The 71031-nt window shown below is 42.2% G+C and overlaps 3 protein-coding genes and 1 long non-coding RNA gene across 8 annotated transcripts in view; 2 read left to right on the plus strand and 2 right to left on the minus strand.

The window, feature by feature from the left end:
* Nucleotides 1-740: 740 nt before the first annotated feature.
* Nucleotides 741-43527, plus strand: Btbd1 (BTB domain containing 1). 2 transcript variants are annotated; one of them, XM_052760734.1, is made up of 8 exons: nt 749-1214; nt 8856-9012; nt 13583-13688; nt 23883-24080; nt 30372-30564; nt 36102-36189; nt 41194-41340; nt 41792-43527. In XM_052760734.1, exons 1-8 carry the CDS (start codon nt 793-795, stop codon nt 41948-41950), a joined length of 1470 nt encoding a protein of 489 aa, XP_052616694.1. In that variant the 5' UTR covers nt 749-792; the 3' UTR covers nt 41951-43527. The 2 variants fall into 2 exon arrangements, with proteins under 2 accessions (XP_052616695.1, XP_052616694.1); XM_052760735.1 differs by lacking the exon at nt 23883-24080 and having other exon boundaries at nt 741-1214.
* On the minus strand, nt 25548-30365 carry LOC128124452 (uncharacterized). Its single transcript, XR_008222861.1, has 2 exons — nt 27170-30365; nt 25548-26415 (listed from the first exon to the last, which is right to left on the minus strand). It is a non-coding gene; the product is annotated as an uncharacterized LOC128124452 (long non-coding RNA).
* Nucleotides 43528-47372: 3845 nt separating the features above from the next.
* CUNH15orf40 (chromosome unknown C15orf40 homolog) lies at nt 47373-54360 on the plus strand. 3 transcript variants are annotated; one of them, XM_052760736.1, is made up of 5 exons: nt 47373-47771; nt 48863-48989; nt 50773-50900; nt 52872-52983; nt 53920-54360. In XM_052760736.1, exons 1-4 carry the CDS (start codon nt 47487-47489, stop codon nt 52965-52967), a joined length of 636 nt encoding a protein of 211 aa, XP_052616696.1. In that variant the 5' UTR covers nt 47373-47486; the 3' UTR covers nt 52968-52983; nt 53920-54360. The 3 variants fall into 3 exon arrangements, with proteins under 3 accessions (XP_052616696.1, XP_052616697.1, XP_052616698.1); XM_052760737.1 differs by having other exon boundaries at nt 47628-47764; XM_052760738.1 differs by lacking the exon at nt 47373-47771 and adding an exon at nt 47779-48420.
* A 12886-nt stretch (nt 54361-67246) lies between these two features.
* Ramac (RNA guanine-7 methyltransferase activating subunit) overlaps nt 67247-71031 on the minus strand; it is a 7486-nt gene continuing 3701 nt past the window's right edge. For both annotated transcript variants that reach the window (XM_052713060.1, XM_052713062.1), the window contains exons 2-3: nt 68322-68517; nt 67247-67627 (exon numbers count right to left, since the gene is read on the minus strand). In XM_052713060.1, coding sequence (XP_052569020.1) covers nt 67441-67627; nt 68322-68491 — 357 coding nt within the window. In that variant the 5' untranslated portion in view covers nt 68492-68517 and the 3' untranslated portion in view covers nt 67247-67440. The remainder of the gene's footprint in view (nt 67628-68321; nt 68518-71031) is intronic.

Genomic DNA, 71031 nt, shown 5'->3' on the forward strand with positions numbered 1-71031 from the left:
AGGAGATTCACACCCATCAGCGCCTTTCCCATTCGTTTTTTGAGAGGAGTTAAGACAGGGTCTCCGTTTGCAACCCAGCTTGGGCTCCCTCTTGCAGCCAACTTCCTGCCTAGGCCTCCCAAACTGCTGGGATAGGCAAGAGCAGTTCTGGCTTACAGGGTGGTTTGTTCTGCATAGGAACTGGAAACAAGGCCTAGGAGAGGGCTGGGCAGGAGCCTCCACCACAGACATGGAAATGGAGGAGGAACTCGCTCTGCTCTCGGGGCGCGTAGTGGAGCCTGGACAGACCGGAGGGGTAAGGAACCTGCAGATCCGGGGAGAGATCAGTGGGGTTCCTAGCCTCTCAGCTCTGCTAGTGGGGTGTCCAAGGGTGGTGCAGCCATCGGGGAGGCTGGACGACATCAGGGCGTCTCCCCTCCACAAACTCCAGTGCCATGCCCTCGAGGTCCCTCCACTTCCAGCTCCTCCACCAAGGGAGGAGCGCGTCCTCGAATGGCAGCAAAGAGGAAGAGGCCGGTTGAACCCCGCTGAGACGACGGGCGCCGGCGGGGAGGCGCGGTGGGCGGCGGCCGGCGAGCACTCCGGCGGCCGCGCGGCTCCTCCTCCTCCCCCTCCCCCTCCGCCCCCCCCCCCCCCGCCCCAGCAACGCCGCCCTGCCGGTGGGCGGGGACGCGCGGCCGGAAGCGCCTTTCCCGGAAGGCAGGGAGGGGGCGGCGCCGGCCTCGGGGCGGCTCGACGATGGCGGCGGCGCGTCGGCCGCTCGCTCAGTGAGCGGAGCCGCGCAGCGGGAGGATGGCCTCGCTCGGGTCGGCCGCGGCCGGGGAGCCGGCGGCCGGGGCTGAGGCGGAGCTAGGTCCTCCGGCCCCTCCGCCGCCGCCGCCCGCGCCCGCGCCCGCGCCCTCGCCGTCCGCGCTCGGGCCGCTGCTGCCCCTGCAGCGGGAGCCGCTCTACAACTGGCAGGCCACCAAGGCGTCGCTGAAGGAGCGCTTCGCCTTCCTCTTCAACTCGGAGCTGCTGAGCGATGTGCGCTTCGTCCTCGGCAAGGGCCGCGGCGCGGCGGCCGCCGGGGGCCCGCAGCGCATCCCCGCCCACCGCTTCGTCCTGGCGGCCGGCAGCGCCGTCTTCGACGCCATGTTCAACGGCGGCATGGCCACGACGTCGGCCGAGATCGAGCTGCCGGACGTGGAGCCCGCCGCCTTCCTGGCGCTGCTGAGGTGAGCGGCGGGCGCGCGGAGCCGGTGGCCGGCGGCCCGGAGGGAGGCGGCACCCGGCCGGGCCGGCGCCCACTCCCGGGTGACCTTGGGCCAGGCGCGCCGGCCTCCCTCGGCTCCTCCCCGGCCGGAGATGCTCGGGGAGGTCGGCCAGTCGCTAACGGTGAAAGCCAGGGTCGTCATCCCAGCGGTGTGCGCTTTGCCGTTGAAGGGCGCTGTCACATTCCAGGGCCGGGATTGTCGCCCGGGCTTCAGAGTCAAGTGGGCAGAGCAGAGGACGGGGGCAGGCTGTCCTGATGGCCCACTTGCAAGATTTGTTTTTGTTTGGAGGACGGGCCGGGTAGCTGAAGGATCTTGGAGGACTGGTGTTTTCAGGTTCTTCGCGGTTTGATGTCAACACCCCACCCCACCCCCCGAAAGTAAGAGCCCTAACAGGTACTAGCTGACCTGCTTCGTGTTCCGGCAAACAAGGTGATATTTACTGTACCCTAAACCACCGCTGCTGGTGTTGAGAGTTTGCTTTCTGATGATTTGAGAGTAGGAGATTGATAGCTGTTTAGTTTTCTTTCATGGAAGGGAGTATCACTTTGGCATGATTAGTTTTTAATCGCAACAGTCCCGTTAGGGAGGTAGATCGTTTACCCCAATTTTACAAATGGGACAAAGGACCAGAAAAGCAACTCGCCCAAGATAACCGAGCCAGCTCCCAGAGGACCATGTGTGTTTCATTATACTAGGGTGGTTTTGGCTGCCCGAGTGGTGTGTTTTTAAGCTAGCAGAGTCTTGAGTAATTCTGACGTAAACAGGCAGGTCAGTGGAACAGAAGCGCCCACAAAGGAAGGCTCCCAGCTTCATCAAGAAGATGCGTACGGAGTGAAATAGCAACTAGAGATAAATATTACGGTCCCATTAATGAATGGATAAAGGACAAGATAAATAGAAAAGAGGAACTACAGCTAAAGAACCTTTAACCTCTTTAGTAAATTAGGAAGTGCAAATTAAAATAGTGAAATACTTTCTCCTTTTCATCAACCCCACCATTTTTTTTGTTTTGTTTTGGGTTTTGTTTTTTTATTTTCTGGGACAGGGTTCCATTATGCGGGCTTGGCTGACTTGGAGCTCAGTATGTATACCAAGCGGGTTCGGACTCGTAAAGATCCACCTGCTTTCAGCCCCCGGAGTGCTGGCCCACCAAAAAATTTTAAAAGATGGCTATAGGAACACTTTCTCACGAAAAATGTTCATAAAAAGCCTTTGAAAAAAAGTTGGACACCTTAGATTTCTTTTCCACACATAGGAAACATTGAAAAAATATCTACAGTAGCATTCTTCATAATAATGTGGAAAGAAGTCAAGCCGAGGGAATAAATTGTTTGATAAACAATGCTAGGTCCACTTGATGGACTATAATGCAATCACTGTGATGTTTATGAAAACCAGGTAAGACTATGGGGAATGTTTATGTTAGCATTTTGAATTTCCTGCACCATAGTAACGCCTGAGAAGGAATGGAACCAACGCTGTATACCTGGAGATAGGAGAGAAGGCAAACCAATATGCTAAGCAAGAGGTGTTGAATTGGAAAACCGACGGTACCTCTTTCTCTCTTTGTTCTCATAGTTCTAGCGTTTAATTCACTTTCATTTATGGGGATAGGTGTGCAGCCTCAAGGCTGTATCTGGGTCATTTGCATTTTGAAGTTACTGGGAGGACTAGATACAGCTTGCTTAAATTACGCAGTTTAGAAGTCTTTTTTAAAATGTTAAGGCCAGAGAGGTGGCACAGTGCAGACCTGAGCTAGATCCCTGTGAGCCACATGATGAAAGGAGAGAACCTACTCCTGCAAACTGTCCTCTGACCTCCATGTGTGTGCCACTGTGTACCTGCCTACATGTCCATCCAGGAAAAGAAATACAACAGAATGACTCTTTGGTCACCTGCACCTTGATCCACCGGGATGTTCAGTTTCTAGGTCTCTCTTTTTGGTGTCGTGTTTAGAGGTGAAACCTTACAGCGTTTTAAATACTTGTCCTAAGTGACTTTTACACTGGCTAAATTTGAGAACTATCGATCTAAAACCGTTAGGGCACCCTTCCCCCTCAGAGCACATCTTAGACCTTAACTTTGTCCTGTTAGAGCACAAGAGTACACTAGTGTGCTTTAAGCAGATAAACAGATGGTAGTGGTAAGGATAGACCAGGCAGGGCTTGACAGACTGAGAGGAAGGACTTGTGAGTTCTCATCTGGGGACGAGAGAAAAGTTGTAGAGGGTTTAGGTGGAGTGCTGTGATCCTATTTCCATCTTAAAATCTCATCTGACTGTTATTTGGAGATTAGACGGGTAGTAAAACGGAGCAGATGATAAATTAAGAGGTTTTGCTGTAGTCTACTCAGATGGTGGTGAGCCTCCAGGGAGGTAGGGGATGTGATGAGAAGTGGTCAAATTCTGGTTCTATTTGAGAGTAGAACCAGAGAAAGTTAAGAATGAATGGTAATGATTTAACTGAATGAAATTAACCTGGGAAAGAAGTGGATCGTGAAGAGAAGTACAAGGATGAACCTGGGGATCTGGAAGCTCGTGGAGATGTGGGAGGGAAGGGAGCATGAAACAGGAAGCTGTCAGGGGAGAGACGGAAGCAGGAGGTATCCTGAGAGAGTGGACCAACGCCAGCTGTGGAACGTGGTCAGCTGTGTTAAATGTCCTGAGGGTTGGGAGAAATGAGAGTGAATTCCTGATGATGTGATACGATGTACGCTATTGATAACCCTGGGGAGGGAGCACACAAAACACATGGAACGAACGAACATGCTCTTATTCCGGAGTCCTGAGGAGGAAGTTGTAGTTTTGGTGCTCCTTCTCGGCACGTTTCTGGTTTGGGGACCATGCCAGAGTGTTCTACCCCTTCCCCCTTGCGTTTCTTTACCAAAACTACTGTCTTTAGACTTCTCTCTGTTGACATTTTTCCTTCCAGCACTCATGCCACCCTGTGAGTTCTCTGAATCATTTAGGGACTTTAGTCTGTTGGATGAAGTTCAATACTTAGAGGTATTAAAGGCCTTTGTGATGTGTCCCCACCCAATTACTACTGGTGACATTTTCCCTTCCAAGGCCTCTTCTAACTGTACAGCCTCTACCTAAAAGACAGTAATCATTATACTTCAGGTCATAATTTGGGGCTTTCCTTTGTTGATTAAATCACTGTTTCCTTCCCCTCCGGGCAGATTTGTACACTAGCTCATTTAATCTCTCGGCCTGTTTTGGTTACATGTTACCCTAGAACAAACCACTCCAACACCTGGTGGTTTTAAACAGCCATTTCATTATCTTCAGAGCTGTATGGGTTGATGGGCTCTCCTGGGTGATTGTTTGGCAAATCTTTCAGATTTCAGACAGCATCTAAGGCTGGGGTCATATGGACGATTTGACTCAGATTCTGAGATGATTTTCTAATAATCTGAGATCTTCTTTTCCATGTGCCTTTTCCAGCTGGTCATTTCAGCAGCTTGATTTCTTGAACAAAAGTAGGAGCTGCCAAGTATTCTCAAAGTGTAGGCTCGGAGCTGACATTTGCTCTGCTACATTTTGTTGATGAGTAGTGAATGGGAATCATGTGAACCGACAGAGATCTATGTAACAGCATTGATGTTGGAAGGCGTGACTTAATGTGGGCCTCTTAAGTGATTAGTTATTTATATTAGTGCCTAATTGACACTTATGCTCTTGTGACATTACTTTTCTTTTTTCTTTTTGGTTTTGGAGACAGGGTTTTTCTGTAGCTTTGACTGTCTTGGAATGCTCTCTGTAGACCAGCCTGGCCTCAAACTCACAGAGATCCTCCTGCCTCTGCTTCCGGAGTGCTGGGATTAAAGGTGTGCACCACCACCACTCAGCTTTTTGTTTATTTTTTTTTGGGAGGGGTGTTACTTTTTAAACATTTCAATATCAAACTATAAATTTACACTCACAAAGCTACCTTACCCTTTCTGTAGCTCTGTTATTTATCACAATGCCTAATGATTTATGGTCCTTCAAAGAATGCTTTTGAATAAAATGGATCATTGGGATAAAAAACTCCTCAGGTGTGGTCTTGTAACCTCGTTTCTCCCTAATATAAAATCAAGTTTCACTCTATCCTTCCAAAACTGTTTTAATTCAGGGCTGGAGGAACAACTGAAATGGTAAAGTGCTGCCCTTGGAAACAGGAGAGCGTAGATCCACTTCCCAGAACCTGCATGAAATTGCCTGATGTGGCAGGCAGGTACTTGCAGTCCCGAGGCTGGGCAGGCTAAGGCAGGAGGACCCTGGGGCTCCCTGGCCTTCACAGGAGCTGGATTGTGTTCCAGAAGTCAGCCTCCACACACCCACCACATGTGCTTATAATTATTTTAATTAGCCAGGTGTGGTGGCACACTTGTCACCCCAACATTTGGGAGGTGGAGGCTTGAGGATCAGAAAGTTAAGGCCTGCAACTTGGCTACATGAGACCCTATCTCAAAAAAAAAAAAAGAAAGAAAGAAAGAAAAAAAGAGGTGTTTTGTTTTGTTTCAAGACAGGGTTCTCTGTGTAGCCCTGGCTGTCCTGGAACTAGCTCAGTAGACCAGGCTGGCTTTGAACTCACATGTGCTGAGATTAAAGGTGTGAGTCACCACTGCCTGGCTCAAATTTTCTTAAAAATTATAATAAATATAGCCTTAAATTTTTATCTTTTTGGAGACCATCTTTGGAGTGTAGGTAAGAAAACAGATATACTTGATGATGTACAGTCATTTCTCCGTTCTATGCTGTTGGCCTTGAAGGTTGTGTCTGGGAGCTTCTGCTGTCCCTTTAAAATACAAAGTGTTGGCCTGCACTATGGTGCTTGCTGTGCAAGCCAACAATCGGAATCGAGCATGTACAGGTTAAAGGGGAGAGCCAATTCCACACATGTGTCACGCACGCACACTAATAAAGTTAGAGAATTATGATCATGTCAGGGTTAAGTTTTAGTTGTGTCTTTCTTAGGTTTCCTTAATATGAAAATTCTACCAATTGGAGAGAGTTGCTCTTGTAGACAACAGGATTTGGTTCCCAGAACCCACATGACAGCTCACAGCTCCCTGTAACTCCAGTACCAGGGAATCTGAGACTCTTGTGGCCTTTGTAGGCTCTTATATCAAACTCACTCGGCCTCATATACATAAAATTTTACAAATCTTTAAAGAAAAAGAAATTCTACTGATTAAATATATTTCAGAGAACATATAAATGAAACATGAGCAAGAGGATTCTTGGATTTTTAGTAACTTTTCTATTAGAAATGAAAATACTACCCTATCCCCCTTGTTGATATAGAAACTTTTGCCTAGTCTGTTAACGTGTAATCGTTAAAATTTGCCCACACATTGTCTGGTACTGCAGGGGGAGAATTCCCTTATTGTTTACAATCCAGTGTTTACTTTAACTTGCAGTCTCAAAATAATTTAAAGCATCTTATAAGAAATCCAAGGATAAAAACCAAAATAGCACTAAGTTAGGCTAATACAAAAAAAGTATGTTGTGAACAAGCCACAGCATTCATTTGTAATTGTCTTAGCAACAGATATGAAAAAGGAAGCATGCTTGAGCAGTAATAATTCATGGTGTTTCTAAACTTAAAAACAAACTGCTTAGGGGATCTGTAACTCTAGTACTGAGAGCAATAATGAAACTGATGTTCCAGTTGAAGTGCTCTTATAAAGAGGATATTATTGTAGTAATGAGCAATGTCTGCAAGCTATGGCTTTAGAGACAGATGATTATTTAATGTAATAATGATTGTGTTCCTTGATATAAACTTAAGCTTATTACCGAAGTGAAATTTAATAAAAACAATTTGAATGTGAAAGATCACATGCAGAATAATCTAAAACACAATTCTTTTTTGTACCTAGAATGTAGTCACAGGTATTTGATGCCTCCTGCCTAAATTGGAGCCTCCAACATAGATTGATATAGAACCATATACTTTAGCTTTGTGCTCTTATCTCCTATCTTTCCTTCAATTAAAATGATAATAGGAAAGACAGTATGCCTATTACATATTGAACAGAGAAAAAAAGGAATGGCCAAGGTGTAGAAAACAGATAATGTACTTAGAAATTGTGTGGGTAAAATGAAGAGTCCTGAATCTGGAGCCTAGAGTCGCAGAAGGAGCTGCAGTGGAGCCGGGAGCTATTCTGGTAGAACCCCAGCTAGGAGTTGGTAGTGAAGAGGGGAGAAAGAAAGTCTAGTGCTAAGACATAGAGATTCATTTAAAGCCTCCTTATAGACTTCCTCAACCACGTACTGATGACAGCTGTAGGTTCCTCCAAACTTGAGCAGACTGCCTGGCAACAGATAGAACTGCTGCTGTGCTTTTGGAACCTCTAGGTAAAGCTCTTATAATGGCATGAGGGTCCTTGATCTCAAGGCTGGCTTCCCACTGTAAGGCAAGATGCTGGTCAGCAGCTTCCACATACTGGGAACTCCCACCCCAGGCTTTGCATTTGCAAGACATTTTTATCTGGATCTAGAAAAGTTGCTAACTACTGAATTTAGAGATATTGACCCCTTGACACACATAGAAAACCAGAATGTGAATGTGAGTGACAAAGATAAACAGAACGTAGGAATTTCAAGGAAGCATAGAAAAGAAGAAAACCTAAACATTTCTATTAAGTGTCTTGGAAACTTGTAGAAGTTTTTGTGTCCATAAAACAAAGACCTAAAGTTGTGGAGGGAAGAACAATCAGGAACAAAGCAGAATTTCTAGAAATCTGAATGTCATTGTGTGTGTGTGGGGGGGGGGGATAGAGAAAAGAAATACTCCAAAATACAGAGGAAGAAAAAAATTTCATGAGACCTTATATTAATGAACAGCTAACACTTACTCTGATTAATTTTTGTTGGGCTCTACTGAAAGTGCTTTATGTTTTAAATTGTGTTCATTCTCACTGCAACATTACAAATATGTGCTGCTATTTTCATCTCTGGGGAGTCACACTGGGATAATTTGCTTAAAGCCACATACCAAGTAAATCATGAGAACACTGGCTCCAACCCACACAATCTCTTTACCCTCCCCCCCCATGTATTATTGATAGAGATTCGGTTGAGTCCATGAATATGCACCATGTGGGTACAGCCCAACTGGATTATTACATTATGTTATTCCTCTAAAGCCCCAGCTCGCTAGTCTGTGGTCATTGTGCTGATTCTGGAATGACTATGAAAGGGTTTAAGGAATAAGAAGGTTCTGCTATCAAGAAATAAATGAATCTTTTATCATTTGGAGATGTGACCTTAGCTAACTGTAAATTTACTCAAGGGAATATCCTTTGATGAGGGAGACATTAGTGAACTACTGTTCTTGTAAGCAGCTATGGAGTACTAAAAAGAGCCGAAGTTTCACTTAAGGAACATTTGTTTGGCATCTGTCTCCTGAGCACTACTTAACCTCCTCTGAAAATGGAATTACTTTGTGCCTCTCAGGAATAAGAATATGATGTCTGTATAGGTTCATCTTACTCTGATGTAAATTTCAGGGTTTTTTTTTCTTTTGTTTGCTTATTTAAAGGTTAATTCTGATGGATTGCTTGTCTAAAACAATGCTGATCATCTATTTAAATTTTTTCATTGCTTTTCAGATTTTTGTATTCAGATGAAGTTCAGATTGGGCCAGAAACTGTTATGACCACTCTTTATACTGCCAAGAAATATGCAGTCCCTGCCCTGGAAGCACACTGTGTAGAATTTCTCACCAAACACCTTAGGGCAGATAATGCCTTTATGTTGCTTACTCAGGTAAGTAAATATAGCTAAAATAGTTGCTTAAAAACTGAGCATAAGCTGGGTGAGGTGGTGCATGCCTTTGCTCCTAGCACTTGGTGGAAGTGTTACAGCTTGGATGGAAAGTTATCCTGGTAGTCAAGAGCCAAGGAATACCAAAAAGTCACACTGCACAACAAACCTTCCAGGAGATTTATTGGGAAGGAAAGACCCTGGAGAGTGGCTGCCTCTGCTTGGGTGAGACAAAGCAGAGAACTAGGCAGAACACAAGGTTTATATAGGGTTTCTTGAGGTGGGGAGGCACGGGGAGTTTTCCAAGGTGGCCTGGGATTGGAGGGATTATGTAGCCTGATCTTGGGGAGAGTCAGGGATTCGTGGTTTTTTTTGTTTTTTCCCCCTGTAGGGTGGAGCCTGGCCTCTGGCCTGGGAATGGACAATTAGGGCCCTTAGGGAAGTTTGGGGATTGGGGCCTGGCCTGGAGTTCCTCAGGGGTCAGGCCCAGCTCAAGGGGTCTCAGCTGCCAGAGGTCTCCAGGGGTAGGGCTTACAAGGAGTCTCTGCCCATCTGAGTTTGAGGCCAGCCTGGTTGGTCTGCAGAGTAAGTTCCAGGACAGCCAAGGCTACACAGAGAAACCCTGTTTCAAAACAACCAACAAAACAACAATAAAAACTGAACATATTTATATATAAATATTAATAATTAATATTAAATTATATATAAATATTAATATTACCTGGATAATTCTAGATCATTATTTTAAAGTATGTAGTTATTTTTGTATATATAGTTATTTTGTGATTATTTGGGGAAATATATATTTAAGATTTTCTGGACATCTTCATTTTCAATTTTTGCTGAATCTGAAATAAACATTGAGTATTTAATATCAGAGAGGTTCTAAGATTGACTATCTTTACTTCTGTGCCTATGACTGGAAGCTTCCTAACCCATTACTGGAGCAGTTATGGTATTAGGTTTATATGAAATACTTTTTGTGCCACATTAAGTACAGTCCATACAGAAAAGTACACATACTGTAAGTGTGTAGCTTGGTAATGTTTTTATAAACAGAACATAACTAAAGGACCATTAGCCATCCCTAACATGTATTATTTAGCATTTTGTTAAGTGTTTGTAATCTGAACTTTTTTGATGAAAATAAATTATTTCTCTTTTTAGATAGTGTTGTAATACTTTATATGAACTTTTTAAAATTATGAATAGATAAAATAAAATCCTGCCTGACATGATGGCACATGCCTTTAGTTACAATACTCAGGAAGCTGAAACAGAAGGATTATTTTGAGTCCAGAAGTTTGAGACCAGCCTGGGCCACATAATGCATCTATGTGAAACAATATATATTCTTCTTGAATTTTTGTATTAGAAATAATTACTGGTGACTCCTAGGTCATTTCTCATTTTATAAATGAGAATTAAAATCTGGGCAAATTAACTGCCTGTCTAAAACCTCACAGTAAGTGATGCCAGGGCCCAGAGCTCTCATCTTTACAGTTGTTTATTGGGTGTTTTAAAAGCAGACTTCTTTTATTAAATATTTGTACTTGAAGAAAGAACTTGCTGATGTCACTCTTCTTGGACATAGTTACAGAAATCCACATATGCCAGAGACCAAGCTAATAATAATAGCAGAATGTGTTGGGTAGTGACTGTTGAGTCAGATAGCTTTCTTAGTATTTTATAGGTATCAATTTAAGCCTTATTATAACTTCATGAACTGTTGCTATTCGGAGTGGAAACTTATTTACCATTAAGAAACTGAAAGAATGAGGAAGTTTAGGGAAGGGGCAAGGCCATGTGTTCAGTCCTAGGGGTGGGCAGAAATTGAGGCAGAGGTGAAGTAACTTAACCAAAGCCATGTAACAAATGTGTGCTATGTACTACGTTAAAAGAAATTTAGATAAAAGTATCTAATAAATAAGTTGATTCTAAGATTGAAAAGATTATTGTTCAAGGAGTTTAAATGTATTGGAGCAGATTAAGTAACAACTTTTGTTGTTGTCATTGTTTTTTCAAGACAGGGTCAGGGTTTCTCTGTGTAGTGCTGGCTTTCCAGGCTGCCTGGAACTCAAAAAATCCACCTACCTCTGCCACCCTAGTGCTGGGACTAAAGGCATGTGCCACTATGCCCAGCTAAGTAACAACTTTTATATTTCAATTATTGTTATTTATAAACCAAGAGACTAAAATCAGGCTATTATGATGCATTAAATTCTTGTTCATTGGGTCTGAGATGAGGCCTGAGAATCTGTATTTTTAATAGGCTTTCAGGTGATACTAGTGATTCTAGACCACACTTTGATTAGCAAGCATGTTAATGTGAGGGAGGGAAACAAAAGACTTGAGTTTTATTGGCCTGAGAACCAGATCATGTGAAGTTGGACCTCTCACGAAAGTGATTTAAAGTAAGCCTGATCATTCACTTGGATCTGTAGAAGTTCACTCTAAAACAGAGAGTTAGCATCTGCTACATGATTTATACAAAGAGCACGTTTGTGAATTATGACCAGAGATGGTGCTAAAGTAAACATTGAGAAACTTGAAGCAGCAGATTCCATACAGAACTCAGTACTATTGCTCATAGTATATTAAGGATTAAAAATAGTTACTACCACAAAAATTGTCCAAAACTCATGTTTTGCTTGATGAGCTGAGCCTGTGGGCACATGCCTTTAATCCCAGCACTTTGGGAGACAAAGGCAGGCAGATTTCTGTGAGTTTGAGGCCAACCATGTCTATTTAGTGAGTTCTAGTACAGCCAGAGCACATGGAAAGACCCTGCCTGAAAAAACCAAAAAATGAAACAAAAATCTGTTTGTTAGAGTTTCACTTTATAAAAAATGCACTAACTTTTCTTTAAGTATGTACATACTCTGGTTGTAGACTGGTTCCTGTACCAGAAAAATGTTAGAAAATTGGACCAGGTCAAAGTTACAAAACTGAAATCAGCCAACATTAGTAAATTAGTGAATATTGTATTAGTTTTGTATTTACCAAAACTAAAGTTATATGAGAATATCCTTATTCTTAGGAAATTTAAAAGCCCACAATATATGCAGCTTACTCTCATGACTCACTCCCTCACAAATGGTGTATGTATACACAGATTTGTATGGAGGAAAGAGAATAAACAGGACATAGTAGGTAACTTTTAGATAGGTAATCTGGGTATAGGATACATTGAGGGTGTACACACGTGCTATCCTTAAAACTTTCTATAAATTTAAAATTCCAAATTTTATGGGAAAATTACATGAAATAGAGTTAATATTATATTAACACCTTTTTATTATTTAAAGCTAAAATTAGCAAATTGACAAAGCAAATGAATATAAACAAGCCCAGTGTGTAATCTAATGAGAACACTGTTCGTTTGCATCTGAATTACTGAATCTGGTTGGAGACATGACTCATTGAAGTGCTCCTGTAAAATGAAGAGGACATGCATTCAGATCGCTGATACCCACCCACATTCAAGCTGTGCTGTGCGTGTCAGGGTGCATCTGTAACTCCAGCATTGATGGGTAGACAGGAAGATTCAGGAGACTCATGGCCAGCCAGCCTAGCTGAACTGTTGATCTTCAAGTTCAGTGAGAGACCCTGTTTCTAAAAAGTAAGGTGAAGAGTGAGCGAGGAAAGCATTTGACATCATCCTCGGCCGCTGTGTGCACATGAGTTTGCATCTACCTACACAATACGCTCATATATACTATACATATGTGCACACACATGCACAGAAACTCAGTTACTGAGTCCTTTAAAATTAATTTTGCTGGGGTTAAAGAGATGGCTCAGCAGTTAAGGAGCATTTGCTGCTCTTCTAGAGGACCTAGGTTCAGTTTCTAGCACCGAATGGTGTTTTAACCTAACTCCAGTTCTAGGGGATCCAATGTTCTTTGGTCTATGCGGGCACCAAGCACACACATAGTACATATATATGCATGCATACATGCAAATGCTCATAGACATAAAATAAAAATAAGTACATCTTTAAGAAAAGAATTTGACTTTAAGTGAGAACTTTGCAGTCATGCCAGGTTCTGGGTGTCATTTCTGGTGTGGTTAATTAGCTGGGTGCCCGGAGCTGTGGTGCTCTAAATTCTTATACCACTTCCTTCACAACAGGAAATGTTGACAACAACAACAAAACTGATCTGTTTTTATTCTTGACAGTTGATGTTCTAGTTACTGGTGATGGTAAGACTAAAATTTTAAATACTAGACTGCAGCATATCTAACTACTTGATCTTAGACAAACAAATCACATCACTGGACCTGTTTGGTGTGCTTTACCTAATCTAGAGAGTTTGTTTAGGATCGGACTAAGTAATACCTAAGAAAGTAGGCTGTAGTGTATATGCATAGGAAAGTAAAAGGAGCAAGATGGTTGATAATGTGAGTTCATTGCTCAGTGAAACATTAGTGTTCTTTAGCCTTCCATTTCTCATTGTCAGTATTTTTGCAAAATTAGCGATTACAGTTGTCTACAGTATCAACTTGGAATGTGCACAGCCTGAAGGTAAAGTAACTGAAAGTAAGATGAATTTTTTCTTGGTGTGTGTAGGCGCGGTTATTCGATGAACCTCAGCTGGCCAGTCTTTGTCTAGACACCATAGACAAAAGCACAGTGGATGCAATAAGTGCAGAAGGCTTTACTGATATTGACATAGGTAAGTTCCCGTGGAGCAAATGTTTACACTTTAGACACGGCCATGTCTTGTCAGCCTGGCGGGAAAACTGTGTCCATTAGTGTTTTCTCCAAATGATTGAAGGAATACCTCCTTATGAGTTGTGCTTCCTTTCATTTTAGTGAAAATACTCCTGAAAGTCCTAACTACCTCAGTGTACTCCAAAATGTACCAGATAACTAAGACTCTCACCATCTTCATGGGATTGTACTAGGGTCCTAGAGCAAGTAAAAAGAAGAGTAAAATGTGATTTGTTTTGTTAAATAACCACTAGCTAGAGATTTGTCAAGGAACAAAATATGTGAACATTAGGATTTAGCATGTTAATGGAGTAGCTAGCATGTAGCTGGAACTTTTGCCTGTCTAAGTAGGTATCAGACATGTGGGAGATAATGACTTGGCAACTGCAGAAAATAAGAGATATTACCTTCAATTGGGGTCATGTTAGGGAGATTACGGCGAAAGAGGTGCTGACAGGAGCCTTAAGGAATGGATAGTACTTGGACTAGGGATGGCTGAGTGGTAGATTACTTACTTCCCTGGCATGTGTGAGGCCCTGATTCCATTCCCAGCAGCACAAGAAACAAAGTTCTGAGTAGTGAAGCGGATAGCATTAGGCGTTAGAGGTAGGTGGTGCCACATGGGGTATGTGTGAAGTCAGGGAAGTGCTGGCACATTGTTCCGAGTGGCAGAGGACCAGGCAGTGACGGGCTCTGGGTTTGAACTTGGTTTTGTAGTAGAGGAGAGAAAGCTAATTCTCATAGCTTTAAACTATCTTTTTTTTTTTTTTTTTTTTATGGTGAACTGGAATTATGTGTCTTTAAGTCCCTCTCTTTTGGGATTGAAAGTCATATACCCTGTTGTCTGTTTCATTTGTAGAAATTTTTAAACATATTTTATACAAAACAGTCAAAAGAGAACTGTTAATTTCCTTCTCAGTGTTAGAACTCTTCAGTTCTCTTCTGGCTGTTTTTAGTCTTCACCAAGAAGTCCGATGCTCCAAAAATTTTTGTATTCCTTTCTCTCAGTCACAACAGGAAATGTTTTTTAATCTATTTTTAGACCAGATTGCTCAAGCTTAAACCCCAGAACTTAATCTTGATTTTTATTCTTTTTCATTTGTGCCCCACATGCAATCTCACACTAGGTACCCATGATTCCACATTCAAAACAAACCCTATGTTACTAGGTACCCATGATTCCACATTCAAAACAAACCCTATGTTTAACTGTTTCTTATCTGCTGCTACCACCTAATATAAGCCAGTGTTCTTTCTCATTTGGATAGCTCAGAGTGATCTTCATAAATAGAAAAATCAGCCTCTATTACTTCTGTTTCCACTGCAGTAAGAGTATAATTCAAACTTCTTACAAAGCTTAGAAAATCAGGCCCTATGGAAGTCAGGAAAGATTAGGCTTGGCTATAGTAACAAACCCCAAAGTGTATTCTGGCTCCAACACAAAAGCAAGGTCATTTTACATTTATGTAATGGGCCACAGAGAGTAATGTCCAGAGGTAGCTCTCAGGGTCTGATTACTGCCTGTGTCTTGCTAGTAGATGGTAGGGGAAATAACCACATATTAAAATACTTGGCTCTGAAATTGCTTCTTTATGTTGTCCTTTATTTCATTGTCCAGAATTCAGTCACAAGATCCACCTGACTTCAGGACAAGCTCGTATGTATAAGACTAGTCACTTTCTAAGACAAGGAAACAGAATTGTAATTAACAGCTCCTACTCAGTACAACTGCCTGGTCTTTTGCTTCTTGTTCATTCCTGTTTTGCTTCTTGTTCCATTTACACTGGACAGGTGTCATTATATTTCAAGCCTTTATATTTGTTACTCTTTCTGACTGGAATCCTTTTCCCTTGAATCTTTGTATGGCTACCTGCTTCTCAGCCCACAGGTTAACTGAGACAGACTAGGTCAGACCTACTTAATTAAACTAAATACCTAAACAAAATTCTTGTTTCTTTACTCTGATTTATTTTTCTCATTTATTGCCATTTGAGAGTCTTAACTAGGTATTCATATCTCTCTCTCTTCCTCTCTCTCTCTTTCTTTTTTTTTTTTTTTTTTTTTTGGTTTTTCGAGACCAAAAACTTACTGAGTTTCTTTGTGTAGTCCTGACTGTTCTGGAACTCACTCTGTAGACAAGGCTGGCCTCTACTTTACAGAGATCCACCCGCCTCTGCCTACCAAGTGCTGGATTAAAGACATGCGCCACAATGCCCATTGTGTTCATCTTTTTAAGTGTTGGTTGTCTGCTTTCCTCTCCTAGACTATACACTCCTGGAAGACAAGGCCTTTGTCTTGTTTCCCACGGTATTTCTAGTGCAGAAGACAGCAGAACATAGTACATGTCTGTTAACACCCTGACCAGAGCACTCGAGACAACCATGTAGTTCTCACTCAGCTTAGACCACTGCCGTGAGTCGTCTGAGATCAGACACCTTACCCTTTCCGGGATACCGAGTGTACTTCTCCTTTATAGTTGATTAGCGTTCCATTGTCGGTTCACCTGTTCACTTCTCAAGTGCCTTGGGAAGAATTCGTACATTGTGTTTCACTGAAGGGCAAAGCTAGTACACTGTCGAGTTGTTAATGAAGCATTGTTTAATCTTAATTGTTTCTTGTTAAGGGTCTGTCAAGTGCTCCATTTGTTTTTCATCTGCTCGTGAAATCATACTACCTGCATTACATGTGTGCTTTACATGTGGCAATTGTTTTATACATAGTTTTTATATTTTTCATGCCATTAGAGCCTGGGAATCTTAAAGTGTGGGTGTTTGCTAAGTAGATACCCTATAAATATTTGCTAATTTGTTTAACACCCAGTGTTGTATTATGTTTATGAATGACAATCTGTTGCATTTTTATCATCTTAGGCTCAGCTATGATTTTTTTAACACATTTGCCAGTAGAAGCCTGCCAGTACAAGGACCTATGTGTTCCTCCACCTATGTCTGTGTCATACTCCAGTTTGCTTGACATGTACTTGTTGAGTTTGGGAACTCTAGAGAAAGTATAAGAGCTGAGAGGAGAAGGCCCTGGCTTCAAGTTCTTAGAGCTGTCTTAAGTTCAGGGACTTTTTTTCTTCTCTAGGGTTTGAGCATGTGTTCCAGAAGAAGAGATATGCTATCTTAGGTTTTTGCTTTAGGGAGAAGATTCTTGGTTGAGTGGATGGAACAGAATGGACTTGGGCCACCAAGACAGCTCACTGGATAAAGTGTTTGCTGCTGAGCCTCGTGTCTGGAGTTTGAGGCCCAGGACCATGTGGTAGAATCAGAGAACCAGCTCCCATAAGGTGTCCTCTGACTCTCACCTGTACACTATGGTGTGTGCACACACACAGACACACACACAGTAATTGTAAAAATTCACATTGTGCCAACAAGAGCAGTGTGATCGGGTGTATCATACTCCAACTTTCAGTTTATTTTTAACTCAAGTTATTAATGAATTAGATTGGAGGTCTGTCTTTGTTGATTTTTTTGGAAGCAGAGTCTCACGCTGTAGGCCAGGCCATCTTGTAACTCACTTTGTCGTCCAGGCAGGCCTTGAACTTGTGGTGATCTTCTTGCTTCTGCCTTCAGAGCACTGGGATTATAGCAGTTAGCCACCATGCCCAGCTCATTGTATATTCTTTTTTTTTTTAAATGATTTTATTTTATTTTATGTGCATTGGTGTTTTTTCTGCATATATGTCTGTGTAAAGGTGTGAGAACCCCTGGAACTGGAGTTACAGACAGTTGTGAGCTGCCATGTGGATGCTGGGAATTGAACCTGGGTCCTCTGGGATAGTAGCTGGTGCTCTTAACCACTTAGCCATCTCTTCAGCCCTGTGTATTCTTTTTGTTTTTAATTAATTTTATTTTATATGCATTGGTGTTTTGCCTGCATGTATGTCTGTGTGAGGGTGTCAGATCCTCAGGAACTAGAGTTATAGACAGGTGTGAGCTGCCATGTGGATGCTGGGATTTGAACCCTGGTCCTCTGGAAGAGCAGCCAGTGCTCTTGACATATGAGGCATTGGCATCTCTCCAGTCCCTCACTGTGTATTCTTTTTTTGTTTTGTTTTTCGAGACAGGGTTTCTCTGTGTAACAGCCTTGGCTGTCCTGGATCCCGTTCTGTAGACCAGGCTGGCCTCCAGCTCACAGAGATCCACCTGCCTTTGCCTCCCCAGTGCTGGGATTAAAGGCGTGTGCCACCACCACCTGGCTCTCATTGTGTATTCTTAATCCAACAAATAATGAAGTATGTTAACCTTCACTTAATTGTGAAAAGCGTTATAGAGCCTTAGTTCAAACTCATTTGCTCAGCTACAGTGAAAATAAGAACAATTTGATGTTAAAAACAAAGAAATACTGGGGACTGCGAGATGGCTCAGTGAGTAAAGGTGCTGACCTTTGGAGTGGTGACCTGAGTGCCCAGACTCACATGGTAGAAAGAAAGAACCTACGCCCACTGATTGTCCTCTGATTTCCACGTATCATTTCCATACCATGACACCACCCCCGACAATAAATAATAAATACATGTCAGTTTTAAGACATTTTTGTTCAACCACATTTTAACATGTTATTGACCCCTACTTTGTTCTAAGGACTAATACCTTTCAGTGTTACCCACCCTTGATAAGCAAAATTTGACTTTTTAGTGTGAATGTATGGACTGCAGAAAGTTATTTTTAAAATAATTGTTATATGTCTTTCTGGATAATTTACTCATGTTTGAGTTGATTTCTGCTACATATAATATAGCATGCCTTTAATTTAAATTTAAAGTGTGGTCGGTGAGATGACTTGGTGGTAAAGATGCTTGCTGCCAATCCTGACAGCCCGAGTTTAAGGCCAGGCACCCACCTGGGAGAAGAGAAGAACTGGCCCCATTCCCAAGCTGTCCTCTGGCCTCCACATTCATGTAGACATCTGCACATGCACTAAATAAATGTAATTTAAAAATTTTAGATGTGACTTAGATGTTTTATAGTAGTGCCTGTTTTACTTATGTTCTTTAGAAAATAAGATTCCATGAAAAAATGTTTGTATACATTAGAATAGTTCTTTGGGGGAAGATAAAGGACATTTTACTTTACCTGTCTTTATTAAACAATGTTTCCTAAATAAATATCGTATATTCTTGTGATTATTAATGCTCATTATATTTTACTCTTACTCTAGAGTGACACATTTAGGGACTCTGAAGTATTTTACTTATTTATTTTTTTGAGCTCTTGTATAAGACAAGATTGCTTTGCTTATCAAGTATGAATGTCTACTTTTTACATGTTTCCTCTTTGTTAAACTGCAGCTTATTGTATTCTAGTATGCTTGCTTCTAAAGGTCCCTTTTCCTTTGAACTTACTACTTCTGGGCTGCTATTGCTTAAAAATAACTGACCTTATTTTAATAGTCTGCCTATGATAAGAGGAAAAGAAGTCTGAATGAGGACCTGTGGTGCAGACTTGACATTTATACTTGGATGTTACACAGAATTTTAAACTTAATGTGTCCAAAATTAAACTTCAGCTCTTTCTCTAACCTAAGGCTCTTCCTCCTATAGTCTTCCCCATCTCAGTTAATACCTCCTGATCCCTCTGCTTACTTGCCGTTATCCCTGAGTCCTTCCTTTGTATCTTGTTATAGCCAAGCTGTCAGGAAATCTCCATTGCGTTCTCCTTCATAATATATCCAGAATCTGATCAGTTTTTGATACTCCATCTGCCATCCTGGTCCAGGCTACTGTCAACTCTGACCTGGGTTTGTACTATAGCTTCCTAACTGGTTACACTTTTATTCCTGCCTCCACCACAGTCTCTTCTCAATACAATAGTCATAGGTAGAGATGTTGAGGTACACCTGTAATCCCAGCACTCAGAAGGCAGAGGCAGGAGAATGACAAATTTGAGGCCAGTCTGGGCTACCTAGTGAGACCTGTCTCAAAAATACATACATATTTACATACATACATACATACGTCACTATTACATCACTATGAAGAGACACCATGACCAAAGCAACTCTTATAAATGAAAGCATTTAATTGGGCAGTTGCTTACAGTTTCAGAGACTTCGTTCATTATCATCACGGCAGAGAGCATGGTGCTGGAGCAGTAGATGAGAGCCACATTCTGATCTACAAGCTGAGATGCTGGGCCTTGGGCTTTTGAAACCTCCAAGCCCACCCCCAGTGACACACTTCCTGCAACAAGGCCACAGCTCCTGATCCTTCTCTAATAGTTGTAGTGGTATTTGCTCCACCCATGACCAGTGCTTCCTGCCGTTGTACTGACCTCTTAAAGGAAAGGGAGAATGGTCAGGAGCCCCTTCTCCCTGCTGTCTGCTTCCTGGTCTGATTGAACTGCCAGGTGGATTCACTTCCAGTCAGATCAGAAGATGACTTCAGCTGTCTACTCCATTTTGTATTCGTGAGTGTATGTCCTCAATTTACCCTAATAAGTTTCCCTAATACTCTTTAACCAGACTCCCGTGGATTTCTTGAATTAAATAGTGCCACTTCCTAATGACCAAGCTTTCAAATATGTGAGCTTATGGGGGCCATTCTTATTCAAACCACTAAATACATCATACTTACTCAAAACATAACAAAACAAGACCCTACCATAGTCAGACTAATCCTTTCAGAATATAAGCTTTTATGTCTCAGAACCCTCCAGGGATTCCCACTTAAACACTAGGTGACCTACTCTGCTCCTCTATGGTTTTCCACCTTTTTTTGCTCACTGTTAACCACATCAGTCTCCTTGCTGACCCTCAGATATTCCAAATAATTTCCACATGGGAACATTCACACACAGAGTCTGGAATGACTCTCTGAAATCTCTTTGGTTTACTTCCCATTTCTTGCAAGCCTTGGAAACTTGGAGACTTCTGCAGACCCTCCAATCTTAAACAACATTTCTGACTCTTCTCCTGCTGTTTTACAAATTTCATCTGACACAACTTTTGTTTATTTAAGCCTCTTCTCATTAGAATGTAAGTTCTGTGATAGCAAGGACTTTTAACTTTATTCAGTAATTTATCAGTGCAGAGTACCTAGCAATAGTGAATGATGCTTCAGAATAAGTACTTGCTGAATGGATTGTATCTGTAGTCTTCATTAGTGTTTGTGAGTAACTTAGTGCCTTTTTGTTGCTTACTAGTAATATTCTGGCTATCTAACATGCTCAATAAATGGCATGATATGGTAGGAGTTTGTGATAAGTTGCCTGTTTATCTTTTATTTGTTGACAGTTTCATACACACACACACACACACAGTTTTTAAACGAACACTAGAATTTAATTTCTTTAGTTTTTTAGTATTTTAAAGATACAGTCAATTTTTTATTAATTGGTTAATACGGAGTAGTGGGTTTTGTTATGGCATTCCCTCCTCAATCCCATCCCACTAAAACCCATCCCTCTTCCTCCTCTTGCTGGTCCCTTTTCTCTTCCCAGCAAGCCTCTTCTCTTCAGCTTCAAGGCACATACATTCCATTAGTTGCTCTTTCTCCCTCCTGTTCTTATTGTTCCATGGTCCCCTTTCTAGTTATATACGTACATACATGCACAGAAAATTTAGGACCATGTAAGGGAGCAAGCACTGTTGGTCATTCTGAGTCCGGCTTGTTTCATTTAATGAGATGGTTTTCTGTCCCATCCATTTTCCTGCAAATATGACTTTTGGGGGGGGGGGGTGGAGGTCCGAGAAGAGTTTCTCTGTCTAGTCCTGGCTGTCCTGGAACTTACTCTGTAAACCAGGCTGTCCTCAAACTCACAGAGATCTGCCTGCCTCTGCCTCCCAAATGCTGGGATAAAAGGCGTGCACCACCACCGCCAGGCTGATTTTATTTTATTTTTTTATGTGTAAATTCAGTTATGTGTGTATTACATTTTCTTTTATTCTGTGCAGTTGGTCTGCATGTCTGTATTATTGTCTCCACCTGGTCCTCCATTCTTGATATTCTTTCCTTTACTCAGTTATGCCTTCTGAAGATGCTTTCTGCAGTGTGTTGTATTTAGTTAACTCATTTAGTTAAGTTTCCTTGCAGAATTTTTGTTTTTTAACTTATTTTTACCTCCAAATAACTGACTGTTACATGTGCTTTGATACTTTTTGTGCTGTGTTTAGGTCCTGAATTGATTTGCTTATTACCTCATTCATCCGTTTGAGTCTCTATGTGACCATTGACCTCGCGTGCGTGCGTGCGTGCGTGCGTGCGTGCGTGCGTGCGTGCCTGTCTGACTGTCTGTCAGTCAAAAATGAATGTCTGGTATTTCTCAGTCACTTCTTCACCTTATTTTTTGAGAAAATGTCTCTCACTGAAACTGGAAATCACTCATTGGCTACTCCAGCTAGTCTCTGACTCTCCTGCACTGGGTTCACAGAGCCGTGCTGCCACACCTTGCATTTTCCATGAGAAGATCTGAACTCAGGATTTCATGCTTGCAGAACAAGTACTTTACTGATGACCCTTCTCCCTCGCCCCTTGTTGATGCTTTTTCAGAGTAGGAATCTAAAATGGTTTTCTGGCGTTTCAGCAAGCTCATTAAACTTTGGTTCTCTCTATTTGAGGAGTGGTGAACTTGTGAAAGTGTCAGAGGGGCTTGTTCTCTCATGCTTTTTCTTTCTTTCTTGTGTGTTGGTTGGAGTAGTCTTCCAGTTGTTATTTAAGACTTTCTGGTAAATTATATTCATGGGATTTATGTTTCCTGCTTCTATTTAGTGTGGAAGCCAGTTGCATTAACACAAACTTGACAGCAGCCATGGTGTTAATCTGTAACAGAAGACATTCTTCATGAGAAGGCTCAGAAACAGCAGTGATTGTACTGATTGGGGAAAAAATGTAGTTCATAGATTTTTATAGCTAAGATTATGATTAGGTTGTAGAATGAGGAGGTAATAGAAAAGAGAAAAGTAGGAGAATAAAGTGTGATTGAGAGGGAAAGTATGTGGGTCAGGAGTATGGGAAATAATAAAATAATACAGAGTAGGTGCAGAGAAAGAATGATAAAAGCCTGTTCAGGCCAGATAGATGATAAAACAACAACCAAAGTAGAAAAATAGGAATAATAGGTAAAATAAAGAATAACAGTGAGCACTAAAGTCAAATTGAAGGTATTAGGACCATAATTATTACTTCTTCCCAATTGGGATGAAGATAGTTTCTCCTTCCCATCTGATGTCTTCTGTAGCAGTCCCTACAGGTTGCGGGAAGACTGATAGTCTCGGTCTTTCAAACAGGTTGATGTTCCTGCTGTGAGGGATTACATGTGGGGGCTGTGGGGAGGACTAGTAGGGGCTTCACTTTGCTTCCAGAGACTCCATTTCTACCCCACATTAGTTACAACTTGTCATGTCTAGTGTTTGAGGGTTCAGTTACATCGAGAAATCCAAGGGAGTCTGATGAAGAGTTATAAGGAATTTATTAGGAGGTAAGTCAGAAAAGATCACTCACTAAACAGAATAGGCGAGTTGTCGCAGGGTTCTGGAAGGCTGAGGTCCTGTCCCACACTGCTCCCACCGCCTGAGCCAGTCCCACAGTCAGTTACCTGTGAGTAATGACCTCCGGTGTGTCCAGTCTCCTCCTACCTGCACAAGGAGACTGCAGCAAGTTCAGCAGCGCTCTTGCTGCCTCCTCTGTCTGTCTCGGCCAGGCCTGATGAGGGTGGTTTCTTCCAGGATGTTCACTTCAGAGCTCTGCTGGAGAATCTCAGCATGAGGCTCCTCTGCTACACTTCTGCCTCTATCCCCACAGCCAGTGTTACCCAGGCCATCTCTCCACTCACTGTCCAGCCCCTGGTCATGTCTGCTCTCTGTTCTCGATTGTTGCGGTGCCTGTGTCCATAGGAAAGAGTACTCCCTGGCAGAGTGAGTGCTCTGCAGAGGTCTCATCTTAGTCTTGGTTCCTTTTTCTTCAGTTCTTTCTGTTGTAAAAGTTTATTGTTTTTATCCCGGTTCCTTTTCACTGGGTTGCACAGAGGATGCTGTTAATCTACCATCTTACCTGGAAATCCTAGTTTTTTATTAATAGGTTTAAGTATCTAGTCTGAAGTTTTGTTGGCTTTTGTTTTTTTGTGGTCTTTATTTAGCTGAGTTTTAAGAACTTAACATAAACAATACTTTATTAAAGAGCAAAATGTTCTTTATTATTGTATTTTCTCTGTAGATACACTCTGTGCAGTTCTAGAAAGAGACACATTAAGTATTCGAGAAAGTCGACTTTTTGGAGCTATTGTACGTTGGGCAGAAGCAGAATGTCAGAGACAACAATTGCCTGTGACGTTTGGAAACAAACAGAAAGTTCTAGGAAAAGCACTTTCCTTAATCCGGTTCCCACTGATGACAATTGAGGAATTTGCAGCAGGTAAGGCTGTAACTTCACTAATTTGAAACTATTTCCAGAGCAGAAGAGAAGCTATGATTTACTAAGTACTAGTTACAAAATAAATATATTTGTGTATAATTTCAATTTAAGATAACATCCACATTTTATAGCTTAGAGAAGTAAATAGAAAAGGTAAGTGCCTTGTCCAAGTCTATAGGGACAAATCTTCTTGGCCTTTATGGGTGCTACTTCTGCTTAAAATGAGACAGACCTGATTTTGAATTTCAGGTGTGTGACTAGCACTCACATGATAAGTTGCCAACAGTCTGTAACTACAACCCCAAGGGTCCTGATGCCTTCTTCTGTCCCCTATGGGTGCCAGGCATGCACATAATGAACAGACATACATTTAGACAAAACAGTCATACACATAGAATAAACTCATAAAATTCAAAAGAACATCCATATATATGTCATTTGGTGTACATATAAATATTTCTGTTGGACGTAGAAGAGTAGAATTACTAAGTTCAGAATGAATATGATTAGCAGTAGTTTATCCTGTCAGTTTTCCAGAGTGAAAGAACTAAGTTCTTCTAACATTGGAGAACGAAGTTAAGACACTTAACTTCAGTCTGACTCTTCACATGTGTGTGACTAGCACTCACATGGTAAGTTGCCAACAGTCTGTAACTATAACCCCAAGGGTCCTGATGCCTTCTTCTGTCCCCTATGAGTGCCAGGCATGCACATAATGAACAGACATACATTTAGACAAAACAGTCATACACATAGAATAACATGTGTATGGCTGTTATTCACATGACCATCTTCTCTTAACACTCTGCATCATTATGCAGGTAGTTGGTTTTCTACTGCTGTGATTGAAAACATGACCAAAAGCAACTTGGGGAGAAAAGGGTTTATTTCATCTTAAACCTTGGAGGACTTCTCAGCATATACATGGGATTGGGTTTAACCCACAGCAGCAACAACTAAAAACCCAATTTTAATTTTGTGGGAGAATTTTCTCTTCAGAGCTGTGATTATAGGTATATGTTTTAATTTTCAAATATTTGAGCATTCTATTTTTTTTCCTCTTAATTCCAGTGTGGTTAGAAAATCCTGTGTCATCTCAGTCCTTTGAAATTTGTTGAGACTTGTTTTATGTCCCAACATAAATATCAATACTCTAAGTTGATTGTATTCTGAGTCATTGAGTACAGAAAAATCTAATGAGTTCTATACTTGCCTAACAACTTGATTATCCTGTATCTACAAAATAAATAATCTAAAAATAGTGTTCAAAATTTGTGTGTACCTCCTGTTTCCTTTTGTCCTGTCCATTACTAAGAGAAATAGGTTCAGGCTTTGGGTTTTGGTTGAAAATAAGTCCTTATTTGGTTCCATAAATCTTTTATTTGTATATTTTAAGATTCTATCATTAGGTACATTAAATTTTGTAATTTATTCCTTTATGATATATCCCACTTTAAATCTAGTAAAGCTTTTTTTTTTTACATCTTTGACACTAATGTAGTTTTACGGTCTTTTTGAAAAGCTTTTTTGTAGTCTATATTTTCTAAAGATTTATTTTTATTATTTTTAATTGTATGTATGTGAGAGGTATATGCATATGAGTGCAGATGCCCAAGGAGGCCGAGGTGTTGAATCCCCTTGGAGCTGGGAATCAAACCAGGTCTCTACAAGAGTAGTTAAATGCTATTACTTATTAAACCGTCTTTCCAAACTGTATTCTATATTTCCCCATTCCTTTTATTAGGTTTTCATTGTCTTTGTATATCAGTTATGTTCATATAAGTTGCTTTTTTTTTTTTTTTTTTTTGGTTTTTTGAGACAGGGTTTCTCTGTGTAGCTTTGCGCCTTTCATGGATCTCACTCTGTAGACCAGGCTGGCCTCGAACTCATAGAGATCCGCCTGTCTCTGCCTCCCAAGTGCTGGGATTAAAGGCGTGTGCCACCACTGCTCGGCCTAAGTTGCATTTTTTTAAGGCATCCAATTTAAGCATTATCTTTTGCTTGGAATATTTGGTTTACATTTATTAGATCATTGTACATTTGATTTACATTTAATAGGTCATTGGTACATTTGGTTTACATTCAGTAGGTCATTGGTACATTTGATTTACATTTAATAGGTCATTGGTACATTTGGTTTACATTCAGTAGGTCATTGGTACATTCGGTTTACATTCAGTAGGTCATTGGTACACTTGGTTTACCATCTTGCTACTTGTTCTTGACTCAGCTGTGGGTTTGTAGTGGATTTTGTTTGTTTCCTCCTTCTCCCCCTTTTTCTTTTGGAGGAACCAAGTGATTTCTGGTATTTTGTTGCTTGGTAAACATTCTTTTACTATTTTTTAGTGAAAGCAAGAAAAGTTAAGCAAATAAAGAGAAATCAGTATCATTCACTATTCTTTTGGTGGGTTACTTGATAATATACAAATGCTTCCTTATGAGATTTTAAAGGTAATTCTTAAAAATTAAAAATTTCAAATTAAAATTTCCCATGCAGTACAAAAGATTTTACTAATACTTAACTCTTCAGTATTTGTTGCCATTTAATGTACTTTAACTCTTCATATATGTAGATGTAACCAACCGTCTTATTAAATAAGAAACACAGAACCAATGTAAAGAAGAAAGCCAAGAGGTCAGAGCTAAGAGCTAAAACCTTACCCTTCCTCCTGCGGTGGTCCTACCTCTCTGAACCAGAGCTACTTCCTGTGTTAGTCTTTTATATAGAGTTTCTGTTCTACCTTCTCATTGGTTGTAAACCCAACCACATGACCGCCTCATCACGGCCTGTCTGTATAGACCTCCAGGTTCTCTATGGTTGGTATTGAGATTAAAGGCACGTGTATCCAATACTAGCTGTATTCCTGAACACACAGAGACTTACCTAGCTCTGCCTACCAAGTACTGGGATTACAAGCGTAGGCCACCACTGCCCTGTTTTCCTATGGCTTGCTAATAGCTCTGACCCCGGGCAACCTTACATATTAACATACAAATAACATTTTAATACAAATAAAATATCACCATACATATATTTTAAAGCCCATAAGATGATGTTATCTTAAAAATCAGTAGTCATTTTAGATTACCTGTGAATTTATCCTTTCTGATGATTGCTGTGCTTCTATCTGGGATCATCCATCAAGCTAAACAATGAGTATTTCTCACAGCAGGTATTTGGCTGTCAGAGTCTTCTCCCCTGTGTTCATCTGTAAACATCTTTTCCTGCTCTCAGTTTTCAAGGATATGTTTCTGGAAATACAATTCAGTTTAACAGTTTTTCATCTATTATATCGACGTGATCCTGTGTCCTTTTGGCTTACATTATTTCCCTTGGCCAGTCTTTTTATGACCTCTTTAGAAGGATACATACCTTTTGTCAGGTACTCTAGGATTTTACATTACTTTACTTTCCAGTAGGTTGTTGATGATGTATTAGGGGTACTTTTATACAACAGACATTTAATTTTTTGATTTACCCCTCTGTTAATTTTAGTGAATGCTATTTTATTTTCTTTAAGCTGTTACATGTTTTTCATGACCTGAAGACTTCCTGTTTTTTCTTTTTTGTTTGTTTTGTTTTGTTTTCTCTGTGTCACTCTGGCTATTCTGGCACTCACTTTGTAGACTAGGCTGATCTTGAACTCAGAGATCTGCCTGCATCTGCTCTTCTGCTCTTGAGTGCTAGGATTAAAGGCATGTGCCACAACCACCCAGTAAAGACTTTCTTTTCAACTAAGGAAAACTCTCATGCTATAGGTTTGAATTATCATGCATTTTTAACCTTAAAAAGTGTGTGTGTGTGTGTTGCAATGTTACCCACAAACATGTAGAAGCCAGAGGTCAGCCGGGCGGTGGTGGCACACGCCTTTAATCCCAGTACTAGGGAGGCAGAGCCAGGCAGATCTCTGTGAGTTCAAGGCCAGCCTGGTCTACAGAGCGAGCTCCAGGAAAGGCGCAAAGCTACACAGAGAAACCTTGTCTTGAAAAACAACAACAACAAAAAGAAAAAAAAAAAGAAAAGAAGCAGCAGCAGCCAGAGGTCAGCCTTGAGTGTTGTTCCTTGTAGCTAGAGTTTTCCTTCCTGGCCCATGGTCAGGACAAATCTCTCTCACCCGCCAGTCCCGCAGCTGCTCAGACCCAACCAAGTAAACACACAGAGACTTATATTGCTTACAAACTGTATGGCTGCAGCAGGCTTCTTGTTATCTAGTTCTTATATCTTAAATTAGTCTATAAGTTGCCACATGGTTTGTGGCTTATCGGTACCTTACATCTCACTTGTCATGGCGACAGCTGGCAGTGTCTCTCTCCTCAGCCTCCACTTCCCAGAATTCTCTTCTCTCCTTGTCCCGCCTATACTTCCTGCCTGGCTACTGGCCAATCAGTGTTTTATTTATTAACCAATCAGAGCAACACATTTAACATACAGAACATCCCACAGCACTTCCCCTTTTCTTTGTTTTTTTTTTTTTTTTTCAAAAAGCAAGGTTTTAACTTTGACATAGTAAAATTACAGATAACAAAACAATTATCAAGCAAGAATTACAGTTATACTATCTAGTCTATTTATAATATCTAGTCTGTATTTGGCAAAATTAAGAAGCTATCCTATCTGTCCTATGTTTGTGAGTCTAAGGTTTCATATCTAATTTATCTCTTTTCATAACTAAGGACAATTATAACTTCAGTCTTCAACTACATCAAAGACCTCAGAAGGACAGTCGGTAGAGCATGAGACTCTTAATCTCAGGGTCATGAGTCCGTACCCCACGTTGGGTGCCAGATATTGGTGAAATTATTGAGGTAACTCCACGTAGTTAAAAGGGAGGTTTATTTTGTGGGGTAACTCACAAATGAAGGGATAGGTAACGGTCTGAGAAAGGTGTAGCACAGTCCGGCGGTGTTCTCTGGAGAACTCTGCTCGGTCTACCTCCAGCGTCCAGGGTCCAGGAACCAAGAGAGCCAGCACATCCGGATCTCGGGTCTTCAGGGTTCTCTCTCGGCCCGCCTACAAGGTGTGACAGTTACTGAAGCCTCAATGGGGGTTGGAACTTCCAGATCAAAGCTGGAATGGCTACCCACTACAGTTCCTTAGGAAGTGTCCACATTGGTTTTCTTTTTGAGACAGTCTCTAACTTGGACTCTGCCTGGCTTTGCCTCCCCATGCCGGGATTGTAAGTATGTACCACCATCCCTGGCTTCTTACGTGGGTGCCGGGGTTCAACCTTATAGACTAAGGCATCTCCTCGGCCCATATCCTTAAAATTTTAATCCATCTGGAGGGAATTTTTATCCAGCTCTTGTTTCATCATGCATAGGTTCAATTCTGTTTCTTACTACCTTCCTTCCCTCCCTCCCCCCTCCCCCCTCCCTTCCTTCCTTCCTTCCTTCCTTCCTTCCTTCCTTCCTTCCTTCCTTCCCCACTCGTCCTCTTTCTTGATTGCTTGCTTTGTACGCTTTCCTTATCCAGAGATTACAAGTAGTAAAGCTTGCATCGTATATGTCAAGCCAGTACATTTTGTCATTTGTATGTGATTTTTAAATTTATTTATTTATTTGAATCAGGGTCTCACTATGTAGTTAGTGTGACTGGGAAGTTGCTATGTGAAGTGTACTGACCTTGAATTTACAGAAGTTCAGTTGCTTCTATATCCCAAGTTCTGGGATTACAGGCATGCACTTGGCTCTCATACAGAATTTTTTATAATTCTGTGTTTTAAAATCACATTGGCTTTTTAATCCAAATTTTCTAGTATTTTGAAATCTCTTACTTCATTGTTTTACTGGCTTTGCAAGGGATCTCCTGGCCTCTTTTATGAAGGAGCAGCATTAATTCTGGTAAGTTTATAAAGTATTTGGTATTTTTCTCCAATAAGAAATAGTGAGTTGGGAAACTGTACTGTGTAGTTTTCTATTTCCATAGTTCCCAACCATAGTTCTCACCTTCTGTTAGCTTCTAAATCTCAGAAATAAAGCTTTATTCTCTGTTGTTCTGTGCTGAAATGTCCCTTGTTCAGATTATAGCTTCAGACAAGTAGGAAGTGGGAGCTGGAGGGTCACAAGTACCTGTCTGTCCTGGAAATGATTTGCCACAGAGAGAATGCTGCTTTTGTTGAATGGAAGTCTGTGGTACTCAGGAGAGAAGACAGAAAAATTATTTGTTACGGTGGAGTTCCATCTAAGTTTTCATTTATCTTAACACATTCTTTCAGATTAGCCTCAAGGATTGATCAAAACTTCAAATGTATGCAAAATTTTATATGCTAAGTTTATTTTCTATTTCTACAGGTCCTGCTCAGTCTGGAATTTTGTCAGATCGTGAAGTGGTAAACCTCTTTCTTCATTTTACTGTCAATCCTAAACCCCGAGTAGAATACATTGATCGACCACGATGCTGCCTCAGAGGGAAGGAATGCTGCATCAATCGATTCCAGCAAGTAGAGAGCCGCTGGGGCTATAGTGGAACAAGTGACAGAATCAGGTATCTGTCCGAGTGGGGGCTTGGCATGGGGGTGGTGGGCGGCCGTTAGTGGTTAGCCTTTAGCCTCGTCTTGAGAGGTAGTTAACCACTATTTCATTTTATAGTTTGCTTAATACAGGATGAGGCCATAGCTGCACACAAAGGAAAAATAAGAGTAGGAACAAATGATTTGGCATATAAGAATAGGAACAAATGATTTAAGTATTTAATCCAAGTAAGTAGAAAATGAACATAGAAGGAGCACTAGAGAAATTAAATAGGCAAATGAAGACAGTAGTGAGTTAAAAGTAGAAAAGTTGATGAATTCATAATCTGTTTTCCTTAAAAGATCAATAAAACAAACCATCCTAGAAGAAGCAATTCTTTAAATTCCTTTTAGAAATCAAAATGCAACTATCATATGCTTGAAATTTTTACTTTTATTCTGGGTTTACTTTGTGCTAATAAATTGAACATCTTGATGGAATGGATCATTTTATAGGCAAATATAAATTATCAAAATTGACCGAAGAAGAAAGCCTGAGTAGACCAATTACCCTGGGAAGAATTAAAAGTTATCAGAGAACTGTCCATTCACAAAGTTTTTACAGGTGAGTTTTTTATCAACCGTTCAAGGAACAGTTCCCTTGAGCGCTGAAAGAAGAAAATACCATGTGGTTAGTTACTGAAGGAAGCAAAATTCAGATAAGAGTTGAATAAGACACATCATCTGGATCCACCTCACCATAGAGGAAATTCTACATACCCACTCCACTTTAACAGGACAGTGCCATGAGAACAGATAGAGTGTGTTTGCAGAGTGAAGAGGTAGCTCAGTGTTAACGTGTTAACGTGTTAATGTAGCTCATCACTGAAGAGACTACAAGAAAATGGTTTGTATAGACAGCAAGACTCTGGAGGTGGGTAGCGGTGCCTTTGCTAACGTTTTACCTCTGTACCTGGTGATACCTGTTAGTAGCTTAAGTCTAGAAAACATTTCACTAACAGTGGTTGATCATTGAAGAGAAAGTAGGAATTGAAACTCTAGCTAGAGATGCCTACCACCTTTGCTGAGTCTCAGTGGTCATTGGTGTAGTCATAAACAAGAGCTCTATATACTCAGAACAGGGTGGACCTTAGTGTATAGCTCTAGGAAGCTCAGATTTTCTGTAGTAATTTTTTTTTCCTTCAGAGGCAGGGTATCTCTGTGTAACAGCCCTGGCTGTCATTGGGACTGGCTTTGTAACCAGGCTGGCCTCAAACTCACAGAGATCTGCCTTTCTGTGCCTCTCGAGTGCTGGGATTAAAGGCGTGCACTACCACTGCCAGGCAATATTTTGTAGTTCTCCTTTACTGACTTGAAATGAAATTCATAATGCATACTTTAGGGGATAAATGGCCTTTCTGTAATACAAAGGAGAAATAAATACAGCTGATAATAAAAATTTAAGGAGAAATAAGGAAGCTGATAGTAAAGTTAGTACTTCAGTATGTAGACTTGGTAGGACACTAGCAGGTAAACTGAAGTGTACATCTCAATATCTATGTACTGATATATAATACCTTACATTCCAAGGTTTGATAAAAGTTGAGTCAGTTCCATGTATTCATATATCCATATCTGAACTTGGCTACTGGCTGAAAGTTGTTTCAGATTCTAAAATCATTCCTCAGAATTTTTAGTCCTTTACTGCCAAAGACTTTGGTTGCATGTTCCCAGGCAAGCTGAAGCTCTGCCTCCCTGTTTCAGCTTTCCTGCAGAGATGGAAAAGGTAAGGGCAGTGCAGTGCAGTACAGGAAGCTGCTCTGGGCTGCATCTGAAGGGTTAGGTCCAGGTGACACATCTGTAAGTAGAGCAGCCTTGGTCAAGTCACTGAATGTCTCAACTCCAGCTGCTCTTTCATAAAATGAAGGTACAGTTAGGATGAATCTTTCGTAGGATTGAAGTGGAAGATAGGTAGGGGTGTCTATGTGTGTCTTCACATATGACGTATGCATGTGTGGGTATAAATTTGTGTGTATAGGAATATACACATCATTACTAATGGCAACAATGAATGATAAGAGCTTTATTTATATGGAAATCAGTAAAATTGCACTAACTATCTTTAGTTTGTAAATAAAATATGATTACAGCTTACAGTCACAACAATAAATTTCCTTTCATGAATTTTGGGGTTCTGGGTTATGGGACTCTGTTCTGTCCGCCACAGGAACTGGAGTGTCACTGGCTCCTTGTGCCTAAACCTTAAAAGAGAACTTACTAAACAGCCTACTGGAAGTAATAGAAGAGTAACTGCTGCTCAGAATGTGAATTTGAGATTATTCTTACCATTACTAAAAACTCTGTTAAAATAAAAGGCCCTCAGTTACAGAAATGAATGGTGGTGACAGTTGTCCAGTGATGTAAATGTCACTTAACTGTACACGTAATGACTAGTGTGGTATAATTTATATATGTACTGCCACAGTAAGAAAACCCAAGAGTTTAAATGTAAAAGAAATTGAGTTATAGTAAGTAAATGACATTTTAAGTACATATTCTACTATATTGTAGTAAATTATATTTTTATTATGTTGAACATTACTGTAATAATGTAAGATTAAACTCCGAAATGTCCAGCATTAGTACTTCTATGTAGATCTAGAGAAGTTTGGCTGGAATCATACTTTAATAAGGATATGTTAACTTTCTAAATTAATTTGAGTATGTTAGAAAGTTCCTTTCAGAAGACCCATGTTTTTGGTAGAGGAGTGGCCTGACAAAATATAAAGTTAATCTGGAAGAATAAATTCTCTTCTAAAAGAGAGGCAGCTCAAATATGAATAAGAACGATGAGTCTATAAGGAGTGTTATATGGATTGCACTATACAGGTCAGAAACCGTGAGGCCAGATGAGCATTTAGAATGGAATAAAAAAGAAGGAAGGATTACTGGATCCTTACTGACCACATGAAATATTCATATAAATTCAAGTTTTAACATTAAACAAAAATGAAACTTTGAACATACTACAATAGACGAGGATGATGTGGGCCTCTCTAAACCTGAAATAGATTATTGTTTGGTAAAGAATTTTATGTCCCAAATCACCATGAAGTTTAAAAATAAATGAAAAATGTGAAACTTTTTTGAAGCAGTTTGACAAATATCATAATGCCTAAGAGTGTGCCTTTGATTTTCATCAATACTACTCCTGGGAATTTATTCTAAGAAAATAATGAAAGCTTTATAAAACAGTTTTGCTCTGAATCATACATTATCATATAATTAAGAACTGCAAAAACCCTAGATTATCCGAGGAATTGATTAATTACATGAGTAAGAGTTGAAAATACTGAGTCTGGTGATGACTTTTAATGTAGTTCATAGAGAAGGTGGTTGACAGGATTCACCTCCGGATTCATGAGACACTTTCAGTGTTTTCTCACTCACTCACTTGTCAGCTGCATTTTCTGAGTTGGTTTTCTTTTGTGCTGAGGATTGATTACTACAGGACATAAACACATTCTCTACCACCCAACTACATACCTGGGCCATTTTCCGATTTTATCTTTAAAAGATAAAATACTGATTTTAATGATTAAAAATTACTGTGAATTTTTTTAGAGTGGTCTTCTTACTGTACTGGGTATGTACATAGCGTGGGGGTAGGAACATGAGCGTTTCCCCCTCCCCTTTGGTGCTGAGGTTAGAGTAACCTCATATGCACTAGGCAAGGGCTGCACCACTGAGCTTCATCTCCAGCCTGAGCTGAGTGAGATTATGTTCCAGCTGGCAAGACTGTTGACCTAGGAGAGTTTCTTTCTTTAAAGCTCAGTTTGTCCATTCTGCCCTCATTTCTTCTCTTCGTCTTTCTCCCCACCCTTCTTGTGGGGTCTCTGCAAACACTAGTGCCAGCGGAGTAATGTTCCATTTGAGACTAGAAGGAAATCCAGTCCAACACGACTCAGTAGCCAGTGTTGGTTCAAGCTTCTAGAGGCTGACACTGGGCAGGTTGTTTTAGGCATTTAAGTAAAGCACCATTTGGGGGAAAGTTTCCTGGTGTAACACAGTGTCCTGTGCTCAAGGGGGCATAATTATATTGAAATGCTTCTCAAAGTACATGTCATTTCTTCCCGTGAAGATGGGTTCTATAGATAAGCTACATGAGTTATCCTAAGGGCCTAGGGGAGGATCTAGTGTGTTCTAGGTCATGTAGATAGGGCAGAGGTCATCTGGGTTATTAGCCACCTCCAGTCCTGTGGGAGCTTGGGAGAGCCCCTTGCCATACTAATAACACAAAGGTCACTTAGAGTATTAGTATCTCCAGTCCTGCTTGTACGAGCTTGGTATGTCCTGGTCCTACAAATAGTGCATGGATCACCTAGGCTACTAGCCACCTCTAATCCCAGCCTTCTGGGCAGAAAACAGATTATACATCTCTTTCCTTGAAAAGACAACCCTCAATGTTTAGTATTCATGGCTTCCCTAGTGCTCTGTGATCAGGACCTGTGACCTTTGTGTTTCCAGCACCTTCTCTTTCTTTCTCCCACTGTGTTGTCCAGATGGGCTTGATCTTGCGAGCACAAGTTTTCCTCCTGCTCTGACTTCCTGGGTAGCTTGGACCATGAAAGTAGTTGCAGTCATGCCTGGCTAAAGCTTATTTCTTTGACTGTAAAAACTTGGGATAATAAATATGGTTATAGATAGTTCACTGATGTATAGGGCTGGTGTGCTATTGCAGGGAGGTGAGTTATAGTAAGAAATGGAGCTTACGGCTCAGCACATAGGAACTACCTACAAAACTCTAGTGGTGTGCCAGTAGTACTAATAGTGATCGAATCAAAACTTTAGCTGAAAATGCTGAGAATTACAGATTATCTGTAATTACTGTGTTTAATACAGTCTTTTCAGTTGCCTTTGTAGTTAATGTCATTTTTCTTACACATACAGTAAATGAAGTAAGATAGATCAGTATTTCTTGACTATTGTGCCAAACTAGACTTGCTAATTATTTTATGGAACCTTTATTCATGGTGCCTGTCTCCACTCATCTACTTTCAGTTGTTGGTTTAGTGCATTTACAACTCTTACCAGAGTTTATAATTACTATCTATCCCTTTGCTTGTTTATCATTCTCTCCCAAGTGGCAAAGGTAGAACCTGTGCCTTGTTCACCATTGTTTCCTGACTGGCCACTCACAGTGACAGTGTGATAGGCCCTCGGTAAGTATTTACTGAACTGATAGAATGTCCAAGTTTGGGACTTTGATCTTAATGACCAGAATGTTCGTGAGGGAGATTGGATGGGTGCAGCATAGAACCAACCGTTACAATAAAAGCAGGGATTTAGGTCACAATCCTTTGACTATATACAGAATAAATCCTCCTTGAGTTCCTCTTCAGTTCACACTAGGATTTGTGGGCAATGAAGGTGACATTTTCAGAAGTATCTTTTATGATCATTTCTATTTGTAAGTAAAATCCAGGTAACACTTTTAAAGAGCTATAGACTTCAAAATATGAACACTTAGAGAATTGTTTCTGTTATTTTGTAATGGGATCCTTTCTCACAGGTTCACAGTTAACAGAAGAATCTCTGTAGTTGGATTTGGTTTGTATGGATCTATTCATGGGCCCACGGATTATCAAGTGAATATACAGGTACTCTCCATCCCTGTTATCATCCTGAGATATAGCAGCTACTTTGCAATAAATACTGTCTTGACAAAAACCCAGATTTCATTGTCATTGTCAAAGGAATCAGGAATCATCAGTAGTATTTTAAACCATTTCTGTTTTGTGGTTGTTGTAATAATTGTGGTTTCAGGAAATTGGGGTCCTTTGCAAAAGTATTAGCATATCCAGAGCTAACTTTTGTCCAGGAAACCCTTACAGTAATTCTATCTTACTGATTTAAATACCCTTCTTCCCTTTCATGTTACTTGAACTTGAGTGCTTTGAACGCATCTCATTACTTCACACTGCCTCAAACACTCTCTTGATTTAGGAGTGTCTGAGTAAATACTGCTACATTCTTGTTTTGTTTTGTTTTTGTGTTTGTTGTATTTTGACAGGGTCTTGCATCTGAGGATGGTCTCAACTTGCCATCCTCCTCCTTGTGTCTGTCTTTCTAGTGCTGAGATGACAGGTGTGTGCCAGCATGCTGCTCTGCTGCATCTTGAGGGCTGCTCCACCTCAGTTCTTGTAGATAGGGCACAGATGTTAAACACCCTCTCTGCTCCACCTCAGTTCTTGTAGATAGGGCACAGATGTTAAATACCCTCTCTGCTCCACCTCAGTTCTTGTAGATAGGGCACAGATGTTAAACACCTTCTCTGCTCCACCTCAGTTCTTGTAGATAGGACACAGATGTTAAACACCTTCTGTTCCATCCTTCCTAATGAACTGCTGTTCCCCATTGGATTGCATACCCTGTAAAGTAAAATTATTTTTGAAAACATATCAGTGTTATATTTTTATTTATGAACTATACAATACTGTGCCTATATTTTATACATAAAGTAAAAAAAATATGAGAAAAGGAAGTAAAACATGTTTCAGACTTTTATCAATAAAGCAAAAAACATGCCGTATAAATGTTACCACTATATTCTCTTTAATAGTAAAAACTTTGAACCTTGTAGTCAAATGCATGCTTTTTAAAATGTTGCTACTTTGTATTCTTTGTGACTACAGCAATTCAAAGATCTGGTTATGTAACAGCCAGGAATAGAGGAGAAAGTTATTTTCATGCAGTTTTTGTGTGTCGGGTTATGTTGTTCACATATGCAAAGGCACGTGTTTATGTACATGCATGAGTGTGGAAGCCATAAGACAACCTTCGGTATCATTCCTCGGGTGTTATCCACCTTTATTTGGAGACAGTCTCTCATTCTCTTGGAACTTACTTTGTAAACCAAGCTGGCCTTGAACTCAGACATCTGCCTGCCAGTGCTGAGATTAAAGGTTTGCACCACCACGCCCAGCTTATTTTTGTAGGGGCAGTGTTTGGAGACAGGGTTTCTCTGTGTGGCCCTGGCTGTCCTGGAACTTGTTGTATAGACCAGGCTGTCCTCAAACTCAGAGATCTGCCTGCCTCTGCCTCCTGAGTGCTGTGACTAAAGGAGTGTGCCACCATCGCCTGGCTTTTTTGGCACTTTACTAACTGGGCTCTGGATACTGAGACCTCCATGATTCTTCAGAAAAACAGCAGATCTTTGAAGAGTATAAAAGATCTCAGTTCCTCTCCTTACTTGTGGCTTTTTTGTCTGTTTGAAAAGGCAGCCACTACTTAGCCCCTGCCAATAAATAGTTCCCATCTGGACACAAGGGTCTGAAGATAGCAAGGAGACAGAAACTGGTGGATTTTCACATGGAATTTCTTGATGTTTCATCTGAGTGTTGACCAATATTTAAAACTGTTTAGATACACTCCATGAAGTCCATCTAAATAAAGCACAGACTGAAGTTAGTTCACCTAGCCAGTTATGTTACCGAGTTAGAAGAGCCAGTTTAACCCTTGTTGAAAAGCCTCATTTTTCTGGGCAACTTCTCCTAATACCATGTGTCTACCAGCTGAGGTATGGTTCCTAACATACTATAATGCCAAATCCTCTAAATTAATGTTTCCTTGAAGTTGGTGTGTGTGGGTGGGGTGGGGGTAGTGGGATGTACATGTGTGTGTTGGTCTGTGCAGGTGGGTATGAGTGCAGATTAAGGCCAGAAGTTGAAGTTGAAAATAATTCCAGGATCACTTTCCATCTTCTGGGTTGTTTCCAGACAGAGTTTCTTTGAGTAGCCCTGGCTGTCCTGGAACTAGCTCTGTAGACTAGGCTGGCCTTGAACTCACAGAGATCCACCTGTTTGTGCTTCCTGGATGCTGGGATTAAAAGCATGTACTACCATTGCCCAGCACTCTCCATCTTCTTGTTTGAGACAGTCTCTCACTTCACCTAGAGCTCTCCAGTTTAACTAAGCAGACTGTTCAGTGAGCTCCAGGGATCCCCTGTCTTTGTCCCCACCTCACCTCTCCGTCTCTGGGGTTGCAGACACATGCTATTGCACCTGGCTTTTATGTAGCTGCTCAGCGGGATCTTCACTCAGCACTTCATGCTTGAGAGCAGATACGTTCCCCAGCAAGCCATTTCCCTAGGACCTTTCCGTTTCAGTAGAACCATCTAGAGGGCTTTTGCTTGTTTTGTAAGTATTTATTTTGTGTGTATGTTTATATACCTGAGGGTATGTATGTGCACCGTGTGCATGCAAGAACCTAAAGAGATCAGAGAAGGCATTGGATCTCCTGGAAACTGAAGCTAGAGACACTTGTGAGCTGAACCCCATCCTCTGCAGGAGCACTAAGTTTTCTTAACTGCTGAATCAGCTCTCCAGTCTTGAGAGCTCTTCTTAGTACCTGAGCTGGGCCCTCATCCCAGAGACTTGTGACATAGAAAGGAAGTCACATGACATAGGAAGGAAAGAGATGGCATGTTTTTATGTGAAAGTTCATCTTTATGTGCCTGGTTTTGTATTTTGTTGTTGTTGTTTGTTTTGTTTTGTTTTGAGATCCACTTTACCTTTCACCTAAAATAAGAGCCATGCACATCTTAAGACTCGACTTTGGCTGGCTCAGCTATATTAACAGATGAAAGTACCAGAGACTTGTGTGATAGAAGGAGGACATGATAACTTGGAACATTTCTGAAAGTTGATCCATATCTCCACTGCCACCAGCTACAAGGACTACCATTAAAGAAAGATAGACTCTTGGGACTGTAGCAGTTACATCACTCAAACACCTCCCCCACCCCCTTCAATCTCAGTTCTCCCAAATCCAATGGGACAGCAGTATTGAAGCAGCAAGTATATAAATTGATGGCAATCGATACAGGAAGGTGTTGAAAATAGATCTATATGCTAAGAATGGCATCTTGTTTTAGTGTAATGGTATTTTCTAGAGATTTTAATTTTATGGGTACAGCCTCCTTTTTATTAAACAGGTAGTAGATACTTGAAAGGTATATTCACTGAGCATGGTGGTGCATACCTTTAATCCCAGCCCTTGAGTGTTCCAGGCCAGCTAGGCCTACATAGTTAGACCTTGTCTTAAAAGGGAGGTAGGGTAGGTTATATTAGTAAATGGCATGTATGGCTCAGTTTTCACAGACTGTACACACCTGTGTAACTAGTGCCTAGTCAAGGGACAGGACAAGACCACACCAGGAACTCTTCATGATCCTCCCGCCCGCCCTCCCTCCCTACAGAGAAACCGCTGTTCCAGCCTTAGCCTATTTCATTACTGTTTCCTAGACTGTTTGCAAAAATGCAGGTTGTGAGGGCACTGTCCCCATGTCTGGAAGCCCTCCTGGTAACTATTTCAGTACTGTTTCCTAGACTGTTTGCAAAAATGCAGGTTGTGAGGGCACTGTCCCCATGTCTGGAAGCCCTCCTGGTAACTATTTCAGTACTGTTTCCTAGACTGTTTGCAAAAATGCAGGTTGTGAGGGCGCTGTCCCATGTCTGGAAGCCCTCCTGGTAACTATTTCAGTACTGTTTCCTAGACTGTTTGCAAAAATGCAGGTTGTGAGGGCGCTGTCCCATGTCTGGAAGCCCTCCTGGTAACTATTTCAGTACTGTTTCCTAGACTGTTGCAAAAATGCAGGTTGTGAGGGCGCTGTCCCATGTCTGGAAGCCCTCCTGGTAACTATCTCAGTACTGTTTCCTAGACTGTTTGCAAAAATGCAGGTTGTGAGGGCGCTGTCCCATGTCTGGAAGCCCTCCTGGTAACTATTTCAGTACTGTTTCCTAGACTGTTTGCAAAAATGCAGGTTGTGAGGGCGCTGTCCCCTGTCTGGAAGCCCTCCTGGTAACTTGGTAAGCTCTGACTTCAGCTTTTCAAGCCGTCCTCCAGGAAGTGTCACCCCTCTTTAAACAGAAGCAGTTTCCTCCCTGTCCAGCTTCTTTATCATCTAAACTGGACTGCCTGCATATTTCCTCTAGTGGCTTGACTCTCCTGGAGGGTGCCTTACTATCCCCAAAGATCACCGAGAACCAGTAAGATAGAACTAACTAATTGTAATTATTCACAGACATGGATATTTTAATTTAAGGATATTTTAATTCCAGTAAATACTGAAACTGAAAATGTTGAGAGGATTATCCTATTAATAAGACATGGGCTAAACAAGGAGGAAAGATTCTTTTCCCTCCGATATCCCAAGTCTGCATCCCCACCCCACTGCAGACAGGGTTTCTCTGTATAGCCTTGGCTGCCCTGGAACTCACTTTGTAGACCAGGCTGGCCTCAAACTCACAGAGAGCCTGTTTCTGTCTCCCGAGTGCTGGGATGAAAGGCGTGCACTGCCATGCCGGCTCGAGTCTGCATTCGAGTTCACACACGAACCTGCACTTTGTAGGGAAGCCTTCTTGTGCAGCCAAGCCCCCGCCCAACGCTTGATGCCTTCCCCGTTCTTAACTGTGACGCATGAGTTAAAGAGCTATTTTCTGATCATCAAATGCTTTAAAAGGCATCTTTGATAACTAGAGATAAGCAGAGAAAAATTAGAACATGGGAAGTTTACAGTCTATTGTCGCAACTTCTAGAGGCTTCATATTTTCTTTAAGACTGTTACAATTTAACTTAAATGTTACTTCTCTTAAAACTCACAGATCATTGAATATGAGAAAAAACAAACCTTGGGACAAAATGATACTGGATTTAGTTGTGACGGGACTGCTAACACATTCAGGGTCATGTTCAAAGAACCTATAGAGATCCTGCCCAATGTCTGTTACACAGCATGCGCAACGCTCAAGGTAAGAGGCACTCAGCGGCACAGGCGCAGCCGCCCTGCATGGGCTCCTGGCTCCTGGCTTCCGTGTTTACAGAGTCGCTGGTATGCTGGGGAGTATCTTAGAAAGGGGAGAGGAAGCGGAGCTAAGATACTCCGCTGCTTTAAGTGCTGCCCAACACTGCTGTTCTGAGAGAAAGTGAGTGCTTCCTAAGAACTGCTCCATTGTTTAAAGGAATTGAACTTTCCACGGAAGATAAAAGAATTGTGTCCTTAAAACCTTTCCACAGTTGTTAATGGCCTAATTCTATATTGATGTTTTTAAATTGTTTTTAAGTAAAAACTTCATATTTCATTAAATGACTGACTGAAATTTTACACTGGATCTGTAGTGACGAGGGTAGACCAGCAGTCAGAGCAGAACACACTGAGGGCCTCTGGATGACAGCCACTAACCAACCATTATTCTCCTGTAGGGGCCAGATTCTCACTACGGCACAAAAGGACTGAAGAAAGTCGTCCATGAGACCCCTGCTGCAAGCAAGACTGTCTTTCTATTTTTCAGCTCCCCTGGCAATAACAATGGCACTTCAATAGAAGATGGACAAATACCAGAAATAATATTTTATACATAACCTAGTGTTACCGACCATTCAGTCTAATCTCAAAAGCATAAACAACTGGCCACAAATAGTTTGAGTGTCTTGAGTATTTATAATTACAGAATAAGAAACATTTTAGTTTCTTAGAGGAAGTAAAGTTTATTTAAATCTCTGCATGATTCAAAGGCAGATTTTCCATTTTCTTGTAACCCTCAGAGCAAAGAGAACTGAGTTTGTGAAAACCGCAGTCTTCCTGCTTGTCTTGTGTGATTTCATAGGTCCACTGACTCGTGATCTTTCAGTAATTTGGGAATTGAAAGATTTTTGTCATATATAGCAGATGTGGATGTTTTCACTTTTTTTTTTAAACTTGTTTTTACTATTTTGAAAGTTAGGTGAAATGGGTCAGTATTCCTACAGAATTCTTTTTAACTCAAATAACTAATTTCGGAAAATTAAGAAAATTGACTTTATATTTGGGGTTTTGAAATATCTGGTTGTTAACATTTGGAATAGTGCTAAAAGTAAGCCTAAAAAACACCCAAGAGAAATTCCAGTACATTTGCAGAAAGGGTGTTTTGTAATAGTGTAGTAGTGTATTGCATAGTACTGTTTCAAAGCTGTAAGTGGAGTTTGTACAAATTCACAATAACTGAAATAAACAGATCTACAGGGACAGGCTAAGATGGATTCTTTATCACTCCTATCCCACTGTGCCTGTCGTGGGTGCTGCCAGTAATTGCTAGATGGCTGAGATACGATGGAGGTGGAGACAGACACCACTATAGTGCTGCAGTGACCGGACACAGCAAGAGAGGACAGAATACTAAGTTCCTAACAGCTGCTCTGAAATCAAAGCTGTCCAACCAATACTCCTCCCGAAAAGGAAGGAGGCTTTTCGTCACCTGCAGAGAAAATGCTTGATTTTATCTGTAACCTTGTTAATGGACTGGTACACCTATGGTAAGAGTGGGGCAGGAGGATATCTGACAGTGTGACGTTTCTACGTTTTTATATAAAGCAGATTTTTAAAGTACAAGTGAGATAACATTTTCCTCTTGAAAATGATTATCTTACAAAAAAATAAACCTTGTATAAATTAAGCCGAAAGTGTATCAGTCTCAGATAGTTGTGGAAAGTTATTAAAAATAAAAATTCTTCTAAGTATCAACTTAAGAATTTTTTCTAAATAGGATATAAAGGATTTCATCAAAAGTAATATTTTGTATTTTCACGAGGTCAGGGAGGTGATGTGCTGGTGGCCAGGGTCTCCTGAAGTTGCTGAAGAGAGGAAACTGTTTTCTGTTTGCTCTGGTACCATGATCTTGTGTTGCCAGCCTCCGTTAGCTGGAATACCTGTGGAATGTGTGATTCTGCATAACTGAAGTTTAGCAAAGACTGTAGTAACCATTTGGGGAGGTATTTCTTCCTTAACACGTATTGCATGCCAGAGGTAAGTTAGTGCTTTTGACGTTGGGGCATTCCCATGCCTTGTTTTTTACTGAACAACTGTAATGGAATGTAGTCAATGGAAGGTACAAGAAACGGAACCACTCACTGACATGGGACATCACCTGGAATTTTTAGAATAAATTGATCCTTTTTGTTTATCTGTTTTTTGTCATTTGTCTCTTTCTGTAAAAGTTGAATGTGAGACAGTACTTTGGAACAAAGGTTATAATTAATTAAAGTTTAGCTCTTGTGCATTTGTAGTTTTAGTCAGTACTACAGAGGGGGGTGAGGGACAGTTGCCTAATGTGGTTTGAATGAAAATGGCCCCCATGGGCTCATAGAGAGTAGCACTATAGAAGGTATGGTGATGTTTTTCTGTAAGCTTAGCTGCTGCACATGAATCTACTGACATTTTAATTATTGTCTGTGGCCCCACAGCCCCGCAGTCAATGCCCCTCCAGCCAATCTGGCCATGCCTGGAGGGCCTTCCAGTCCTGTGGCCAGGGCTCTGCCATGGCCCCAATATGTAGGTTTAAACTAAGTCTATCAACAAAGTATTTTCTCTGCTTAATAGCTTGGGCCATAAAGACTTCAAATTGTACCCAGCACCGTTTAGTAAACGTTCTAAATAGTAACTTCTTTATTTGGACACTGTAATACCGACACATATTGATGCAGACAAGCAAGAATGTATGCAAAGCACTTAGTGCAAAGGCCAGTACACAGTAATCATCAGGCTGCAGTGACTGACATTTTGGCACTATGGATGGAATTCAAGCTAGGTGCCTTACTCAAATGTTCTGTTCCTGTAAAAAGACACCATGACCATGGGAACTCATATAAAAGAAAACATTTCATTGGGGCTGGTTTGTAGTTCAGAAGTTTAATCCATTATTGTCATGGCAGGAAGTGTGATGGGACACAGACAAATATGGTGCTGAAGAGGTAGCTGAGAGTTCTACATCTGGATCAGCAGGCAGCAGGAAGAGAGACCCACACTGGGCCTGTCTTGAGCATCTGAAACCTCAAAGCCCACCCCCAGTGACACACTTCCTCCAACACGGGCACATTGTTGTGGGATATTCACAATGTGACACTCCGAGACTGTTAATAAAGTTAACCTTGAATGGGGTGGAGCCAGTGAATGAGCAGAATTAGCCATAGAGAAGCAGGAATTTGGACAGAAGACAAAAAGGAAGGTAAGGGCAGGACTAGAGTCTGGTTCAGGCTTTTTGGTTCTGGGACAAGTGAAGAGGAACATCTCTTGCTTGGTCTCTGGTTTTTTTTTAAAAAAAAAAAAAGGCAAGGCAAGGTCAGCTGGTGGCTTCTCAGTTTCTCTGACTTGTTGGTAAATAGAACATCCAAAGAGCTGGTGGTTGTGGTGCGCACCTTTAATCCCAATACTTGGGGGCCAGAGACAGGTGAATCTCTGAATTTGAAGTCATCCTGGTCTACAGAGTGAGTTCCAGGACAGCAAGGACTACACAGACCCTGTCTCCAAACAACAACCCCTCCCCCAAATAATAAAAATAATTTGACTAACTTGTACCTCTACTGTAGAATATCAATATCCTTAAAAGTATTCCTACAATAGTGTTGCTATTATATCTGCCCAACAAATTAAGATGCAATATTTCTACTTTCGAACATTGTGTTTTAGGTCCACATAAAGTTTTAGGTAGACATACTTTCAAACAAACAAACAAACAAAAAAGGAATAAAAATGCTTATAGGACAAAAGAGAGTAAGGCCATCAAATATGGCACATGAAATGCAAACTGTTCAACTCTCACTGCCCTTCTTCCCTTACTAGTTAGTGCCTTCCTCGGCCTTCTGTCTCTGTTCTTGTCCCCACATTGAAAACGTGAACTGTGGCCAAATTGAACAAAACGACTGTTTAACAAGAGGGAACCACAGCAGCCCCAGAGTGACCAAGAGCTTTACTCTTGGTGCGTGCTTAAGTCTTTAACTCCACTGGCAAAGCTAAAGTAACTCTGAAGCTGGAGTAAGATTTTTAAAACCAAACTTAAAATGGAATCTGACATTTGCAGTGGGTTTTACCATCTGGGTCACAGTCCCTGTCCTTTCTGCAGGGGCAGGTTCTTGGGTGTGTGGCAGATTGAGCCGAGGGCTCTTGTTCTTTCTGGCTGGTGTGAAGGAGTCCTTATACTCTGGAGGTACCTGTGCTTCCTTACAGGGCACCTCTTCCCTCTCCTTCCACCCCTCTAGACACCTGCCAGGCACCATAGGTAATTCACCAACATGTCCCCCCTCCCTTCTTAAAAAACCCGATTGTCCAGTCTCTAGAGGGTTCCATGAGTTCACCTAAAAAGCCACCAAGTTACCATAGTATAATTTTGGTTCTACTTTGTGCCTCAATTGTAGCTTATTTTAAAAGAAATAGGTGTGGTGTGGTTTAACACGTGGATCCGTGCCTGAGCAGTAAGGCTGGCCTCAGTGTCTAGTTTTTCAGGCGTTTCCTTCTCATGACCACATCTCATAACCTTGTCATGTGGAATGTGTCTTTGGAGAGTAAACTGAGATGCCCCGTTCTGATCACAACCTTTAATGGCTGTTTTCAGCAGTCACGTTCCAATCCCACCTGTTACTGAATCCGAACACTGCAGCCCTTGGACATCTGCCTTGTCAACCTCTTGACTCCCCTTCCTGTTCAGTTGGACATTTGGTCTTTAACCATTTCAGTGACCCCTCAGTCCTCTTGTGTACACCCAGATCATTGTGATTGGCTCCCTAGCTGCTGAGGCCAGGCATTCAAAGTCCTGTAACTTGGGGTGTAGCTCAGTGGTGGAACATGTATTCAGCATAAAAAAAAAAAAAAAAAATTACGTAAGTGGAGATTGGGATATTGACTTCCTCTGGCTCCAACCTGAATCAGATTGTCAGTGCCACTGGGTGAGTTTCCATAGACGGTTCTGCCATTTTCCAAACACTATATAACTATTCCTAGTTCTTACCTTCAGCACCTCCCCACTAGTGAAACTCCAGTTCCTGCTTCTGAACTCTCTTCTAGCTCATTACTATGCTTTCAAATGCAGTTATCTGGTTCAAAAACTAAAGTCCCCGAGTCTCAAGCCCCTCCAGATTCCTGTTACTTCACTGCAAAGTGTGAAATATTATCTACACATTTCTATTTATCCACTAAAACTGCCCCTATCTGGGTCACCAATACTCAATTTTCTAGACCTGTGAATACCGGGTCAATTCACTTCTTTTGTGACAATTATCAGCTGACCACAGCTGGAGAGATGGCTTGGTGGTTAAGAATATTGTCTGCTCTTCCAGAAGTCCTGAGTTTGATTCCCAGCACCCACATGGTGGCTCACAACTATCTCTAACAGGATCTGATGACTTTCTGGCGTGCAAGTATACACATAGAGCACTCAAGACATAAAATATTAAAAAAATAAAGATAAAAAAATCAGTATCAGCTGACTGCTTTGAAGCCATCTCCCTTAGCTGCCCTTGCACTGTACTACCTCTGGCTAGTGTTTAGTTGTGGCTTGTCTCCCTGACCCTTCTTGCTCTGTGCTGGACCTGCATGTCAGCTCTGCGCATTGGGGATGTTTATGACGGTCCATTTCCTTTTGTTACCATCTGTTCTCCATCACCCGCACAGGTCTCTGATGCTTCAGTTAGGTATTCAGATAACTGTAACTATTCCACTTTGATCTCTCCAATCATTTCAAACTTACTGTACCCTAAAAACTCACCTCAAACCACCAAGGCTGCTCACCAGCCCCAGACTTGGGCATCTTCAGTCTTAGTTGCACCATGTGATCTTTCCTCCATCTCTGACCATTCAAGACCCAAAGACCCTCAAACGGTTAAGAGCCATCTCCCATTGAGGTGGCAGATATCTTCCCGCCTCTAGGCGTATATTGTCCACACATTCTAACCTAACTGGACAAGGCCAGTCCCTAACTTCAGCACTTGTACTGACTTGCCTCTGCTCCAGTCGTATTCCGTTTCACAGCGTATCTCCTCTCCTTTCGCACGGCAGTGTGCGAATTGCCACGATGCCGCGTGGAGCAGGCGAGCGCTGAGACTTGTCACTTACTCCTAAGGAAGGGTGACACCTTTGCCTCCGTTGACAAAGATGACTCACCACGTGATCACACCCCCGGCGGGCAGGTTCCAAAAGAAGGAAGCCCGCGCCATCCAGGCGCAAGGTGGCGCTCTCAGAGGAGGGCAGACGCGCATGCCGCTTCCGCCCGCGACGTGCGCAGGCGCACAGGACTCTTCCGCCGCGCCGTGGCCCTCCGCGGTGCCTGCGGGCTTGGGATGCTGCCGCTTGCGGTGGGTCGCGGCGTTTCGGCCCCTGCTAGACTCTTGTCTGCTTCCACAATGCCTAAGAAAGCCGGTGCGACGAGCAAGGCCAGTGGCAAGTCCCGTGGCGTGGAGAGGGTGGGCCACCGGACTACACAGCAGGGAACAGAGCAGCGCCTGGCGGGTCGAAGACCTCCCCGACAGCGGGTCACTCATTCCTGTCTGAGCCTTCCTGGGCCGCACGTTAGCCCGCCTGAGGACCACCAGATCTAGGCTCCACTGAGCACCTGCCGACCTCCGCCTCGCTCCCCACTTTCCAGGGCTGCACTTCCCGGCAGGCTGTGCATTCTGCCTCCCTGTGGTCGAGGAAGACAGCACTCCCTCCCCTGACAAACTCCAACTCCTTTCTGTGACCCAGCTCAGGCACTGACTGCCACCTGCAGGCACCTTCCCCAGCTCCCCAGCCCTGACTGCCTTTCTCCATGCAGTAATGTACTGTGTATGGTGCACTTAGCACAATTATGGGCTTCATTATGGTTCTCTCGCGCTGTGATCCCAGCTCCTCGAGGTCAGGGAGTATCTCTTCATACCCACTGCCTGCAGACTGCCCTGGAATGGATGAATAAAAAGTTCTTAGCATGGCGTTTAAGTGCCAGTCATTATTGCTCTTTCTGCAGCCCACCCCTCACCCTCTCACCCACTCGGAGTTTTAGTGTGCATTGGATATAAAGATGACTAATAAGTGGCTCTACTCTCGAGGAATGGTAACTATAAAGCAGGCTATAGGGACAAGTTCTAGGTAGCCAGAATGAGATCCAAACTCATTCTCATTCTCTCTCTCTCTCTCTCTCTCTCTCTCTCTCTCTCTATCTCTCTCTCACTCTCTCTCCCAGCTTTGACCTACACCAAATAAATGATAAATAATAAATAGTAATAAATAACCTCTATTTGTAGAGAAAGTGAATTATAAAGCTAACAAGAGAAAGCAGCATAAAGGTGTGAAGGCCAGAGTCAGGCCTTCTAAGGCAGTACAAACGCTGTGGGTTGATGGGAGGCTGACTGGTCCCTGAGGGATGTGGGGAAGCACCTTCGTGGCCGGTTGCTGGATGGGAGGCCCAGTTTTGTCAGGGCGAGGGGTAGTAATGGGTCAAAATAAAAGTGTGATGAAATATTCCGTAACCTGTAACATTGTGTATGTCATTTTAGGGTAAAAACCAAACCAAGGAACCAGAGACACCACTTTCTCCTGCAGGGCCTGTTGCCACTGATCCTAAAGGTTGTATCACCATCGCTATCCATGCCAAACCCGGCTCCAAACAAAATGCTGTGACAGGTACATGTGAGCACTGATGGGATTCTTGTGTGGATCACGCTCTCTCTCTACCTTCTCTCTGCCTTGTTTGGAGATAGCCCGGTCTCGTGTACCAGTAATTCACGAGTACTTAGGAACTGAGGCAGGGGGATCTTGAGTTTGAGGTCAGTCTGGAATACAAACAAGACCCCGTCTCTAAACAACAAAACATTTGGGAAGCACACATAAGGGAACATATGTGTAGCCTAGACTAGCCTTAATTTTTCCTGTTCTAAAAATTAGAGACAGCGACAGAGAGGAGAGATACTTGGTGTGGTGTAACGATCATTAACCTGAAAATGGGAGAAAACCTGAGCTGAGACCCCTGACTAATTCCTAGGCAAAGTTAAAGTTTGAACTGAATTATCTTGAAAAATATTTATCTTCAAGGTAAAACTTTATATACCAAATTATTATTTTTGTTTGTTTGTTTGTTTTTGTTTTTCGAGGCAGGGTTTTTCTGTGTAGCTTTGCACCTGTCCTGGAACTCACTTTGTAGACCAGGCTGGCCTCGAACTCACAGAGATCCACCTGCCTCTGCCTCCCAAGTGCTGGGATTAAAGGCGTGTGCCACCACAGCCCGGCCCAAATTATTTTTATATTTTGAAAATACTACACCCAAACCGAAGTGCTAGATAGGCCTGGTTTGTGCTAATGGCTTGGTTATCTTGTATCTGTTGTCCATACTTTGGCCAGCTTTTCTGCTTTTCTTCCTTCCTTTCTTAAGATAAGAATTGCTTATGTAGCCTATGCTGGGCTCAAACTTACCTTCTGCCTCAGTCTCTGAGTGCTAGGATTATAGGCTTATGCTCCAAGCCCAAACTTTTGGCCAGGTATTTCCTAAGCCAAATCTAAGATGGAATCAACTATAAGGTACACGAGTATTTATGTACATTATTTTTTAAAAATCAGATCAACTAAACTCTTCTATCCATTATAAGACATGGTGTGATTTCGAAGATACTAAAATGAAAAACTGTGCACTTGAGAGGCAACGGAAGAGCCACTTCACTGTCTCGTACTTGTGGAGTACACAGATGAGCTGTTACACAGGGTACAAGTATATGGCCGGCTGTGGCTGAGTGGCCCCAGATGCAGGGCCAGCTCCAGCTCATTTGCAAACTGCTCTGAGTAAATGCCTTGTTCTCCTAATAACTGTGAAGTACTACAGGGCACATTACTTGACTTCAGTTGCCTCACCTGTAAAATGGGGCTAATAATGGCACTATGCTGAAGCCCTTTGGGAAAGCTTATATGCTCGTAAAAGCAGTGTGATTGTTAGATAAATGTGAAGTGCATTGAATATTGGAGGCATTGAAGATACATATCACAGAAGAGAGGAACCTAGCCTAGGGCTTGGCTTTTCCTGGTGTGAGAGCCTGCACCCTGTGTGATCTGGGGTGCAGCTTCATCTCTGCACTTCCTGAGTGCATAGGTGGAGCCGAAGCCCAGCTCCCGACGCCCTTCTGGAGCTCTTCCCAGTCAAAGGCAATTTCTAGTCACCTACGTCCAAGATGCTCTCTAGGACTCTAGACCTGTCCAGTTAGTAGGGTTTTCCCTTTTGTGGGTGTGTGTTCTACGACTGTAGAGACCGATTTATCTGTGTTCCCTGAGGTATTAGTTTAACATTCATTCAGTCCTGGTACCTAGTTCAGCAGTTAGTAACCGAAAGCCTGTCCCAGGTAAATGCAAACTGTTTGACAGTCCCTCGCTCTGTGGAGGGAAAGAGCCCCTTAATGACGAAGTTCATGTCGTTTCATTCCAGATCTGACCACCGAGGCCGTCGGTGTGGCAATCGCGGCACCGCCATCAGAGGGAGAAGCAAATGCGGAGCTCTGTCGGTATCTCTCCAAGGTCTTGGAGCTCAGGAAGAGTGATGTGGTTCTGGACAAGGTGGGTCTCTCCCCTTTAAATCATTATATACTGGTCATAGTTCATATTTTCTATAATTTTTGTAAAGCCAATTTTAAGAACAGTTTCGTGTGTGTGGCTGTTCTGCCTACATGTATGTCCGTGCACCATGTGCATACCTGGTGCCCTCAGAGCCCAGAAGAGCATGTCATATCCCTAGGACTGGAGTTACAGATGGTTGTGAGCCACCATGTGGGTGTTGGGAATCAAACCTGGGTCCTCTGGAAGAGCAGCCAGTGCTCTTAACCACTGAGCTATCTTTCCAGTCTTATAAAGCCGGTTTTAAAAACCTTTATTCATTTAAACACAAAGACTGCATGGTGTCTTTCATCTACACTGCCTCTGTCGTATTGAGACTGGCCACTCCTTACAGTCCTTCGTTTTGATCATTTACAGCATTTTTCTCCTTTCTAAATTCCTACCTGTACCTACTGTCAGATTAATCTTGCTCCCTTCCTTCAAGACACCACCATGCTGAAATAGTGTAAAATGGTCCCTATGTGTCATCTCCATCGAGAAGCTCACCAAGTATTTCTGGCCCCACGTTGGTTCTGCTCTCGAGGGGAGACCTACTGTGAAGACAAGTTCATATGAAGTTAATACCTTGGTTCTACTTCAGAAGCACCAGAGGATGATTTTTAAAAAGAGGCTCCTGGCATTTCTGTAGACGTACTGAACTAGAATCCGTATGCAAGGAAGCAGGCCACGTTCATGTTTTTAAAGCTCTGCCTGTGTTCTAGTGCTGTATGTACCGTGCAGTTCACATCTGTTCCATTTAAAGTCATTGACTAATCAATGACTTGATTAATGATCTATTAATAATCTTCACCTAAGAATCCATTTGATCAGGCCACTTCCTTCCTTTACCTCCCCAACTTGTGGCAGATCGTGTCTGACCTTGGCAGTGCCTGGTCTGACGTGAGCCCAGCAGCATGCTCCGCTCTTCTGTGTACACACACAGCCCAACTAGATAAATCCCTGCTCAATTCTGTGATTTATAAAAGGTATATTTCAAATCAATCTTTTTAAGGGTTGTTTTAGATGATTGTGAAATCATAGTACTTAGATGTGTGGTTCCTTTTTGTTTGAAACTTTCAGAAATATATAACAATTTAAAAAAGCAATTTGTTTATATTTAGGTGTTATAAAAAGTTTATACTAAATTTTCATATTTAATATTTTAAAATTATTTTCCTTTGTAATTTAAGCAAATTACTTGAAATTAGAATATTGGCCAGGCATAGTGGGAAGTACCTGTAATCCCAGCACTTGAGAGAGACAGAAAGGATCAAGGGTTCAAGTTCATCCTTGGCTATATATTGAGTTTGAGCTAATCTTGGTTACATGAGACCCTATCTTAAAGAAAAGAAAACAGAGTATCATAAACATTCATCTTGAAATTTTAATGCTAAACTTTTATTATAAAAGTTGAAATAAAAGGCAAAAACTCAGGAGAGTCCTACAAATTTGTTGTAAATAGACGTGTCCAGGGGAGAGAGTGCCTAGATGTCTTAGAGTTTCATTTGCTGTGAAGAGACACCATGACCACGGCAATGCTTATAAAAGAAAACATTTAATTGAGGCAGCGACTTATAGTTTCAGAGGTTTAATTCATTATCATCATGGTGAGGAGCATGGCCGCATCCAGGGAGACATGGTGCTGGCTACATCTTGATCCGCAGGCAGCAGGAAGTGGACTGAGTGTCACTCTGAGTGAAACTTGAGCAAAAGAGACCTCAAAGCCCTTTCCCCGCAGTGACAGACATCCTCCAACAAGGCCGTACCTCCTAATAGTGCCACTCCCTTTGGGGGCCGTTTTCTTTAAACCACCCACACTAGGCTCTTGGGAGAGGCCATCCATGACACCCTGTGAGGACGTGCTGCAGTGGGGACAGAGGTCTGTGCTCCTGCCCGTACTGGGATGCTGAGTGTGTCTTTTTCTTTCTGGTTCAGGGTGGTAAATCTCGGGAAAAGGTGGTGAAGCTCTTGGCCTCGACGACTCCAGAAGAGGTCTTGGAGAAACTGAAGAAGGAAGCTGAAAAAAAATAAAGGCAGGAAATGATAAGTACGTCCTGGAGGAGTTTCAATAGCAACACAGAGGTGGCTAAGTAGGAAAATATATATGTATCCACACTTAGGGAATGAAATATATATATAAAAATGAGATTGAAGCCGGGCGGTGGTGGCGCACGCCTTTAAACCCAGCACTCGGGAGGCAGAGGCAGGTGGATCTCTGTGAGTTCGAGGCCAGCCTGGACTACCAAGTGAGTTCCAGGAAAGGCGCAAAGCTACACAGAGAAACCCTGTCTCGAAAAACCAAAAAAAAAAAAAAAAAAAAATGAGATTGAAGATAGTATAGTAGAGCCGGGTGGTGGTGGCGCACGCCTTTAATCCCAGCGCTTAGGAGGCAGAGCCAGGTGGATCTCTGTGAGTTCGAGGCCAGCCTGGTCTACAGAGCAAGATCCAAAACAGGCACCAAAACTACACAGAGAAACCCTGTCTCGAAAAAACAAACATAATCCCAGCACTTGGGAGGCAGAGCCAGGCGGATCTCTGTGAGTTCAAGGCCAGCCTGGTCTACAGAGTGAGATCCAGGACAGGCACCAAAGCTACACAGAGAAACCCTGTCTCAAAAAAACCAAAAAAAAAGAAAAAAAGAAAAAACAAACAAACAAACAAAGGTAGTAGAACATTTAAGTCTATACATTAATATAGGCTTTAAAATTCCTTGCTGTGGGAGCTGAAGAGATGGCTCAGCGTTAAGAGCACTTGGTGCTCTTCCAGGGGACCCGGGCTCAGCTCCCAGCACTCACATCAGAGGGCTCACACTGAAACGCCAGTTCCAGGGTGTCCTGGCATTCTTCTCTGACCTCTGAGGGCACTTGCAGATATGTGGTTCATGTATGTATATTCCAGGCACACACATACACGTTAAATAGATAAACAAACCTTTAAAATCCCTGAATGCGAACAGCCTGAAATATGTTACCCTAATTTCAAGGCATCACCACGGAACAGCTGGACAAGCCAGTCAGGACGCTGACCTCACCCTTTGCTATCCACGATGGTGCCTCTGATCTGCAGACTCTGGGAGACCAGTTGAGGATCACAACGTACAAGGTGACATAAGAACCCAGCTCCCTTACTCCCGGTGGTACCGTTAGGCTCATGGCTCAAGGTTTCTGGATTCTGGGGCTTTCTGATTCAGCTTACAAGTGAGAAACCTCTCATGCTGCCTCACAGTCCCATCTTCTATTTCAAGATGTTTATTTAAATGCAAAAATGGTTTTTATATCTTTTAAAAATTATATGGAACATTTTGTGGAAATCATAGACTTGTAATGAATGCAATGTCAATTATTTTTGAAAACCTTGTAAATGTTCAAATCTAGAAGTTCTTAGAAAGATCCAAAGATCTTAAAATAAAGTGGCTGGAACAATGGCTAGCAGTTAAAAATGCTTACTGCTCTTGGAGAGGACTTGAGTTCAGTTCCTAACAACCCAATGTGGGATGCTCACAACTCCCTGTGACTCCAGTTTCAAGGGATCCAGTGCCTCTGATCTGAGGGCACCCACACTCATATGTGCACACACATACACACACACACACACACACACACACACACACACACACACACACAGGCAGACAGAATCATATAAATTAAAATTTTTTTTAAAATAAGCCTTTAAAAAAAAAAGAGGATAAAAATTACCTGGAAGTCCTTTTCATTGTAAAGCCCATCAGAAATCACATCTGTGAGCTGGGTCATACTCAGTTGGCAGTGCGCCCTGCTATGCATGAAGCCTTGGGTTCGATCCCCAGCATTGCATAAACTGGGCATGGTGGTGCACACCTGTAATCCCAGCACTCTGGAGGTGAGGGCAGGGGGATGAGAAGTTCCAGATGATCCTTTACATAATAGAGTTTCAGGTCAGCCTGGGATACAGTCTGTGTACCTAACTCTATATCGATAACGTGTATATCTCTCAATAACACACGATGTGTTTGTATATATAGCTGAAAAGATATAAATACATTTTATATATTTGACCTATGTTACAGTACTCTAGATTGTCATCCTTCATTTTGGTCTTTGAGACAGGGTCTCACAATGTAGAGCTTGGTGTGCCGCCTCGCAGCTCCTACTGCCCTACGCTCCCAAGAGCTGGATTATACACAGGCATGCACAGTGCGCCCAGCCAAGTTACAGTCATTTAGTAAATAACATAATTGCTGATTTGTAGTGTGTGCCAAAGTCCACAAGAAACAGCAATTGTAGAAATGCTTGATGTAAAAGAACTAGAAATTTCCTTTCAGGAGCCAAGGACAAGATCAGTTGGGCAGCTTATCCAGAGCCCAGTGCTGGTTAGTGGCAGAACTGGTTTAAACCAGCTGCCCTGTCTTGTAAGACCCTCTACCACACTGCTTCTGAATACTGGTCTGTGTTGGTTTGGGCTGGAGAACTTTCCCACAGTTCCACTGGGTACCACAGGCATTTCACCTGTGGCCATGCCTGGCTCACTACAGGAAGCTTTCTCATGGCACAGAAACACATGTCGAGGGGATGTGTTAACATGCTCACAAAGTCCAGAGGTGTCTAAGGGTTTCACGGAACAGCGATGTCACAGAGGTCCTCACTGATGTCACAAAGGTCCCATTTCATTTCCACCATGGTGTCGGTGTTATGCTCAGGCCCACTTCCTTCACTGAGGCAAAAAGCCCTGCCTGGGGTTTCACATCTGCATGCTGACCCTCTGCGAAGGAGGCTGCGAAGGAGAGCTTGGTGGTGGTTTCCGCCTCACACCAAATCAGATCACAGGAGTGTCTAAACTACCCTCTTGGCAAGAAATGGCAACCCATAAGTAAGTAACTAACCAATGGTTAGAAGATGTTTATCCAATTGTTTTAGGCCAATTAAGGCCCATCCCAGAGCTGGAGATAGGGTCAGCATACTCTGGAGTAAACGAGTAGAGCGAAATGGATACCAGAATCAAAGCCAGCAGTTTTTACTACAATAATTTTTTTTTCTGACATGAGGCCTAACTATGTTGCCCAGACTAATCTCAACTGCCCACTTCAAGTTCACCTACCTCAACCCCGAGTGCTAGGATACAATTGTCTGCCACCTACCAGTTAGTTCTGTTTCACTGTAAGTGGCCATATTTTTTGTTTGTTTGTTTGTTTGGTTTTGGTTTTGGTTTTTTTGAGACAAGGTTTCTCTGTGTAGTTTTGGTGACTGTCCTGGATCTCGCTCTGTAGCCCAGGCTGGCCTCAAACTCACAGAGATCCGCCTGGCTCTGCCTCCCGAGTGCTGGGATTAAAGGCGTGTGCTACCACTGCCCAGCAAAGTGGCCATATTTTAAGAAGGAGCCTTTGCCTAATAATTTTAAAAGACATATACCATTTTTGTTTGTTTTCAAGACAGGGTTTCTCTGCGTAACAGTCCTGGCTGTCCTGGAACTCTCTTTGTAGACCAGGCTGGCCTCGAACTCATAGAGACCTGCTTTTCTCTGCCTCTCGAGTGCTGGGATTAAAGGTGTGTGCCACCACCGCCCAACTCATAACAATATTTTCCAACAAGGAAGATGCATCACAGCCAAGTGTGGTGGCACAGGCCTACGATCCCACTTCAGGGAGGCTGAGGCAGGTGAATCGAAAGTTCAAGGCCAACCTGGTCTGTATAGTAAGTTCTAGTCAGGCCTGAATTAAACAAGATGCTACCTCCAAATAACCAAGCAAAATAAAAGATACATCATAGCGACACCGTCAAGGAGCTGGTCCAGGGGCTGTATTCTAGACGGAGACCCTTCTTCCTCTGCAAATACGGTAGTCTTCAGCAGTCTAACTGCTTCTCGTCCTCACTGATGGGAACCTTGGCCTGCCAGAGGAGGCTGACTAGGCAGCTCTCTTCAGCAGGATCCAGGGTTGGATCTCACCTCAAGAACACTGAAGCAGAGCCAAGAACAAGGACACAAAACCCAACATTATTCCCCCCTTTCAGGTACTGTGATTCTAGCCCGATCCACCCCCAGTTAAGTCTGAGTAGCAAATACTGACAGTCTACAGACTGACCTGTTGTTATACTGCGTTTCTCGTCCTCTGCTATCTGGGGACCCTGGCTTTGCCACAGCTATAAATGAGGTCTGAGATAACTGAGGACTAGTGTCAGGGTGATGCTGTACTGCAGCCCCGCCCACATCTGTCACCCCTCGCTTCCACCAGAAGAGACAATCTCTCCCACACAACTGTTTGATTTCTGGGGTCACTCCACACCCTTCCTTTGGCTAGAGGATAGAGATAACCAGAAAATCCAAGTGGAACCTTTACAGTGTTTAAGGCTCCAAAATGCTAAAGATGGGAATTTTAGAAGGCTTTCTAGGCTGTGGACTACAGCGTTCTATCTCAAGTTTTCAAGGATTTGGTTAAATAATTCCTTAACTGTAAGGCAGAATATAAGTATTTAGAACTTACCATGACCCCAAGTTCAATCGTTTTAATATATGTGATTAGAAACTTTAAAGCTCAGATTTTTCAGTTTCCATCCAAGAGGTGGCACTGTGACAGCATGGCAGAAATCGACAAGTCCCTTGACGATCCTCGTCAGTTCAGCTGTCAGAAGTCCGCACGGCTGTTCTCACACACTTGGCTCCTCTCGTCTTTCCAGAGATGTGCTTCGAGCTTAGATCCTCTTATGCTGCAAGTAGTTTCTCTCCGGACAGTGTTGGCCGAGGGCCAGCTGGGTGCTGAGCAGTCCAGGTGAGTGCCAAGGAAGAGAGCAGGAATCAAAGCCCTCTACTCCACAGCTTTCAGAAATCCCACCTAGTCAGTGTTTCCGATTGAGCAGACAACTAGCCAGGTCCCTAACGTGCCAGTTTATTTGACTGAAGAACACACCCACCAATCGATAGGCTGTGTAGGGGGGTTTTCTAATGAGAACATTCTGTCCCTTTGAGAAACCTACAGTGCCATCATTTGAAGGCATCTTAGGCTGGGATTAGAGCCAGGGAATCCCCAAACTCCGAAGCCGAAGTTAGAGCTTCCTTAGTCATTTCCACGTGAAAAGTCACCTGTTATATGCTCCGCTGTCACAGGGGCTTCCAAATTATGGCAAAGCCTTAGGTGTCCTCAGATCCCTGGAGGTCAGGGGCACAGAGAAGACTAAGGAGGCGCATTATCAGTAGAGCAGCAAGCCTCTAATCCTGTTCTAAAGCTGCATTGTCCACGTGGGAGCTGCCTGCCACATAGGATGCCCGCTCACTTCAGGTCACAGTGAAGCATCTGCAGCAGGTCTAACTGAATTTAAAAAGAAAGGGCCAGAGAGCTGGCCAGCACTTAGGATCCCATGCCGCCCTTCCAGAGGATCGAGCTCAGTTCCCTGCACCCACATTTAACTCCAGCTCCAGGGGAAGTCCAACACCTCTGGACTGGGGCACCCACACTCACATGCACCCCTACACACATACACATGATTAAAAACAGTAAATCTTTGAAAATAATAAAAAGAAAAGGAATCACCAGAGAACTAAAGACCATGCTGGAAACAAAGTAACAGGTTGAAAACATGAGGCCAAGTCAGAGAAGCCTGGGCAACGGAAAAGGCAGCTTGTGGAAGTCAAAGGAAAAAGCAATGCTTACGTATTTAGAATCCCAGAAGAGAATCAAAACGTGGAACCAGTGGTTGAAGACATAAGAAAATGCCCGAGAAAGGAAAGAGGAAGTGACAAAACGGTGCAGTGTCCCGGGTGACAAAGGTTCCCTGACAGCCAACAGTGAAACGTCCGAAGACTGAGACGCTTGTGACCAACCCGACAAAAAGCTGCAGGTGGGCCAGTGAGACGGTCCAGTGCAGGGGTTCTCAACCTTCCTAACGTGTGTGCCCACTCACGGGCACATCCTGTGCTTCACCTACTCACCCACACAGTACCAATGTCAGGGTTAAAAAACTTCTTAAAACTTTGAAGCCACAGGGAAAAAAGGACTATAATAATTTCTGCATATTGGCCACCTTCATGACCAGACACCTGGCAAACGCCACCTAAGAAGGATTATTTCAGTTCAGTTTGAGGGTACAAGCCGGCATGGTGGGGAGGGCAGAGCAGCAGGAGCTCCAGGGAGCCAGTCAGACTGCACTGTAGTCAGGAAGCAGATGAATGGTCACGGTCAGCCATTTCCTCCTTTTTATGCAGGCCAAGGCGCCAGCCCAGGGCATGGTGCCACCCACATTTGGGATGGATCCTCCCACTTCAAGGACAATACAAACATTATCATTTATATGTTGCCGATGAGCATGTGACTTCCTGGTGTTTTAAGTGGTATCCTTTAACCTGACAATTCTCCTTTTTAGAGTACTTTCCACAGAGGAGCAAATAAAAGCACTAAAGGGTATGTGTACAAAAGTAATGCAGCACTGTTAGCATGTGGAAAACAAGGTAATGCAGCACATGTTAGCATGTGGAAAACAAGGTAATGCAGCACATGTTAGCACGTGGAAAACAAGGTAATGCAGCACATGTTAGCACGTGGAAAACAAGGTAATGCAGCCCTATTAGCACGTGGAAAACAAGGTGATGCAGCACATGTTAGCACGTGGAAAACAAGGTAATGCAGCACATGTCAGCATGTCGAAAATGAAAAGAGAATCCCCAAGTATCTACCAAGAGAATAATCATTTAATCAATGGCAAGTCTTTACTATATTATTAAAATTAAATCATTAGTTTTGAATCTGTTACTGACCTAGAGTGATATCTGTTGTAGTCTGTTAAGTGTATGAGGGGTGTGTGTGTGTGTGTGTGTGTGTGTGTGTGTGTAAGAAAGGAAGAAATACATAATTTCTATAAATGTGTGTGACCAGGGTAAAACGGGTAAAAGAATATACGTTTGGGTGAAGACCACTTATTTTTATACCATCTCACTCACATTTTGCATTTATTTTGTATATACATGGAGTATACATAATTAAAGAAATGTAAAAGAGGAAAAAGATCACAAAACAACAAACCGCTCTGGCTTTAGCACTGAGACCAGCTTGTTTACCTCATTCAGACAAAGGCTGGCGACTTTGGGGAGTTAATGGCGGCACCAGCGGTGGAAAAACACCATGAGATCATAATCACATCCTCCCCAGAACTGGTCTCAGGAGATGTCGCTGAAACCCAGAGAAAATTTAACTGTAATTAATACATAGGGTTCTCTGTGCCCTTAGGGACAGAATGAAACACCCACTAAATCAGTCCGTCAGCCCACGAAGATACTGGTGGGGTATTTGTGAGCTGAACCCTAATTTTTTTGAGACAGGGTCTTTCTTATGCAGCCAGACTGGCCTCAGACACACTAGGTAGCTGAAGATGAGCTTGTAATTCTGATCTTCCATTCTTATAGAGAGCAAACTCAGGACTGTGTGAGTGCTAGGCAGGCATTCTTCCAAAGCTACACCCCCAGCCCTGTGAGCTGAACTACTTTTTGTTTGGTTTTTGAAGACAGGGTTCCTCTGTGTAGCCTTGGCTGTCCTGGAACTCACTTTGTAGGCCAGGCTGGCTTCAAACGCAGAGTGTGAAGGCAATACAGACTCCCTCTTAGGGCAGGGCCACCATCTCAGACCACCTGCTGTACTCAGTTCCAGGAAGGACCTCAGGAATGTGCCCTGACAACTCGAACAGATACAGAGCAGTATGCTCCTGCAGACATTCTGTCTGAGGTTTATGGCCCTTGAAGATATCTAGATAATCTTGCTGAGCAGTCCAGATAATCCTGTTCAGCGGGTTGTGGTTCCCCGCCAAAAGTCTAACCCAGTGGTTTCAACTGTGGTTTCATGCCCAATGTCTAGACCAATAGTTTCAAAAATCACCTTGCCCCATATCCCTTATATCCAATCCCAAGTCGCCAAAGCATGTAATTCCCAGCTTGTGGTTTTTCCCTATAACAACTCTTTACACCTGGACTCTCGGCTGCTGCCACATTTCCTGCCATCTGCCATGCAGTGGCTCAGGTTGAACCTGACAATAAAAGGACCCTTATGTGCTTGCGTTGGAAACCCACTCCTTGGTGGTCTCTGGGGGTTTCTCAAAGCGGGTACAACAAGAGATCCACCTGCCTCTGCCTCCCAAGTGCTGGGATTAAAGGCGTGTGCCACCATTGCCTGGTAAGCTGAAATATATATATATAGCTTATACACTATATTTTGGTCATATTCTTTTCCATCCCCAACTCCTCCAAGATCCTCCCTACCCACTGAACTTCATGTTCTCTATTAAAACAAACAAAACCCACAGGAAAAACAACCAAAACCAAAAAAGGAAAATCAAAACAAAATTTAGAAAGGCAAAAATCAGTAAGAAAAAAATTCTAAAACAAACAAACAAAACCACGGAGTCTGCTTTGTATTGGCTAACTACTCCTGGGCAGAGGGCCTGCCCTGGAGTGTGGTGGATATACCCAGTGACACCTATTGGAGAAAACTGATTTTCCTTTCCCAGCAGGTATCAATTGCACACAGCTTCTTGGTTGGGGTGGGACTGCGTCCACTTCCCCTTCTTAGTGCTGGGACTTTGTCTGGTCTGGACCTGTACAAGTCCTCTGCATGCTGCACCCGTAGAGAAGAGCGCCATCCAGCCCTCATCAGAGAAGCTGCTTTCTGCAGTAGATGGTGATTAGCAAAGGGACCAAAAACTGGACAATGTGCATGCAGAGTGAGAGGCTTTGGAGCCCTGAGCCCCGAATGGGATGTCTTCATGGAAACCCTCCTCTCAAGGCTCAGGGATCTATGTGGAAGAGGAGGCAGAAGAGAGTGTAAGATCCCGAGGTGGTGGTTGTGGAATATTATTTTAACTGGACAAAGATGTGTTTATGCTGCATTTGTTTAACTATGTAAAGATGTGTTGCTATTTCATCTTGCTTGCCTAAGGCACCTGATTGGTCTAATAAAAAGCTGAATGGCCAATAGCTAGGCAGAGAAAGGATAGGCAGGGTTGGCAGGCAGAGAGAATATATAGGAGAAATCTAGGCCTGAGAAGAATGAGAGAAGAGAGGAGACACCCGGGACCAGAAGCCAGGAGGCCACCAACCAGCCAGACATAGAGACACCAAGAAAGAAAAGGTAAAAAGCTCTGAGGCAAAAGATAGATAAAGAGAAACAGGTTAATTTAAAAGAGGTAGCCAGAAATGTGCCTAAGCTAGGTGGAGTGTTTAAAACTAATAATAAGTCTCTGTGTCATGATTTGGGAGCTGGTTGGTGGCCTAAAAGAAAAAGCCTGGTACAGGTCACCAAGGAATGATGACTTCAAGGAATCAACATCTTCCAGAAACAACAGGACTGATCCACTATGAACTCAGAGACTGTGAGCTGAACCTCTTAACCCAGCCCACAAAGGCCTTCTTCAAATTTTGGAGGTGTGAACCTGTGTTCTATGTGTTCTTATGCACCTAGTCCAATGCTGTATACTTGTTTACTTTGTAATTGTTATAGTATTTGTACTTTTTTTTGTTTTATTTTTTGAGACAGGGTTTCTCTGTATAGTCTTGGTGCCTGTCCTGGATCTCGCACTGTAGACCAGGCTGGCCTCGAAATCACAGAGATCTGCCTGGCTCTGCCTCCCAAGTGCTGGGATTAAAGGCGTTCGCCACCACCCGCCTGGCTGTATTTGTACTTTTTTTTATGAAATATAGTGTAATTTGATACATGTGGACAGTATAGCAACCAAATCTGGGTAATCAGCATTTCTATCATCTCACATACTATCATTTATGTGTCAGGAACTCAGCTCTCTAGTTATTTTGGAAAGTATAATGAGTTTTACAATGATTCCATTCAAGAATATTAGAACTACTTCCCACCACTAATTTTATTTTCAAATCCATTACTAACCCTGTCTATCTGCCCCCCCTCTCCTGCCCCCACACCTTCCTAGTTTATAGTGATCTCTGTGCTACTCCATTTTTTTTTTTTTGTTTTTTGTTTTTTGTTTTTTGAGGCAGGGTTTCTCTGTGTAGTTTTGTGCCTTTCCTGGAACTCACTTTGTAGACCAGGCTGGCCTCGAACTCACAGAGATCCGCCTGCCTCTGCCTCCCGAGTACTGGGATTAAAGGCGTGCGCCACCACCGCCTGGCGCTACTCCATATTTTTATGTGGTCAACATAATTTGTTTCTGCTAGTGAGATGTGGTATTAAGTCTGTGTCTGGCTTATTTCACTGAACACAGTAACCTCCAGCAGGTCTATCCATGTCATCACATGGTAAGATTCCATCCTCCTTCCTTTTTTTTTTTTTTAAAGATCTTTCTATGTAGCCCTGGCTGTCCTGAACATCACTATATCGACCAGGCTGGCCTTGAAATCGAGTGCTCCTCCTAACTCTGCCTCCTAGTGATGATATTAAAGGCATGTACCACACCCATCATTTCCATTCTTTTTATGTGCATGCTTTTACATCATCTTAAAAGGAGCAGTCAAATCCTGTTGGTAGGTTTGTTGGAAGCTTATCTTGGGTTAACCTGCTCCTCCATCCTACCTACCCTGTAAAAATGTGAATCTGACAGGTACCACCTGCTGCTTGTCTCCATTTTTCTAATCTGACGGCATGGATAACAATTCCTCAGAGTAAGTTGGCTTTTTCTGGTGCCAAGGCTTCTGCACTGTTGAAGCAGCTGAAGAGTTACTCCCTCCTCACCCCTGCACGCCCTCACATGTACAGCTCTGCTGATGGGCAGCATGTAGCCATCCTGGCTCAGGACCACATTTTGGATGTTACTTTCCTCAAAAACAGCACCAAACTTCTAGAAAGGAGGAAATATTTGCTCTCAAGGTTCCCTTGGGGTCCAATCTACTAATTGGATCTAGAGTTCAATTTGTTCTCTAATAACATAGCAGGATCTGGGAGCATCATATATAGCTGTATTTTAATCCTCAAGTATTAAGCTGAATACTGACAGTATTAATTTTCTTTTACCATAGACAGTAGTGCTAAGTCTTAATTTTCTTTTACCATAGACAGTAGTGCTAACTGAAAGTCAATATCCCAAGTAGGACTAGAAGTTCAAGGTCAACCTGGGCAACTCAGTGAAACTGTCTCAAAATAAAAAGTAAAGATGGGGCTGGGGTAAGGAGAGTTGCCTAGCGTGTGTGAGGTCCCATCCCCAGAATCAACAACACAGAAGTCAATAGCTCAGGGTGTAGATTCCCACAACCACATATTTTGGATTCTAAGGACCGTGTGTGAAAAGCTTTGTCCCAGCCTGTGGTGTCATTGGGGGTTTAGAGGCAGGGCCTAACCAGCTCCAGCCTCTTACCTCATCCCACTTTCACTTTCAAACCACCATGAGGTGAACAGGTTTCTGCCACATGCTCCTTTCAGAAGCCCAAAGGCAATAGAGCCAACCGTGACAGACATGACAGACGTGACAGAAGCCCCAAGACCATGAACCTCAAATACCTGTCGTCCTTTTAAATTTCCTCAGGTATACTGAATACCGGCCAACACAGAATTTAAAAGTCAAGCGGAATAAAAAGTAGAAAAAAATTTAAAGCATAACAGTTATGAACAAAGTATAGTACTTTTATTAGAATTCAAAATTAGTGCTGTCAGCCGGGCGGTGGTGGCGCACGCCTTTAATCCCAGCACTCGGGAGGCAGAGCCAGGCGGATCTCTGTGAGTTCGAGGCCAGCCTGGACTACCAAGTGAGTCCCAGGAAAGGCGCAAAGCTACACAGAGAAACCCTGTCTCGAAAAACCAAAAAAAAAAAAAAAAAAAAAAATTAGTGCTGTCATTAGCCTTCAGGATGAAAGGTCATGTCCTTCTACTTTAGCACTCTTAAGACTGTCATTTGGTTGGGCAGGGTGGCACACACCTGCAGTCCCCTGCTACTCAGGAGTCTAAGGCATGGGGACTGCTTGAGCCTCGGAGTTCCAGGCCCACCTGTGGGAGGCGAGAAATGAACTCCAGGCTGCTGAGTATTGACCCAGGGCCCTCCCGAAGCTATCCGTGTCTGTCTTTTTCTTCATCTATATTTCTATCTAGCATTCCTCAATCCCTCACTCCCCGCTTCAAGGCACCCTTCGATAGGTTGGGGTTGAACCTTAACACCAACCTAAGTAACAGAAAAATCCCACTCTTAAATGATAAAAAAGAAAACGGACATTTTACTCTTAACTCTTCCATAAGGTCATGTATTTTCCTTGAGGTACACAAAATTCAAAAGGAAATTTCACCCTTCTCTGTTAAACATCTTAAGAATGCCAGAAATCTTTCCAGATGACTTTCCTAAATGGTTCCAAGAACCCCAAACCTATTCTCAAAGCAATGGCACTAGGCTATTTATATGCTAGATACCACACATCCTTCTCACACTGCCAAACACATGCCAGAAAACTCTTAAGTCCCCAGCAAGCTGTTCTCAGAGGATTTAATCTGATGTGTTCAATAATCAACACATTTTAAAGTGAGTGCCAATTTCCAAACAGTGTGTGGCACTAATTTTAGCTTTTATATAAGCTTCTTCCAAACTTGAAATGTTTATTTCCTAACTATAACTTGATCTCCCTTTGCAATTTACGTATGGATACACATAAGGAAATGACAAATCCCTGTCATTGTTTCTTGTTTGTATGTTAGAGACAATTCACCACACAGCCCAGGGACTTCCCTGGGACGTCAGGCATGCTCACCACACCTGGCCGTCTTGTGAGTCGACATCTTGCACTACTCTGCTTCACAATTTACCAAGTATTCCCTCTCAACAAACGTCTTTGCTGTGCTTCTAACAGAGGGCTTTCTGGTCATGGTTTCCGTTTTTGTTTTCACTCTTCCTTTGACCATTTACGACTCTGCAAGGGTGGCAGGGTAAGAACTGCCCCATCTAAACAGGACGCTATTAATCCAAACCTGACCCGACTTCTTCAAGTCACGGACCTTTAAAGATGGGACTGAAAGTCACCTACCACATTGGGTTACTCATACTGAATGAAAATAATTCATGTTAAAAGGACTTCACTCATTTTTTAAAAACCAGGACCATATTTACATATAGCAGATATTAAAATACTTAAATACTGTTAGAAAACAACTTTTCTTCTGAGCATCTTGAGAAGCACCCCTCACTTCAATTCCGTTTCTTCTGCCCACATCTCTAATGGCGTCAAGAGATAACAAGCACAGGATCTGCTTGTAATGCCACAGTCAGCTTCTGTCCTAACCGATTAGTGCCTGTGCTTTACCAGTGGACAGATTTTTGGTAACCCGTCTTTTAAAGAAGATCCTGCGGTATAGCTAGATGATTCCTGACTCAAGTTCAGTATCTGTAATATCAAAACTTATCTTCATGTAATAGTGCTGGCCCATTATCTATCAACAGAATGAGAGGTGCACATGGAAAAGCCTTACTTTATGTTAAAATCTCACTACTTCATTGTGAATACTTAATGTATTAGAACCTTTTGAATAAAAGTTACCTAAGAGGATGGCTAAGAAGAGGGACTCAGGGAGGATACATTCAGATCACAGAGAACCTGGAAGCCCATCTCAAGGGCTAAGAGAAAAGGCAACCTTACCTTAGAAAGTTAACTCTTATTCAATATATATAAAGAACAGTGTAATAAAAAACCAAGTAGGTCATTACCATGTACATAAACGGGCTGTCAAAACATAAGAGTAAAGTTGTACACATTTTATGCATTTATTCATTCTTTCACTTTGTACACATATACTGAATGTCTTTAAAATTTTTACTTGAATAAATCTATTGTAATCATAAAAATATTTCAAGAATGATTGTTCTGAAAGAAGTGACAGCCTCACTGTATTGTAAGAATCATCATCAAAGGTAAGCATTTGAAAATGAAAATAACCCTGTAAAATCAATACAGGTTAAATACCAAAATAGCCAAAATGCAGCAGTATTACATGAGTATTCTAAGTGTTTATAGAGCACATCCATTTCTTCCCTGTTGTAAGTTTACAAAAAACTGTTGAGTGCTACAATCCCACCATTTCAGGAGGCCGCACTGAAAATGAGCCCTTCCACATAGACTAACTGGTTCTGGAGCGGACTCATACTTACAAACCACAAAATACCATAATCACATGACAAACTCAAAGAATATAATTGTTTACCTTTCAGCTGCTGCTATTGTGTATAACACACCATAAGTAATCACGGGTGTTTTCATACACCGACTGTCCTCACTCTGAAATGTCCGAGGTGAATACATCTGAGCGCGTTACTCTTCTATAAAGGAAAAGCCAGCATTTCCTATTTAAACGTTTTTATTTCTGTGTTAAAGACAGAACTCCTAGAGGCCAAATAAGGAAAACAGACCAAACTCAAAACATTATTAAATCATATATAATCCACTTTATTACCACCAATCATCACATCTCTAGCAAGATCAATTTTATTCAAGTCTCAAGTTCTAAACAATTAACAACCCATTCTGTAAAACAGAATGAAAAACTATGACCAAAAGAAGACAACCAAACGTTTAACACATTATTAAAATGAACGGTCTTCTGTTAAGAGCCGTAACATGTCCGTCAGTAGTAACTATATGGAGGCCGCTGGTTGTGACCATATTGTCCGTATTGTTGTTGATAGTAAGGCTCTTGTCTCTGCGGTGGGTAATTGTTTCCCCATGACCGTCCATGCCACTGATTTGATCGATTGTCACTTGGCCATCCTCGTCTGTTATCCCTACCTCTAAACTGTCTGTTATCTTGCAGCCTACCAAAAGAAAACAAAAATATTAACTTCTCTTTAAAAAAATAAAAACCCAAGAAACCAATCCCAGGGCATTTGCGTGCTCCATGTAGCACACAGTACTTGAGAGTGGAAAACCTAGCTCTCTGTGGACGTCACAGCACTAGCCATACTCCCCCAAGACTGAATTCCTTCTTCCAGCACACACTGGACACCTTTTACTGGACAGAGGCAGGTAATAAGTCCAGTTGTGATCACCTGACACCTTCCAAAATGCACAAAAACAGTCTGACTTCTTCATAGTTTTGAATTATTACATTTAATTTTCCATTTCATTTTATAAAATTTCTAAGGTAATCAAAAACAATACCTTCTTTAAGAAATCAAGTACAAAACTCTAGTTTTATTAAGTATATCTGTAAAGAAAATATTAGTTTGAGACAGGGTCTCACTGGATAGCCCAGGCTAGCCTAGAACCTCATGAACCTATGGCCTCAGCCTCCTAAGTACTGAAAGTATGGCTTGCATCACTATGCCTGGCTTAAACAAGACTCATAAAAGCAAGTATTTACAGTGCTTATTATGTTCCAGGCACTGTCCCAGGGCTGTGGGTGAACCATACTGAAAACACAGGTTGGCCCTGGCTTTAGGGGCAAGCATATTAAAGCTATCTTTCCCCAGATAACCCTCTGTATTATCTTCCAGAAATAACACATACCAGTTGCCTCGATTTCTTTGGTTACCACCGGCTCTGCTATTCCATTCCTCAACAATTGGGGGAGATTCAGGAGGACGTTTCAAGTATTCTTGGTACTCTTTGTCATCTTGTGTGAATCTGCTTGCAAACATCTCTTCAAAATCTGGAATCACTTCAGAAGTATCACTCATCGTGAAATTCTGTACAGTTTTAGGATCTGTAAGAATTTTTAAAAAAATTAGTACTAATTTATCAGCTTATGAAAACCCAAAAAGTAAACGATTTTGGACAGAGTATTAACAAAAGTCCCTAAGTATTTTTAAACTTACGACTGTAACAGTTCTTGACTACATTGTGCTACTGGAGCCTGCAATACTAAGATGAACAATATATCATGGGCCATATCCCCAAAGAGTCCCCAGTCTAGAAGAGGCAGATATGGTGGCTGGGGAGGATATCTCAATTTGTAACATACTTGCCCTGCAAGAATGTGGACCTGAGTCTGCTCTCCAGCACCTACCTAAAAAGCCAGGCCTAGTGGAACAGGCCCACAATCCCAGTGCTGGGGAAGTGGAGACAGGCAGACCCTGGAGCTTGCTGGCTCGCCATCCTAGCTAATCGGCAAGCCCCAGGTTCCAGTGAAAGACCTAGTTCAAACATCAAGGTAGACAGCTTCTGAAGAATGACCCTGGAGTGGACATCTGGCTTCCACATGCACCCTACACATACACACAATAAAAAGTATGAAGAAGATGGGTATGATGTAAACATTGAGAGGCAGAAGACATCAAGAAATAAAACTAGAGAGTAAACAAGGGACAAATTGTGGGAAATGTTGTATCCAACACAAATACTTTTGTATCTTCTTTCTGGGAGGCAATGGGAAGTATGGGTGACTTAAGAGGGGAAGTCTGAAGATCTAATCTACCTTTATGTGTGGCGATACACATCTGTAACAGGAGGCAGAGGCAGGAGGAACTGCAGGCCAACCTGGTCTACAGTTAATTCCAAGCAAGCAAGGGCTATATAGTGGAATCCCATCTCAACAAAAATAAAAACAAGGTCCAATTTAGTATTTTGAAGGACTCCTTTTGTAACTGGGTAGGGACTAATGAAACTAAACTAAAGCAGATTGCTGTAATAATGTAGATAACATGCTGAAAAGTTAATGTGAGGTAAGGGCTGAGAAAACAATTTTAAAAGAACTCCAGGAAGAAACAGTCACTAATTAGATATGGGAGGAGTAATAAGGGATGAATCTCAGGCTTCCTACCAAATGATTAGACACATTTATAGTGCCACCAAAACTATGAGAAAGGTGGGTAAGGTTACCCTGAATTTAAAGTGAGCAATGAACCAGGTGGTGGTGGCCCACGCCTTTAATCTCAGCACTGGGGAAGCAGAGGTAGTAGGATCTCTGAGTTCAAGGTCAGTCTGGTCTACAGGACAGTCAGGGATACTCAGAGAAACCCTGTCTTGAAAAACCAAGGACTTGAGCATTCCTTGGGTATATGCCCAAGAGTGGTATAGCTGGGTCTTGAGGAAGATTGATTCCAAATTTTCTTAGAAACCGCCATACTGATTTCCAAAGTGGCTGTATAAGTTTGCATTCCCACCAACAGTGGAGGAGTGTTCCCCTTGCTTCATATCCTCTCCAACATAAGCTGTCTTCAGTGTTTTTGATCTTAGCCATTCTGACAGGTGTAAGATGGTATCTCAGAGTCATTTTGATTTACATTTCCCACACCACAAGGACACATGCTCAACTACGTTCATAAAAGCATTATTCGTAATAGCCAGAACCTGGAAACAACCTAGATGCCCCTCAACCAAAGAATGGATTAAGAAAATGTGGTACATATACACAATGGAGTACTACTCAGCAGTAAAAAAACAATATCAGGAAATCTGCAGGCAAATGGATGGAACTAGAAAATATCCTGCGTGAGGTAGCCCAGATTCAGAAGGACAAACATGGCATGTACTCATAAGTGGATACCAGATGTAAAGCAAAGGATAACCAGAGTACAACCCACAGCTCCAGAGAAGCTAACTAACAAGGAAGACCCAAAGAGGGACGCATGGATCTCAATGGGAAGGGAAAATAGATGAGATCTCTATGAGTAAACTAGGGATGAGGGGTGGGCAATGGAGGGTAGGGGATGGGGGAAGAGAACATAAGGGAATGGGATGGTTGAGCTGGAACAGGGATAGAGTGGGAGAGCAATGAAAGAGATACCTTGATAGAGGGAGACATCATGGGGATAGGGAGAAACCAGGTGCTAGGAAAGTTCCCAAGAATCCACAAGGATGACCTCAGCTTAGACTACTAGCAATAGTGGAGAGGGTGCCTGAACTGGCTTACCTCAGTAATCAGACCAGTGAGTACCCTAACTGCCATCATAGAGCCTTTCTCCAGTAACTGATGGAGGTAGATGCAGAGATCCACAACCAAACACCAGGCTCAGCTCAGGAAGTCCAGTCAAAGAGAGAGAAGAGGGGTTCTACGAGCAAGGGGCATCAAGATCATGATGGAGAAATCTACAGAGACAACCAAACAAAACTAGTGGGAACTCATGAAATTTAGATCAATAGCTGTGGAGCCTGCATGGGACTGGACTAGGCCCTCTGCATAAGGAGGCAGCTGTGTAGCTTGATCTGCTTAAGGGGCCCCTTGGCAGTAGAATCAGGATCCATCCCTGGTGTATGAGCAGGCTTTTTGGAGCCCACT

The sequence above is a fragment of the Peromyscus californicus genome, unplaced genomic scaffold, assembly GCF_007827085.1.
Source record: "Peromyscus californicus insignis strain IS unplaced genomic scaffold, ASM782708v3 Scaffold_4__1_contigs__length_199733344, whole genome shotgun sequence".
NCBI lineage: Eukaryota > Metazoa > Chordata > Mammalia > Rodentia > Cricetidae > Peromyscus > Peromyscus californicus.

Coding starts and splice junctions, on each gene's coding strand:
- Btbd1 (XM_052760734.1), top strand. CDS start 793: ATGGCCTCGCTCGGGTCGGCCGCGGCCGGGGAGCCGGCGGCCGGGGCT. Junction 30,565..36,101: donor GGAACAAGTGACAGAATCAG/GTATCTGTCCGA, acceptor CCTTTCTCACAG/GTTCACAGTTAACAGAAGAA. Junction 41,341..41,791: donor CAGCATGCGCAACGCTCAAG/GTAAGAGGCACT, acceptor ATTCTCCTGTAG/GGGCCAGATTCTCACTACGG.
- CUNH15orf40 (XM_052760736.1), top strand. CDS start 47,487: ATGACTCACCACGTGATCACACCCCCGGCGGGCAGGTTCCAAAAGAAG. Junction 48,990..50,772: donor CAAACAAAATGCTGTGACAG/GTACATGTGAGC, acceptor GTTTCATTCCAG/ATCTGACCACCGAGGCCGTC. Junction 50,901..52,871: donor GTGATGTGGTTCTGGACAAG/GTGGGTCTCTCC, acceptor TTTCTGGTTCAG/GGTGGTAAATCTCGGGAAAA.